The sequence below is a fragment of the Quercus lobata genome, chromosome 4 (genome assembly GCF_001633185.2).
Source record: "Quercus lobata isolate SW786 chromosome 4, ValleyOak3.0 Primary Assembly, whole genome shotgun sequence".
Lineage (NCBI taxonomy): Eukaryota > Viridiplantae > Streptophyta > Magnoliopsida > Fagales > Fagaceae > Quercus > Quercus lobata.
This window is the reverse complement of record NC_044907.1, coordinates 8,457,723-8,528,594: the sequence shown is the minus strand read 5'-3', so window position 1 is coordinate 8,528,594 and position 70,872 is coordinate 8,457,723. Positions and strand designations below refer to the sequence as shown.

The 70,872-nt window shown below is 35.4% G+C and overlaps 6 protein-coding genes across 12 annotated transcripts in view; 3 read left to right on the top strand and 3 right to left on the bottom strand.

The window, feature by feature from the left end:
- The window catches only part of LOC115984171, a 15,872-nt gene extending 10,281 nt beyond the window's left edge, over positions 1-5,591 (bottom strand). For all 3 annotated transcript variants that reach the window (XM_031107098.1, XM_031107099.1, XM_031107100.1), the window contains exons 1-5: positions 5,199-5,591; positions 3,824-3,898; positions 2,237-2,352; positions 334-448; positions 65-193 (exon numbers count right to left, since the gene is read on the bottom strand). In XM_031107098.1, the coding sequence (XP_030962958.1) occupies positions 65-193; positions 334-448; positions 2,237-2,352; positions 3,824-3,898; positions 5,199-5,333 (570 nt within the window). In that variant the 5' untranslated portion in view covers positions 5,334-5,591. The remainder of the gene's footprint in view (positions 1-64; positions 194-333; positions 449-2,236; positions 2,353-3,823; positions 3,899-5,198) is intronic.
- A 2,736-nt stretch (positions 5,592-8,327) lies between these two features.
- Positions 8,328-13,306, top strand: LOC115984170 (cation/H(+) antiporter 28-like). Its single transcript, XM_031107096.1, has 4 exons — positions 8,328-8,492; positions 9,577-10,569; positions 11,143-11,733; positions 12,692-13,306. Exons 1-4 carry the CDS (start codon positions 8,328-8,330, stop codon positions 13,304-13,306), a joined length of 2,364 nt encoding a protein of 787 aa, XP_030962956.1.
- Positions 13,307-16,000: 2,694 nt separating this feature from the next.
- LOC115984169 (DNA-directed RNA polymerases II, IV and V subunit 11) lies at positions 16,001-19,866 on the bottom strand. Its single transcript, XM_031107095.1, has 5 exons — positions 19,725-19,866; positions 19,542-19,631; positions 19,362-19,440; positions 16,850-16,945; positions 16,001-16,252 (listed from the first exon to the last, which is right to left on the bottom strand). Exons 1-5 carry the CDS (start codon positions 19,775-19,777, stop codon positions 16,220-16,222), a joined length of 351 nt encoding a protein of 116 aa, XP_030962955.1. The 5' UTR covers positions 19,778-19,866; the 3' UTR covers positions 16,001-16,219.
- A 6,572-nt stretch (positions 19,867-26,438) lies between these two features.
- Positions 26,439-35,882, top strand: LOC115983910. 3 transcript variants are annotated; one of them, XM_031106771.1, is made up of 13 exons: positions 26,439-26,565; positions 26,734-27,139; positions 28,389-28,566; positions 28,641-28,690; positions 29,604-29,696; positions 29,777-29,865; positions 30,491-30,569; positions 30,976-31,058; positions 32,359-32,437; positions 32,540-33,278; positions 34,104-34,190; positions 34,284-34,911; positions 35,264-35,882. In XM_031106771.1, exons 1-13 carry the CDS (start codon positions 26,534-26,536, stop codon positions 35,403-35,405), a joined length of 2,685 nt encoding a protein of 894 aa, XP_030962631.1. In that variant the 5' UTR covers positions 26,439-26,533; the 3' UTR covers positions 35,406-35,882. The 3 variants fall into 3 exon arrangements, with proteins under 3 accessions (XP_030962631.1, XP_030962632.1, XP_030962630.1); XM_031106772.1 differs by having other exon boundaries at positions 34,101-34,184; XM_031106770.1 differs by having other exon boundaries at positions 34,101-34,190.
- Positions 35,883-40,266: 4,384 nt separating this feature from the next.
- LOC115983911 (stress-response A/B barrel domain-containing protein HS1-like) lies at positions 40,267-42,539 on the top strand. Its single transcript, XM_031106773.1, has 2 exons — positions 40,267-40,776; positions 42,160-42,539. The coding sequence occupies exons 1-2, from the start codon at positions 40,637-40,639 to the stop codon at positions 42,359-42,361; spliced, it is 342 nt and encodes a 113-aa protein (XP_030962633.1). The 5' UTR covers positions 40,267-40,636; the 3' UTR covers positions 42,362-42,539.
- Positions 42,540-44,696: 2,157 nt separating this feature from the next.
- On the bottom strand, positions 44,697-55,730 carry LOC115986399 (putative disease resistance protein RGA4). Of its 3 annotated transcripts, XM_031109391.1 has the most exons (11): positions 52,032-55,730; positions 51,172-51,296; positions 50,102-50,201; positions 49,772-49,908; positions 49,148-49,262; positions 48,504-48,812; positions 46,364-47,641; positions 45,917-46,010; positions 45,728-45,831; positions 45,163-45,267; positions 44,697-45,034 (listed from the first exon to the last, which is right to left on the bottom strand). In XM_031109391.1, the coding sequence occupies exon 1, from the start codon at positions 55,518-55,520 to the stop codon at positions 52,146-52,148; it is 3,375 nt and encodes a 1,124-aa protein (XP_030965251.1). In that variant the 5' UTR covers positions 55,521-55,730; the 3' UTR covers positions 44,697-45,034; positions 45,163-45,267; positions 45,728-45,831; positions 45,917-46,010; positions 46,364-47,641; positions 48,504-48,812; positions 49,148-49,262; positions 49,772-49,908; positions 50,102-50,201; positions 51,172-51,296; positions 52,032-52,145. The 3 variants fall into 3 exon arrangements, 2 of the variants coding, with proteins under 2 accessions (XP_030965251.1, XP_030965252.1); XR_004090712.1 differs by lacking the exon at positions 51,172-51,296 and having other exon boundaries at positions 55,221-55,303; XM_031109392.1 differs by lacking the exon at positions 51,172-51,296.
- Positions 55,731-70,872: the final 15,142 nt, after the last annotated feature.

Sequence of the window (70,872 nt, the reverse complement as noted above, 5' to 3'; positions counted from 1 at the left end):
TAACGTAGAAAACAAGTATCATTGAGTGCAGCGGCATAATTATACTGGCATGTGGATCAATTACCATTGATGAAAGGGCCTGAAGCCCAGCTGAACGCAAATGTAGTACCAAAGCCTCCTCCCCCATTTCTTGAGCTAAAAGACAAATTTTTGGAATCAAGCCATCTAAGTTGAACATATAAGTACCATCCCTCTGCAAAATCAAAATTATCTCATGAGCTTAAGGACTTCCAGAGAATCTTCAAGCTTAAAATATAAGCAATTACAGTCAAATATTTCCTGAAATAAACAAGCGACAACCTGAAAACAAAAGAATCTAACAACACCACCCACCTGGTTATTCACAAAGTCAAAAAGAGCTTGGCATCCTAAAATACGTATTTCATCATGCCGTGTTTGATCTAGCAGAATGTGGATGATGCTAAGCAAGCTACTTGCAAATAATGGCCTGCCATAAATTGTCACAGATCATAACTTGTGTTTGTAACTAAAGCATGTATAATGTCTATGTGCATAAAGTGAGTTTAAAAATAAATGTCCATTTCAATAGTTGGGCATGCAGTATCCTTTTGCCGATACTGTTCCAAGAAACTTCTCCTGCCCAATGAAGAGAAATTTTCTTATTACATAGAAGATTGTACCCAATGCACAAACCTTATGAAGTAGCATCTTAAATTTCATGTCCAACTAAAAAATTCCACATGATTAATGGACAATACCTAGTCTCTTTTTCTGGGAATATATTTCAATGGTATTTAGAAAGAGACTATGTGTTGAAACAGATGCAGAAGACATCAGTCTAAGGTGCTTGCCATTGAACCTCAAAAACAAAATACAGGTATCGTGGCCTATATCATGGGTCAGACAAGAACAAATGTTGATTAGAATGGGAATAATGCTAGCTATCCATATTCCTTTTTGTGTGATTTTGTGTATGAGAAAGCCTACAAAAAACTACTCTATGTACCTAAAATCACCATATCTTAAGAAAGCTGAGGGATACATTACATGAGGAAAAAATAGGGCAATACATCAAACTTGTCATCGGCATATACAAAACTAATTAGCTAACTTAGCTAGGTCCAATTCTAACGTATCTATTCAACTAACATATTACAAATCCTACTTCAAAGCATTCACATATGCAAATTGAAAAGAAATCTTTGAAAAACCTAGTGCATGAGGTCTTACAGATAGATCAAAATATCAGGTAGATGCTTCGTACCACCTTTGATTGGTACCAGGCGTGTCTCACAGATGGTAGCACTCTCCTAGAATTCAGAGAATCACTTCTATTTTGTACATAATCTTTAGTAATTCTTTCAGGTTATGGAGTGCTCATCATCATGAGCTTGCATAACATTTTTTTTTTTTAATAAATCTTATTGCTTATAAACAAATTTAATTAAAATCATTTGATTATAATGCAAAAGACAATGAAGTGTGTGTTTGGGTTGGCATTGCGTTGCGTTTTCTGCGTTTTCTCACTTTTTTTTTTTTTTTACATATCACGCGTTTTGCAGAAAAGGGAGACAAACGGTACTGTAGCGGTTACTGTTCATTGAACAGTAACCGCAAATGTTGACTTTCTGCAGTGAACAGTGCACATGTGCACTGTTTACGGACCCACAAATTTCATTTTTTATCAATTTTTTCATTAAAAATGGGTCCCACAGTACTATTCACACATTTAAAAATTATTTTGCTACAGTGTTTTCAGTTTTCAGTTTCAGCAAAATAAGTTCTATCCAAACACACCCGAAGAGTACCTAATCAGCTTGAAATTGGCTAGCATGACCCTCAAATAACAAATTGATGTCCATTCTAAGTTTATAACAGCAACTAATGGAAGAGGTCAGCCTGACACATATCTAATTAGTGGAGTAATCAAAGTTCACAATAAAAGTTCTGGGATAGTACAAGTAATCAGCTCATATTTGACAAGAGGTAATTTTTTTCCCCTACTAAGAAAGTATATAATATTTCAATCTGCTAGCAATTAGTAAGTGAGAAATATCACACCAAACAGTCTGCTGTTGCTTAGATCTGATTGCCACCTAAAATTCTGGTTTTAATATATCAATTTAAGATATAATAGATGGAACAATGGATTTGTATGCCATTATCAGCTCAGCAGCCCATTAGATCTAGTTTCTCTGCCAATGTTTTAGGAATCTGAAAAAGGAAAGTTCCTTGACTCAAAACTGATACAAAAAGAAAAGGGGAAAAAACTCACATTTGATCCTTACAAGTGATCAACAACTTCCTGTAGATGCCCAGGACAACTTTTACTGAATGAAAGCGCTCGTTTCTCAAATCCCTGTAGCACCTTTGCTCAAGAGAACTTGTGATCTGGGAAGAATATAAATATGGAATTTCTATCAAACTTTCAAAAAAAAAAAGAAGACAAAATATTAGAATTTGAGAAACAAAAAATGAATTTTCAGAACCAAGAAGTAAGTAACCATCTGAGCAAGGCTTGCCAAACAAAATCAGAGCTAGTAAAGCAACTTTACAAACTCCAAAGCTTTTCTACTTATCATTGATTTCATTATTAAAGCCATGTGACAATATGCATGCCCTAGAAGAATTGTTATAAAGAAGTAATTATGAAATTTCAGCTGTGAGCATGAACACATGATCCCTAGAGCATGATAGAAGTATTTTTTTTACAACAATTACTGCACCTTCAACTACAATTGTGAAACAAAGAAGGACATCAATAGGGAGACAAATAAGTGGTAAGAGGAAAGACAATAACAACAGGAGAAGGGATAAAAGCAATCAAATAACAAATATAACTAAAATTTTATTCCAAAATGTTTAAATAAATTCCAACTGATTTCTGGAACTGATTGCAGCATATAAATCATTATATAGAAAAATATCAATCCTTCATCACAGGCATATCCAGATTTTCAGGCTTCTAGTAATTGCATGATGCCTTCAGGGTTGAAGTTATTCTCTAGAGCTACACAGATATGGAATTTCAACCAATGGGCATGTGGCACAATGCATCTACTTAAATTTTCAAAAGAGGATGGAGCTGAGTGATCCAAGATATTGAAAACTCATGCTTTTTTATATCTCTTAACTCCACAAAACTAAACCCAAAAAAACAAACCTCCTAATATATTGCCCCACAAGCTAAGTTTCCAATGGTCAAAAAAACTATATGCTTCTTTTAAATTTCTTTTTCTTTTTTTGATAGGTATGCTTCTTTAAACTTTCTTTCAAGTCTCTTGGGCTCCTTCTAAATGCCTGATTTATTCAATCAAAACAATACAGTGCATGTAGGAGTGAAACAAGTAATCTTCAACAAAACAAGCTTCTTCACAATAGGCATCAAACATGTCCATTCAATATGGTTATCATCAGTAACCTATCCAATAAAAAAAAAATGGATAGCCACTATCACACACTCTATCTTGATGGCTGCCACTAAACCCTTTCAACCCCTGGAGATTAGAAGTGATGTAACTATACATTAACCAAAGTGCATGCAATAAGTAAGATCTTTACACAATCAAGGTGTGTCCTTCCCTAGACTCAGATATACTCTTTTTATTTGGATAGCCTTTTATCAGTCTTCCAAATAGATAGCTTTCCATCAAGACTTCCATATTAACACCTTCTACATATTAATTTATTTAATGCACATAAATATACTTTATTTAATTCCAATTATATGAAACTGTTCCATAAACAGGAATAGATAAATAATGAATCATATATGCAAGGTCCTAGGCAATGATCCTCATGCAAAACAATGTATTCACATCCATTCTTCAACAATGTCAGTCACAAAACAGAGACCTCATACCTTTGGGATACGGAGAGGATTTTTTGAGGCATATTCACATAGTTTACTGATCTTCCGATCATTTGGTTCCTCAACCTGCCAAAACATGTTAGAAAAGTTCCAACATTATAACAAGGGCAAGAGGATCAAACTTAAAAAAGAATTATTATCCATAATGCTCTCAATAACATAAATTAACAAATGCCAAACCAATTATCCCAATTTTAAAACCAAGTTACACAAAAAAAAAAAAAAAAAAAATTTCAATAATCTAAAATGTCAAGCCAAGTTGAAGCACACCACTTCACATGACCACATCAATATCAGCATGCAGCAGTTTTACAAAGCTCCCAATCCTTAGCACCTGGTCTCACACATAAACAAACAAATGACAAGTTCATATAATAACTTACTCTATTCATACTAATCGAAGGCTCCACTAATCAACACACAAAGAACTCACCCACCCTAAGTTATATTTTCCTTATAACCCAAGTAACAACAAACACATAAACCAAAGTCATAAATTCCCTCTTCCTCTCCCCTCATTTCCATGACAACCAAACCATCAAACCACATTCAACATAAGATTCCACCTTCATCATGCTAATGAGTTCAAGCTCACATTATAAGTCCTCCACCTGGACCACCTCCACCCATTCTAAAGGGCGAAATCATGACTTCAAAACCCATATGCATAACTTATCAATAATAAAATTGCACTTTCTCCCTGTTGGGGAGACTATAATTTGACTCTAAAAAACAGACTCACTGGGTGCAATGTCGAATACCATAAAAGACTTGAGTGCAACTTCCTCATCACCAACTGGTTTTGAGGTGAAGTGGCACAGCTCACAGTCGGACACTTCCCTTAACTACAGTACACATGCAATATCCCTAAACTTCAAAAATAAGCGATACCCTCCTAATAATATTGATAATAAACAAATTTCTGTCAAATTTAACTACAATGTCAAAAAATTTCCAAAGACATGTCAAATAGAAGTTTTGAATTTTTCATTAAATTTTACTAAAATCCTAACTTGACAAAGTGCTCTTCTTACCAATATAGTACATTACTTAGCTCTCTAGTTCAATAGACATTTTGCTTATTTTATGTACTGTTTGTGGATTCCACACTACTTTTTGTCTTGCATATGAAAATAAGCTACCGAAAATAAGCAATTCTCGAACCGAAACTAAACTACAGTTAAGCGCAACTTGCCCTAAAAATAATTCAAGGTCCATCTTTATTTTCCTTTTTAAATTAAAACCGCAACATTACAATCTAAACTCTCAAACACCAAATCATTTTCCCGCATTTTCTTGGCAGCCAAACAGACATCACACAAGATCGAATTTTTTTTTTTTTCAAAAATTCACAGAAAAAATCAACCTGAGACCGCGGAAATATATCGGCGAGCAACTTCTTGTACCGCTTCACTGGATGCCTTGACCTCGCTCGCAATGCAGGGCAAAAGAAACACAAGCTCTCGCACACCGGAAATATCTTCCTCGATATTACTCCCATTCTTTTTTTTCAACTTGTTTTCCAACCCTCCAAAAATCAAAGCATATAGATGTGTGCGTGGATTTTCGGGGATGAATAATCGGAATCGGAATTGGCTCAGGATTCGAGCGCAGAATCTGAAAGCGCGAATCGCTAAAAGAGAAATGAGAGTTAGAGAGAGAGAGAGAGAGAGAAAGCGAGAGCACCGGATCTTCGAGTCTCTTCGCCGGAACAGAAATGAGAGAGAAAACGAAAGCTATTTGTGCTTTGTATTCTCTCTCTCTCTATCTCTCTGTTGCTGTGGAGAGCTATTTTAGTATTTATAGTCTTCGCTTGCAATCGACAAGAATTGTTTTTTGTTTTTTTTTTTTTTTGAAAAGAAAATTGTTTATTGCTTTAGTTTGATTAAATGATAGTACTTTTATCTTCTTCTTCTTCCTTTTTTTAGTTCAAGGTTGATTTATTTTGATTTTTTACAATTTTTTGAATTTTCATCTTAGCTATTATTATTTGATTTAATTTTTCATTTGGCTATTTTTGTTTATTTTAACCAAAAAAGTTTAACTTCAAACCGATTTGTAATTACCTTTATCCAATCCATTTTGTGTTTGTAGTGGTTGAAGAAACTATTTATATGTGCAATTTTAATTTCATAAATTTTTTGAAATAAATTATGTGACTTATTTAAATAAAAAAATATTAATAATATTATAAACGGTCACGAAATAGGTTAGAGAAAGCAGCTACAAAAGTGTTTTAGAGCTAAACTTTGTTTGATTTAGATTTTTTTTTTTTAGTGAACAAAATTCCATAATTAATCTCATAAATACATGTAGGATTCGATTCTATGGAAAGTTGTATCTACTATTTTAAGGGAGATCTTTCACATCTTTCAAGTTCCACCCTATAATATGGGGCCAAAAAGCAAAAATAAATGCTTTAGCCATTAAAATTTTTTTGACTCTTTAACCTCTTTCATGCTCATGTCACATCAAGGCGCTACAGGAGAAATAATTGCAAAAATTTTGAAATATAAAGAGCTAAGAGTTTTGTAACTTGATCAACTTTTCTGATGTTTTCAAGATATTTAATGTTCAAATTTCTCTCCCTCATTATAAGTTAAAACTGTCAAATTATCCAAATAAAAAATAATTCAAACATAAAAAGAGTCAAAATGAAATGTTTGGAATTTAAAGGAAAATATAAAAGCGAATCAAACATGAAGAATCTAACTAAATAAAAAATTTATTTTGAAGAATAAAAAGTCAAAATGAAAACAATTTCAAATAGATAAAGTTTAACTACAAAATTAGTTATAGTTTAAGGTTACAACCTTACTCAATATCTTTTTATTAGAAATGAATTTTGATAAATCCACCATTGGATTACATATTCTTCTTATATTCTCCATATTTGCAAAATTTCTAAAAAATTAAAGATCAATAGTTATATCACCAATAATTTTTTTAAATTGCAAGTTTTTATAGTTTAAAATTATGCATAAAATATATTCTTACAGATCATACAGTAAATAAATATTTAATTATCACAAAATTTGATATATGTTACATGTATTAAGAGTGTAAAAAACATACAATTCAATAGTTAGATTTTCAAAATATGAAGTAATGTTAATGATATTAAATAAGATTATAACTTTAGGTCACAATCAATTTTATAACTAAACTTCATTCATTTTAAATTTTCACACAGATGTAAATAAGAGTTGTGGTCTGTGTTTCTAAAAGCGGGAGGTCGTCTTTACAAGATGATTTGGTAACGACAAAAATAGTAGTACAAAAGCGAGTGGATTTTTTTGAAAGGCTTGTGTGTTTCTGTCTAGAGTTACGTTAACCAACTGCTATAATTGTTACGAACTCCATGCAACGAGCCAACGGCTTCTTTAAAGAGATTTTTTTTTTTTGGAGAAGGCTCTTTAAAGAGATAAGTCTAGCTAAAGGTTGCTAATTTTTTACATTCTAGTTGCTTAGAAATTCCATAATTTTATGTTTAGTTATTAATTAATTCGTTTTGTATCTATAGGATTTATTTGTTAATTTGTTATAATATTCTTTTGAGATTATTATTATTCATTTATTTATATCATATAACGCTTTTAACCAAAATAATAATGATAATAATGAAAATGAATGCATACTATATATTTTAGTGCATCCTATTAGAAAATATATTAATTAAGAAAATGGGATAAAATGATGTTGGATAAAATATAAGGTAAGTATCTATTTAAATTATGTAGTACACTCTTTTCAAAAAAAAGAAATTATATAGTACTCTCTCTCTCTCTCTCAATTTAAGTGCCTCACATAAGTGAATCCCATAGATAGGACTCATCTTATGTAAGAAAATGACGCAATACACTAGATACAAAAAGTTATTTCACATCATAAGATAATATTCTATATGCACAATAAACTACACATTTTTAAACCAAAAAAATAAACTACACATTTACACTTATTTCTCGTAAACTCATATAAAAGTGGACCTTACGTAGAAAATCCATAGATGAGACCTACACTTACATGAACATGCAGAAGGAAGTGTAGTATACCGGTGTACATAATAATTTTGTCCAAGGCCATTGTGTTGCATTTTTTTTTTTTTTAGTAGTTACCTAAATAAAAAATAATAATTATTATTATTATTATGGTGATTTGTCCTTTTAATTAATTTTTTTTTTCACTTTACAAATCATCTAGCTAAACCACTTAACATGTCTATCTGTCCTAAAACTACTCCTTTGTTTTCTCTCCGCAAACTAAGCATTCATTCACAGCCACTAATACCCACCGGCGAAAATCCGAGACAGAGAAGCTGTGACATTACTGATTTGCTGGGTAAAACTGAAACTAAAACTATAACATATATAAAATTAATTAAAAAAAAAAAACATTAAAATTATGGAGACAAAGATCATTTATTGATCAAGAAAGTGAATTTTTTTTTTTAGAAAATCAAGAAAGTGAATTTTAAGAAGAAAGAAAGAAAAAAATGTCAGATGCTAATCCAGATGACCCATGTTCGGGTAAGCTATCAGCACTTTTTACAAGAGTTGCAAAACATGTATTCGGCTTCTTCTTGATGGTGGTTCTATGCAATGTCACACATTACCTTTTAAGGCCTTTCTCACAACCTCGTATCACCTCCGATACCTTTGTAAGTCTCTCTCTCTATTTTTATCAAGAGTTCTATAACTTAATAATATTGTCTCGTTCTCTCTATAGGATAGAACTTAGATTCAAATCTCTCAACCCCGACAATATGAATGACACTAAAAAATTACTGTGCATGTTTCTTGTTTAGTGAGATTTATAGATAAATTATGCTTGCATGTGACTTTGATATTGATTATGGGGAATGAAAACACATAGTCATATAGAGATCCTTGTATAGCATGATTGTGGTCCTAGGTGATTGAATACTAATATCACTATAGAGAGCAAAGGGCCATCTTACAGACAAAAGATTATGTAATAATTAAGCTGTTAGTGTTAGCTACTGCTTCTCTCTTATCCCCTCAAAATATTAGGTTAATATATTATCAATTGAAACAAAGTAATTATCAAAATTCAAGCCTCCAGACCGTAAACTAACTAGAAAAACAAAAACCCCAAGCCTAACACAGTTGGTCCTTTAGCACTTTAGATTTCAAAAAAGTTGTTAAAATGTAGCATTAAAGAATCGCTTTCTCCTATTGTCCAAAATTTAATTAAATAGAAAAAATTAACCTCAATACCCAAAAGCCTATTTGATAATCTTAATTATTCCTTGTGCATACATGCATCATCTCTCTCAAATGTGTGAATTCTATGCAACATTAGAACTTACACATTGTAAGAGAAAGGATGCACAATTGTACTGTATATATCGGATAAATAAGATAATTATTACTCGGTCACAATTCATTCTCTTTTTCTTTTTTCTTTATTCTATATATCAGATGTATAGCTTCATTATGTTTTCCACAACACAAAAGGAAACTGAACAAACCTTATTATTGATGGGAGTTTTGGCATGAAACCAAATTTGTACAGTAAAGAGCATAGTCGAGTAGGAAACAAAGCCTACCATAACTTGTATATCTAACAAGCATTGGATATATCAGTCATCACTGCTCACTAGTCACTTTAAATTAGAACTTTGCTAAGAGATGCTTTTTTCTGGTTGTAGTAGTGCTTATCTATGCCACGACTCTCTTTTATTGTGATTAAATTCCTCAGCTTTTTCTTATTACATGCAGATAGGGCTACTCATTGGCAACTTAAGAATCGTACATGGTTTTTTTGACATATCAGCAGCTCAAACTTTGCGTTTCATCATTGATTTTGGCATGATCTGTTACATGTTTGTGTTGGGCATTGAAATGGATCCATATGTACTCTTGAAGTTACCAACCAAGGATGCTACAGTAGCCTATGCAGGAATGCTCTCCACATTCATCCTAGCCGGAGCTATAACCCCATTTCTGAACTATACTCAGGAATTTAAGATGAACTTCACCCTCACCCTCTCTACTGCCCTCTCTAGCACAGCCTCTCCGGTCCTGACCCGTCTAATTACTAGTCACAAAATAGGCAAGTCAGACATAGGGCAGCTTGTGATTGCTGCAGGAATGCACTCTGATTTTATATCCACCCTTTTCATTTCCATTGGCTATATTGCATATCCAATAAGAGAAAAACCTTCAGGTAAGAGTAGACTTCAAGATTCCGTGGAGATGACTATTGCACTAGTTATACAAACTGTGATCACTGCCAAAGTTTCACCCATTATTATGAACTGGGTTAACAATGAGAACCCAGAAGGCAAACCAATGAAAGGCTCACATTTAGTGCTTGCAGTTGCCTTTATGGCCTTGGTTAGCAGCTGCTCAACTGTATATGGTTTTAGCCCCATTCTAAGCGCGTTTATGGCGGGCATTTTCTTGCCAAGTGAGGGGAGGGTATCAAAGTGGGTAATTAGCAAAATCAACTACTTGTTAAGCACCATTTTCTATCCCATTTTTTTCATTTGGATGGGGTTCGAAGCTGATTTCCACCAGTTTGAACCTGGCCAAATAGGAACCTGGGCAAGGTTATTTGTACTCTTTCTGATAGCAACAGTTGGGAAGGTAGCTGGAACAGTACTTTCTGGGGTGCTGTTGGGATTTCGTTGGCCTGAATCATTTGCACTTGGGTTGCTTCTCTCTACAAAGGGCCATTATCAAATTTACTTGGCTATTGCTGCTAAAACAGTAAGTTTCTATTTTATTCCTTTATTTTCAAATTTTTGTTTGAACAAAAAAAAAAAATTCTATCCTGTTCTTCATTTTACTCTGAAACTTGAAAGATAACTGTCATGTCTCTTGTCATGTAGAAAATGTTTCCAATTTTAGTACAAGGCATGCTTCTGAGGGCCTAAAAAGCAACAGCCATATTTGTTTATTGTAGCATTTGTACACACTAGTTACATTCGACAAACTATTACAGGCACAAACAAAATTCCATGCAGCTTAGGGAAAAAAAGTATAACCTGAAAAAGTAATCATAAATCTCCCATAAAAGTAATTCTGCATAATTTTTTATAAAAAAAATAAAAGCATTAAACAGTCAACAAAAACTAAATTAACTCATTTGAAATTAATGCAAGCCAGAGTGAATTGGATGTATCGATTCCATGGAACAGGGTAAATGCTTCACAAGTAATTAATTAAGTTTCAAATGAAAGACTGCAAACAATGATATCAGATACAACTTAATAAGTGTCAATAGCTATGATTTTCATGCCTATATAATCTTTCTGCTTTGTACTCTTATAATCAATGCAGGCTGGTACCATTTCTACTTCAACCAGCACTGTGATGGTAATTGCAATCTTTTTTACTGTTGTGCACGCCCCATCAGTTGTTGCATATATCATCAAACTTGCAAGGAAACGAGCACCAACCCATAGAATAGCACTTCAATCACTTGACCCTTCAAAGGAGGTCCGAATCTTGTTAGGTGTTCATGGACCTCAAGATGCTCCAACTGCCATCAACTTCACAGAAATTTCTCGAGGCACAGCTGACCCTGGAATCGCGATATATCTTACTGACATGATTGAACTCACGGATAACATAGCAGCCACACTCGTGAGAGGCGACGAAGAGGACACAGTGACTGTGACCGACCAGTCAGTGACAGAAATGAGAGAACAAGTCACTGCTGCAGCTCAAGCCTATATAGACCGTAATAGTGATGGTGTCAAACTCAGACGACTTCTTGCACTCTCAACATTCAGTGGTATGTCCCAGGATATCTGCCTCTTGGCAGAGGACTTGATGACGGCACTCATCATATTGCCATTTCACAAGAGACAGCGTGCCGATGGAACATTGGATGCAGGCCATCCAGGATTCAGATATGTGAACCGCAAGGTAAAATCAGGAACTTAACGCAAAACTTAAGTAGCTAAAAAAAGCTCCTAATTAGACCCAAGTTCATCTCTAGGATGGGTTTGTATTACCAAAAACTAAGAGCATCTCCAATAGATGTTTTATATCTATTTTTTGGAACAAAAACACCACTGTTCATACTATCTACATTTTTTAGATTAGATTTATTACAGTACTTCTCTACAAATAGAGTACACAGTAGTTTTTACTATTTATACTTCAAATGTTTTTTTTCTATTATAATAATCAGGTATTGAATAAAAAAATATTGAAAGATGTGTAGTTGTTAAAAAAAGAATAAATAATGAATAAAAAACTAATATTTAAATGGAATAAAGAAAATGATAAAGAATTTGTTGGAAAGTGTATTTGAAAAAATATGTAGGTAAAAGCTAAATATCACTGTTTATTATCTAAATAGTACAAAAAATTGGCTAATCTGCTGGAAATGCTCTAAATCAGGGAGTTGGAAGTACATTATTTTAGATCTGTACTTATAGATATAATTTTTAGGTTATATAAAGATGTTAAATTCCTACATTAAATGCCTTACTACAGTGCTATTAATAAGTATTCCTCATTATTAAAATAAAACAAAATGGTTTCTCAAAAAAAAAATAAAACAAAATAAAATCCTCGGATAAATAAAATGAAAAGATATTTCATTGATGCTATCTTTTAGACCCTGAAAAGATATCATAATTTGTTTACAAATCAAGCAAAATAAAATATTGGTTATAAAATATAGAAGCATGGGTTACTTGTCATTAGTTAGTACAAATTTTCATTTTCACTCAAGGAGCTAGTATGATTATTTGAAATCATGAGTTGATCCAAACGCTTCACAAAGACAGTATTTGCTCTGTCTCTCTGTGACAAACATAGCTCTTTCCATGCTTCTTCCAAATTGTAGCTTGATGATAGTTCTGGTTTTCAACAGGTACTCAGGAACGCCCCATGCTCAGTGGGAATTCTGGTGGACAGAGGTCTTGGACTGGTAGAGAAAATATCAAGATCACATACATCACTCAATGTGGCAGTGATCTTTATTAGTGGCAAAGATGATAGAGAAGCACTAGCTTATGCCGGTCGTGTAGCATGCCATCCTGGGGTGAAACTCACGGTAATAAGATTCTTAGTGGAGAACAGTTCAGAGAACACGACAAGAAGAGCCGGCAGTCATAGGGTCAATGTTGCCGAGCAGGAAGAGGAGATGAAGCTGGATGATGAGTGCTTTGCTGAGTTTTATGAAAGATGTGTAGCAGGGGGGCAAGTTGCTTACATGGAGAAGCATCTAGCAAATTCAGCGGAGACTTATTCTACTTTGAGGTCATTGGAAGGGCAGTATGCACTCATCATTGTAGGAAGAGGAGGGAGGGTAAATTCAGTGTTGACAGAAGGAATGAATGACTGGCAGCAGTGCCCGGAATTGGGTCCGATTGGTGATGTTCTTTCGGGGTCTGATTTCTCGGTGAAGACCTCGGTTTTGATCATCCAAACAAATAATGTAAGAGGAGAACTAGATGGACTTGATGATGACTTCTCTATCATGTAAATGTCAAACCTTAGTGTGATAGAAATAGAACTTAGAAACTAATTGTAACCAAAAAAAAAAAAAACCAGATCAGCTGTAGAGTTATAGTTTATAGAAATTACAACAACCCATATGAGAATTGACAGTGGGATTGGCCAAGATTAGAAGATAGAGATTAAACGAGCTGATTTTTTTTTTTTTTTTAAGAAAAAGAAAAACTGAATGGAAAGCAACTGTATGAATATCTGTAAAAATTACGCAGCCTAGTCATTCATTCATTTATGTTCTGTTTAGGGTGTACTGCCATGCCTTCCCATTGCAGGTTAATTCCTTAGTTAGAAGGACATTTTATGACATAATTTTTTTCATTTTTCAACCAATGTCTTCAATTAAAAATCCTTCCTAATAAAAGTTGAATGAGGGGGAAAAAAAACAAATTTTGGCTGTGTTTGGGAAGTAAGTTTAAAGTCATCTTATTTTATTATTTACCTTATTTTTGTTACTATTCAGCTTATTTTTGGTACTATTCATAAATCTCATTATACTTTTTAGTACTATTCATAGGTCTCATTATACCATTTCAATTAGTTTTTACTTTTATCTACAATACTTTCAACAAAAAAATTCATAGGTCTCATTATACTATTTCACTAGTTTTTATTTTTATCTACAATACTTTCAGCAAAAAAAAATCAATTTTGACTAAATTAGTTGTTTGGCCCAAAAGAATTCATATCCATATTTATCATTTGAGAAATAACTATATTTAGCAATCCATACAAACTCCCAACTAGAAACTGAAGCAGCCTAGCCTTGTGTCCCTTTTTCTATTCTATGAATTGGTAGATAATTTTGGCTCATCTGAAGGTTCAAACATCTTAAGAGCATGTCACACATAATTTTTCAGAAACTTTCATGTTCTTAGTTAAGATTTTTAATAATCTAGATGCCACCAATTACAATTTACCAACACCACATGTTAGCTAAAATAACTTCTACTTCTTATTTCTTTTATTTTTTATTTTTAGAATCATGACAGCTAAAATAACTCGAAGAGCCGTTATTTGCCAACGACGTTTCCTTTTAGCTTCTTATCTTAATTGGTCATGTACAGTTTTTAAAGCCATTTTTAGCAAGTACAACCACACTTCAATGACTTTCAGTAAATAAGCAATCTGCAAAAGACTACGTCCAAACACACACATAAATCTTGACTTTCAAAACGAACTTATTCTCACTATTAGTGTTAAACTCTTTTTTAGATTGGACTACAGTGCCATCTATGAAAATTATGTGCCTTTGTATTAGAATTACTTTCCCTCTTCCTTGTGTGTGTGTTTGTTTCTAAAAAAAAAAAAAAAAAAAAAAAAAAAAGAGAGAGAGATAAGACTCTAATCAATTTTTTTTTTTTAGATAAAAGATAAAAGGGTAAAATATCATTTTCGTCCCTAAATTTTCATAAAAGTTTTTTATTCATCCCTAAACTTTCAAAAGTTCATTTTTCATCCTTAAACTTTACAAAGCATTTTACTTTGCGTCCTTTCATCTATGTCCTTTCATCTATATCCGTTAGTTTATATCCTACATGGCTTAACAAAATGTTGACATGGCACTTGGCTTGGACAAAACTATTTTATTTAAAACATTTTGAACATGTGGCACAAAGTTATTGGCCCACATGGAAATAGAAATCTGATGAAATTACCCCCACTGAACCCAACACCCAAACCCCCATAACGGCAGCCTCAACTGGCGAATCCAATCAGCTACTCCAAGGCGGCGACCTCCGCTGTGAAATCGCGACCCCATACTGGTGACATTAATTTTTGGGCTGATCTGAATCTTTTTGTCATTGTGGAAGGTTTGCGTGAAGCTTTAGGAAACTTGTCTGACTCTGCATGATTTTTTTTTTTCTTTTTGGAAAACTGAGTTGCTCAGTAACTGAGATGCCATTAGTCTAGTTCATTGTAGGTTGGTTTGGGGTTGATATTGTTGAATCTTGTTGCTGCTGGTCCACAGGCACCAACAAAGCATAATAAAATCTTCGTTGTCCTATTTGCACAGTTCAAAGACTTACGTGGTAAGTCAAAAGAATTGGAGAAGGCAGCGACTACTTAGATTTGAACTGATTTCAGTTTTTTCCTAGTCTTCTTTTTGATAGATTGACAACCCCAAACAACATGAATACACCATCTTCCACTTACATTGAACATGCTTTGCACCAGGGAGAGTTAAACCGCCTGATTGTTTGGGGTTTTTGGTTGCCGATTTGGGGTGGGATTTCAGTGAAATCATTTCACAGTTGGGTTTGCCGATTGGGCTCACCAGTTAAGGCGGCAGCTGTGGGGTTTGGGCATGCGTTTTCGTGGCTGTGGAATAACTAATAAGGTTAGGTTCTGCCCCAAGTGAAGGGGTACTTTGGACATATTATTATTGTTTTCGCATGCTCCAGTAACTTTGTGCCACGTGTCCAAAATTTTTAAATAAAATAATTTTATCCTAGTCAGATACCATGCATGCTAACACTCTGTTACTCCACATAGGACATAAATTAACAGAAATAAACATAAGGATGTAAAATAGAACATTTTATAAAGTTTAGGAACGAAAAAGGAACTTTTATGAAAGTTTAGGGACGAAAATGATATTTTACCCAAGATAAAACTAAGTCAATGATGGTCCAGTTAGTTCCATGCACCTTGCTAGATATTAGAAAACATTGAAATGCTATTGGTGAAGGCTATGGTCAAATCCTCCAATGGACATATTTAATATTCTTCATCACCACATAAAGTTCATTAATCCATTACAACCATCAGATTCAAAGCAGAAGTTTCATAAAATCAGCCCATTCCCTTCAAAAACCATTTACAAGAAAATATCACCAACAAAAACAGCAGAACACACTGCTTCCTGGTATGCATTGAATGCATATTAGAACTCCCTTGAATGCTTTGCCATCTCAGTCTGCAAGCAGGGATTTGAAATTATATTAGTATTAAAATCTTGCCAGAATAGGAAGTGAGGACAGATCTTAATATCTCAAATTAGTGAACTACAACCAATGAAACATTCATAAACTCTCACTATTTTATGGTCAGTCGGTTAGTATTTTTCCATTCAAACTTATGTCCTCCAAAGAAGGCCAAAATTAATAAAGAAATGATCCACTATCTCATGGACTAGACAAATTGAAGCAATTTCCAGTAAAGCAGCAAATTGCTTGTTTCTACCTTTAACAGGGGTAAAAAATCTTAAATGTTGGTGCATCCTCAATTTTCATTCCAAGGAAGTATCTTTCCTTGATCCCATAGAAAGCATCTTAGTTTTCATCCATCACAAGTTGAAACTCTCAATAGAAACCTGATTAGGCATAGGATGTTCTGAAAAAATGAAATGATTCTACACCATCTCAGAAAATGCTTACAAATATGATACTAGTTTCTTAACTGTATCCATGAGAGATGCTTGATCATGAAGACATGGGCAAAGAGCAATTAATATTTCCAAATGACATTAAGTATTACATTCTTACTAAAAGCAGGGTAATGAGAGATGTTGTACCTCGAAACCATTCTTCAAATGGTCAAGCTCCTTGTCCAGATCATTGATAGCCTGGTTATATGCCTGCATTGGTGATGACTGGCTAGTGGTGTGTATCTATAGAAATACACCAAAATCATTAAGACTAGAATCTCTATAGAACATTCGAAAGGAAGGTTCATATAAAACACTCCAACCTATGAACTACAAAAGAGATCAATTCATGAAAAAAAAAAAAAAAAAAAAAAAGGAATTCTTATCCATCAAGATGTTGTTCAGATGAATTGACAACGTATAATGTGTGTGCACACACAGCAATGTAAAACACCCACAACAACAACAAAGTAGCCTTAATCTCAAATTTTTTTGGGGTTTGCCAAGCATCCTCAACAAATCAATCAAAGTCAGCCACCTATGTCATACACCCACAAATGGACAAACCCTAAATTCATATCTCCAGCACATTAACAACACTATAATTGCATAAATCAATGAATCAGCCATATACAACTATCATTATGCTACTCCCCACCCCTCCCCCAAACCTCATATTCATACAGATAAGGAATTAATAAAATGGAACCCCCCCCCCCCCCCCCCCCAAAAAAAACACCCTTATAAAAAAAAAAAACATCATTGCACACATACATGTAGGAATTCAAGCTCTTGCGTGAGGATCATTTTTGTTATAGATTGATGAAACATTTCTAAAACTAAAAACCATTTGCCCTTTTTGGGGTTTTGGTTTTTGCAACTCATTTTCTGTCACTGACCCATTTGCACATTCTAAAATTTGTGGGTATTTTTTTCTTCAAAGAAGAAAAAACATATTGTAAAACCTATCAAAAAATAAAAAATAAAAACCACTCATGAATGGTTAGAGTTAGTTACCCCATAAACTATATAGGATTGTAAGCCTAAGGACACGTACAGAAATTCAAAAACAAGAACACCTCTTCATACATACACACAGAAACACTTAAAACACCAAAAACCTCAAAATTTTAAAAAGCAAAACTTAGGTTCAAATCCTTAGGCATTGTATCTGAGATTCGCCCATCAAATCCAACCATATGGCTTATTGGTCAATGTAACTTCCTTGTGTATAGTAACAGTTTCCAATGTCACAACATTAAATTTGGAGAATCCAAGGTACAATTTTTAAAACCTTATTTTTTAAAGTACAATTACACTTTAACCAAAGCACACCAATACATACGTCCACAAAGAAACACATAAACACCAAAAACCCCTAAATTTAAAAAGCCAAAATTTAGGCTTAGTTCCTTATTCAACCATATGGCTTATTGACCTGATGATGATGATTAGATGTTCAGTAGCATGGAAAATATTCCCTTCTTTCTTTATTTAATAACTATTTTTATACATGTATAATATGTATCATGTAATTACTTATAAAAAATTTAAAAGGCCAAAGGAACTAAGCCTAAACCAGGGCAAGTTGCTAATTGTGATTTAATTTGCATCCCTTAGGACTTCCCACAGATAACCATTTGAAAAGCTAATTTTCTACATTGTCATTCTAATCTAAATTTTAAAAGCTTATTATTTTAAGTTACATATAGTCAATCAAGAAAAGGACCTATATCTCCGATCTCTTTTTACCATTCTATGGTCCCTATGGAACCATAGAAATCAAGTGGTTCACGATGGGGAGACCCCAAATCCGATAATTCTCGCTCACTGCCCAATCTCTTGTATGCAGACCAACTCATAAACATGTCTCCAATAGGGATTGGCAACTCATTATCAAAGTGACTAGTTGCAGGAAAAGGAAATTCAAACGGAGTGGCTATGCATATGAAGCAAAGGACTTGCAGGGAGATCTAATCTTACCCAGCAGCAGTTCAGGATGCAATCGTGGAGGCTACAATAAAAGGCTAAACACCTTAGTTTTAGACAAATTTTGTTTGTCAGTTATTGCAAAAAGGATTGAATAGGTTCGCAATGGAAGAAGTTAACCAAGATGGTAGGAACAACCTATGATGACAGACCTGCATTTTCTAACTTAACAAGGTATAACTTTTCGCACCATTTTTGCACCAAAAAACTATCCTGTGTAATGTGTTAGAAGTAGCTTCTCTAGCTGCTCATTATTCGATCCATTACCGTTAGATCTCTCCAAATCTTATGTAACATAACTTGTGTCCTATAACTGTTTTCTATGGTATCAAAATGTTAATTATAACTATTTAGAATTCAAAATAAAGCAATCCAACTCTAAATAAATTTGAACAAATTAGGATTTAATTTCTGTAAATAAATTCTAACTAAATTAGGTAAGCTGCAAATAGTCCAATTTCAATTTTTATTTATTCATATTTATTAACAATCAATTGTCAATAAATATATATATTTTCACAACTAGCCCGTGTATGGCACAGGTTAGCAACTAGTTTTAAACTAAACTCAAAACACCATTTTCCAACAGTTTATACAAACGCACCCAAAAATAAGGCCTGAAATGCATAAACTATAAACCCCATTAATAAACTAAAAAAAAAATACTAACCCTAACAATGATTTTGTACTGAAGTGGGTGAGGAAGCTTGTAGCCAGCGAAGAGAACATTGGGGTCCCTGTGCAATTGCCTGATAATCACAAAAAAAAAAAAAACACATACACACAAATGCAAAGTGAGATTAGGGATTTGATTAAGTTAAAAAATCAAGTTTAATTAAAATTTGCATACATGCGAAGAATGTTGCCGACGGTGTGGTCTTCTCTCTCGATTGTAAACGACGCCGCGTTGATTATCTTCGTGTCCCTCTCGTACGAGACCCTGTGATTTTTGAACAAAAAAGAAGTGAGGGTTAGAGAGAGAGAGAGAGAGAGGGTTTTTTTTAGAGAGAGAAAGTGTGTGAAATGAAATTACTTTTTGGTGCCTTCGGGGACGACGAAGCGTTCGTATCGATCGGGAGCATTCATAGCTGCAGCTGCTGCTTCTTCTTCTTCTTCTCAAGAACTCTCACTCTGTCTCTGGGTCTTGCTCTGTCTCTCAGTTTTCTTTGTGTGTTTCTGTTTAAAAAGCAGGTTTTGTTTTAACTTTTAAGTTTCACAAATCAAAGGGTACGCACTAAAAAACGACGTCGTTTCTTTTCTTTTTTCTTTTTTATAAATTAAAACATACTATAGAAAACTTGTGAGAAAAAAAGGAAAAAAAAAAAAAAAAGAGGATATTTGCCTTTAATTTACCAACTATGTAGTAAAATGCTTTTATTTTAAAATTATTTAGTAAAATTTTCTTATTTTTTAAATTTAATTTTAACAAAATTGAGTTACATTAGCAACATTAAATTCTATGCATATTTTGTTATTTAAATTTTTTTGTAAATTTAAGTGGAACTCAACATTAGTTGAGTTCCACTTAAAAATATAATTTAATTTTGAGGATATCAAATTTTATACGGATCTCAACTTTATTAAAATCAAGTTTTAAAAACATGAGCATTTTATTGAATAGACTTCAAATATGAATATTTTACTGCATAATTCGTCAATAAAGACAAATGCCCAATTTCCCAGAAAAAGAAAGAGAGCATACGTTTTAACTTTTAGTTTTTGAGAAATGCAAATGAGTGGATACGAAGTAAAAGAGGTTCGCACAATTTTTATTATGAAGTGAATAACAACATACAACTTTCTATAAGTCTTAGTGTACGTTTTTGCATTTGTTTAAAACAACAAATTTTTTACTATTTAGTTTCTATAAGTTTATTTTTACTACTATTTATGGGTCTCATTACACTTTTTGATACTATTCATTGGTCTCACTATATTATTTCAGTTATCTCTTAACTTTTTCTATAGTACTTTCAGCAAAAAAATTTCAGTTTCAACTAAATAAACTGTTACCAAATGATCACTTAACATTATTATTATTTTTTTATTACTTTTAGTGTTTTTAGTTTAAATGGCACAAGGCCATAGGTATGGCTACCAGGTGTTCACTCTTTTTTTTTTTTTTTTCTTTTTTAAAAATTTTAAATTTTTTATTGATCGACAAATATTACAAAATATAACATAATTATTAAAAAAAATAATGATTTGTATTTGAAACTTTAAGGGCCCATTTGTTATTATTTTTTAAACAACAGTTTTTAGTGTTTAAACAGCATTATACGTATTTTCACACACTTTTTTACCCATATGCATTTCTAAAAAATACAAACAACGTTATTAGAACAACATTACCAAACGAGCCCTAAGGCACTAACATCTAATTTAACACATTTTTATTTTAGAATAGATCTCTTCCACACACCAAAAAAAAAGCCTTATCAATCCTATTAAGTTAAGGGAAGTTCAATTAAATAATTTATTCTTAATTATGTTGTAAACAATGATTAAAAAAAATTATAACATTGTTATTATTTTGTAATGTTAACTTGATTGATTGTTCATAGTTTTTTTTTTTTTTTTTTCCATTGATTGATTGATTGTTATTATTTTCTTAATTATGTTGACGTACACTATTAGTAGGTTTCTCAGTCAAAGACTTTCTCAAACTATGCTCAGCAGGTAAGTCGACCTTGAAAGTTCTTATGGACACGTCATCAAAGTCACCATTTATCTCATTGAACATCTTCCAGTATCTGTCTGAGTACGTTTTCAGGGTCTCCCCTTCTCGCATGGTTATAGACAACAGGGAATCTAAGGGCCGAGAAACCCTACTGCATGTAATAAAGCGAGATCCAAATGCCCGGGTGAGTTCCTTAAAGAAATCTATAGAACTTGCTCCCAGTCTATCAAACCATCTCATTGCCACAGGTCCTAGACTACATGGGAACACCTTGCACATAAAGGCCTCCTTCCTGGAGTGGACAATCATTCTCTAGTTGAAGTGACTTACATGCTCTATAGGGTTTGTTCGACCATTGTATATGATGAACGTTGGTTGAGTAAACCGCCGAGGAAGTTTTCCTCCTCCAATTCTGCATGTGAAAAGTGACCCGAAAATTTGGTTTAACACCCTACTCATAGCGTTGTTTTCCAGGCCTTTGCAAGATGAGCTTTTATTCCTACACTCACGATGGTAATCCTCATTACACGAGAAAGATTCACTGGGAGGAGTCCTTGACCTGGGTCTATAACTACCATCCCCATCATCATTAGGGAAAAAAAAAAAACCTAGAATTGGAAGGAGTTTGCCTTCGTTGTTCACAATGCGACTTTCTTTTCAAATGATCAATCTCCAGTTGCATGGTTCTAGTGTTTTCCTCATGAGAGACATGACTCCCACTTTGAGACTGGCTCCTACTGGTATGGGTGGTATGAACATTAACTTCTCGGTCCCTTCTCTACTCAAGATTAAGGAAATGATCTTGATGTTGGGACCCCATGGATTCCTCTCGGTTCGGACCTAAACCTACCATAATTGAACGTTAAACTCACTACAGCACAAGAATTTCCCACAGACGGCGCCAATTGTAAGGACATAATTTGAGTCCTAAACCTAAATGGTAACAGGATCTAGGCCCAAATAGCCCAATACAATGAATTTGTAGAGAGTGGATTAAAAAATTAGGCTCTAATAAATTGGGTAGCAATTACAGTGGATCCAGATGACAACAAAATAAAGATAGACTGGTTTTATCTAAAGAAAATCGTCCTCGACACAATCCGAGAAGACTAGTTCTTGTATATATCTCTTTTGAATTTGGTTATAAGTCCAATTCTTATTTTTATAGTGTTTTTCTCCCAATCTTTCGATCTCCTTCCCTCAAGGTCTTCTTTCTATTTTATACTACCTTCCTCTTTCATCTCTATCTTCCACGTGTAGATTAGATTACTAATGTTGATCCTTGTCCCATTAGCACCTTCCTAAAATTTTTGGGAGTAGTTGTAAAACTGAAAATTACTGTTCATGTATCACTTCCTCATTAATGCGGTCAGAGAGTTTGCTACAAAGTATTCAATGCGGTGGTAGCAGCTTTTTCGTAGATATTTCATAGGTTTCATTTGTCCTGTGCTTTCATGATGTATATCCTTATCAATAGAATCTCCTAGGACGTTGCTTCTAGATGGCAGACTAGACCTTCGGACCTCAGTTTTGCTCAGCCAAGGAGGCATTCATCCTCGGACCACCTTCTTGGGCTCTAATGACCAAACCTCACCTCTTCATTTATTAACACGGACTCCTATGATAGTGTTTACTCGTCCTCGGACTACTTAATGTCCTCGGACGGAGACCTAATATATATATAGATATATACTACTAGACTTATCACCCCTACAAATGATTAAACAAAATTATAACATTGTTATTGTTGTTGTAATGTTAATTTGATTGATTCTTCATAGGTTTTTTTAATTCATTTAAATAAGGTATAAAAACTTATTGAAAATTGTTTATATTTGTTTGAACATATTTTGTAAATAATATAATGAGTTATTATTTATTTTATATAATTTAAAATTATTAATTAAATTATTTATGATGTTATTAGTGGTCAGTTATTAGCTTGACCACTAGTTGGACCATAAAACCAATTTTTGGTTATTTTGATTGTACCGGTTTTTAAAACTATTAAACAACAAATTTTGAATTCTGAAACAAGCCTTAGTGCACTACTGACCGCCGCTTCTTTGTTTTCATTTTATTTTTTAATAGTTTTCCTTATTTACAAATTGATCATTTATGTATAAATATAAATATAATTTGTCTCACTTCAACAATATAATAAATTTAATTGTTTGATTAATAACACGTTAATTTGCAAGATACTTTTTTAAATATGCAAAGATAATTCTACTTTAAGTAAAACTTTGTCAAGTAGGTATACTAATATCATCAACAATAATACCAATTACTCAGGTGGAATTGGAGAGAATCCTCCATCCAAATCATGCAAGAATTATAGTTTTCCTAGATTCTAAATTTAAAACATATGATATATGCAACATGATTACATTTTTTTTAACATAACTTATTTTATTTTATTTTATTAGAGACAACATTTTATTCTAACCTAATTTAAGTGTATGTGTGTGAAGTTTCATTCAAAAGACTTGAATACTGATCCTTGCTCTCTACCCTCATAAATACTTATCCTTATGGAGTAACTATCACACTAGCGGCGATCAATATTCTAGATTGGTGTAAGGTGCTCAAACGATAGTACATGTCAATTACTTAATATGTCAAATTTATTGCAAGGCATTGAGATGCGTGATTAGTGTCTGATTAGTCAATTTATGAGTATTTTATTTTATGATTAAGTTTTGGATAAAGAGTAATTGGGAGTCTCACATCCTAAGTATTGTCAAGCACTCCGAGGATGCTAACCAAAGATTACTTGAGACACAGTAGCCCATTAGAGGTAAGCAAATTGGAGAATACATGTCAAGTTTCATGTTTCCATGTCAATTTCAAACCAATACTAAACATATCTCTTGGCCCTTCAAAACACAACTCCTAAGTGTTTCTCATGAAAATTCATGAGCTTGGGATATGATATGAAGTCTTGTGATTATATATATTTTTATTAGATCAAGTGTCGGTATAAAAATGGTAAATTGCTCGAGCTTTCTTGAAGTTGGGCATTTTTCCTTCAAACTCATTTAGTGTAAATATGAGTTTTTTCTTTGGGTAAACGAGTAAATATGAGTTTTATTGGAAAGTTGTTCTATGAAATATGATAAAAGTATTATGGACTGTGAACCTTGACAATATATGAGCTTGAGCCTAACTTGTGATGCAAGATAACCTTAGGTCATGAGCACATTTCATGATGTAGATAAGATGTGGGTGGTAAGCCCATCTCATGTGGTGAAAGGCTTATGGGTCATGAGCCTAAAATGAAAATATATGGATTTTTTTGGAAAGAAAGGTTGATTTGAGCAGTTGTATAAAATATTGACCTTTTGGGCTTTTACGATATTTAACCCCAAACTCATTATTTATTGTTTGTGTAAGATAATATTGATGTAGCGCGTGTATATAATAAAATTGTACCACGTGGCCATTAAAAAAGAGTTGCTAACGACCAAAAAACATTAATACATATAGGTTTCCATCTCAACCATTGTTGCATCAAACTCTATGAGCATAATGGAAGGCATCTAATTGCTGGACAAAATAATGCACAAAATTTAACAGTGAACAACATTTCCCTTCAAATAACTCCTTATTCATAGGATTCCATAAAAATAATACACACACACACAGAGAAGACCTTATAAGTTGAGGGGCAATTGGTTTGATTATTAGCTGCTCCTCGCCCATCAGCGAATGGGAGCCCTACGAGCTGCAAGTGGAGAAAACAAGCCATCCTCCCCCACCTTAGGCAAGCTTGCTATGAACTGAAAGGTGAAAGGCAAGCTATGGTACTAAATAGTTGGCATCTATCTCCATCACACTCCTCCAAAACCATACCCAATAAAGCATAAAAGTTAAGAGTGAATTGGAGCTCCATCACTAGAAATAATTGTTCCAAAAAAGATAAGGGGCTCTTCGACCTAAACACAAACATCATCAATACCTCGAGCATATTTTGATAGTTTGTGGTCTACTTCGTTTTCTTATGTACAAATGTGAGAAGTAGTTAAGGAATTTGATAATGATTAGAAAAAAAAAAGACTTCGAGGCATGTTGAAAACACCTTTTGGTTTTATTTGGTATGGTTGTAAACATTTTTAATTGAATTGAGAATTAAATGTTAAGGAATCTTCATTTAATATTACTTTGAATAGGAGGTAAACTCAAGCTCATAAACAAATTAAATTTACATGTTTTCGCTTTGTTCATTTTCTTCTCATATAATAATACTAATAATTTTTTTAATAAAAGAACTATGTATTTTTAAATGGCTTACTTTCATTTATTTTGGATTTCAAGACTTAGTTTAAATTCATATATTTAATTTATTTTTGTATTTTAGAATTGACAAAATTACTTTAATTTGACAACCTAATCTAACATAATAGTTTGGTGTTTACAACTAAACACCTTAACGCAACTAAACCTGATTTATGCATACCTTAATTGATATTTTAGTAATAAAGTCTGTTATACCCATAAGTTAAAATTCCATTATACTTATATATAAAAAATAGTAAGCACTGATTGGTAGAAATATCAAATATACACGTCCACCATAGCTATCATTTTTTTTCAATCCACCAATCCCAACTTAACAAATCTACAAATCATATATATATTCTCTTATTTTAAGTATTTTTCCTAAATATTACCGGTGTGCAAACATCAATCATCAATCCTAATACGGCTTTACTTCCCAATTGGCTTATATTAACCTTTCTTTACTCTGACCTTTTTCAACACAACGTCTGATTCTGATTGCTCACACATCCTCTGATTAGATCCTACCTTACCGCACACCATCCCCCCAAAACTCTGCGTTTAAATCCCCCATTCCCTCCTATATCCCTCACCACATCATAAACCTGCCCAACACACACATAACCCATCCATGGCCGCTTTAAATTGACCCCCCCCCCACCCCAAAAAAAAAAAAAAAAAAAAAAAAAAAAAAACCTCCAAAAACCAAAACCCCCCTTTTTATTTTTCACTTTTTTTAATATTTAAAAACTTTTTGAACCCCAAAAAAAAAAAAAAAAAAAAAAATTTTTTTTTTTGCTAGCGAGCGAGCGAGCGATCCCTAACACTTCACTCACCCAAAACTCAAAAATAATTCAAATTCCAACAATTTTTTCATCTACATGGCCTTTCACGTTGCTTGCCCAATTACATGGTACCCTTCACTCTCTCTTTCTTTCGCTCTCTTTATTTCTCTCTCTCTCTCTAACACTTCGAGCGCGAACGAATATTTGTGTTTTTCCTTTTTCTCTCTTTCTCTCTTTCGCGGCTCTGAGAGCTGTGTTTTTTGAATTTGAAAATTTGTTGTGTGTGTTTTTTGCAGCCGGCGAATCTGTTTCTGTCCGCTAGGGTTTCCGCGGGGGCTAGAGAATGCGAAGGCGAGGGGGGAGTTCGCGGAGGAGGTTTCGAGGATCGAGGAGTTTCTGAGGGACCCGTTGGGGATTAGGTTTAGGGAGAAGAGAGGAGTAGGAGATTCAGGATGGAAAGATACGGTTCAGGTTTTGGTTCCGAAGGTGGTTCCGCCTCCGCCGCCGTTGCTTCCTCCGCCGGTTGCGGACGGCGTCGGTGGCGGAGGGATTGGCGGCGGCGGCGGGGGAAATGTGGTGGATGAGGTGGCTGCTGCTGCCTCCGCGCAGAGCAAGCGCATCGCGCTGCAGAAGAAGGCGGCTGCTGCTATGGTTGCTGCCGAGGACTACGCGAGGAGGTTCGAGTCCGGTGATCTGGCTGTGGTGAGGTTCTTGGTTCTCAGTTGGTTTGTAATTTGAATCTTAGTGAATTTTGGTGAATTAGGTTTGGTTGAAGCTTGAATTTTGTAGTTGAATTGTAGTGGATTTTGGCAAATTAGGTTTGGTTGAAGCTTCAATTTTGCAACTTTATGTGTAGGAAATAGTTTGTTTTATTTATATATCTGTGAATTTTCACTTATGATTTTCCGAAAGCTATATATAAAAAGATTTAGGATTGTATTGGCGGTTACTCGTTATTATATTTTTGCTATTCAGTGTTGTAATTGGAGCTTGAAGCCTTGAATAGCAGAGAATGTGGCACGTTTCACTTTGATGTAGAGTTTCGATAATTTGCATTTTCATGCGTCTTAGTCAGTTGGAGTTTGGTATAAAATTCCCCTTTAAAATTTTATATGATATATATATATATATTTTTTTTTTTTTTGTTTCTTGGTTCTCAATTGGTTTATAATTTGAATATTTTAGTGAATTTTGGTGAATTAGGTTTGGTTGAAGTTTGAATTTTGGGGTTGAATTGTAGTGGATTTTGGCAAATTAGGTTTGGTTGAAGCTTGAATTTTGCAACTTTATGTGTAGGAAATATTACATTTTTGTTATTCAGTGTTGTATTTGGAGCTTGAAGCCTTGAATGGCAGATAATGTCGCACGTTTCACTTTGATGTAGAGTTTCGTTATAGATAATTTGCATTTTCAAGCATTTTAGTTAGTTGGAGTTTGGTATAAAATTCCCTTTTACAATTGTATGGAGCTTTGAGTTTGTGAACTATAAGTTATATGATATTGTCTTTTTGTTTCTTATTTTAAAATTTAAATCCAATGATAGTTTAGGTCATTTATTTCTCATCAAAATTTTAAATTGCATCCTGTTGAATGTTTGTATTGCCCTTTTTATTGCGATGAAAATCTAGAAAACATATATATGTTAGAGAATTGAAAATGGGCTTGCACCCTTTATTCTAGAAGATCTAGAGAATACTATTGGAAACAAAAGCCCTTTTGGCGATGCCAAATGAGGTTGTAAGCAGAGTGTCTTTCATTTTCTTTTGCAATCGATTTAGTTTTTTACTCATTTTATGTGCAAAGGCATTGTCTTGATGAGATTGAAAAAAAAATTCCTAGTTTGTGTTAGGCTTGCAATTTGGGATTCTTTGTTTGTATATCACGTTCTTATTCCTTGATGTTACTATATTGATTGGTTTTTTTTTTTTTTTTTTTTTTTTTTTTAAAACAGGATGTTTCAAGAGGTCAAGCTGGAGAAGAGCAGGGTCTGTCTAACATGAATGTAATGTGCCGGCTGTGCTTTTTTGGTGAAAATGAAGGTAGTGAGAAAGCAAGAAGGATGCTTCCATGCAAGAAATGTGGCAAGAAGTATCACAGGAGCTGCTTGAAATCTTGGGCTCAACATAGAGGTAAGATTTACTGACCAAAAGTATATATGACCCTATAAACTACATGTATTCTCATTTGCGGGACTTGATTGCAGATCTATTTCACTGGAGTTCATGGGTCTGTCCCTCTTGTCGGATTTGTGAGGTAAATGATGACGTGCAATACTGGTGAACTCTTGTTATTAAGTCATTCTATGATTGAAAGTCAAAAGTTCTTCTTTCTTTGAATCTCTAAATTGGAAGTTTATTGCTATTTATCCAGTTCTGCTATTCCCTTTTTTATTGTGTAATTACTATTTTGTTTCAGTAATACTAGCACAATATAAGTACATGGTACAACATAACCACAAATACAGTGTGTCATCATATCGTGTCTTATATCTTATGATCATACAATATGCCCTTGTACCTTTTTCAGTCAATCAGTTCCAATGCATCTACTTTTACATTTCATATAAAGAAAATTAAAATCGCGAATGCAAAACAACACAAAAACATGGTCAATAGGCTAGTAAAATGGACAAGAGGAAGTCTTATGAACTGAGATGATCCAGAGCATTACACTGATTCTAATTTTCATCAACATACAAATCACATCAATTAACTGGAAACTTATAGCATGAAAACTTATGTCCTCTTCAACCAGCAAGTAGCAATCAAGATCAGTGTAAGTCCATAAGAAATGAGTTTAAAGTGCTTATATTTCCCAAATGGATTTCTTCCTCTATGTGCAGTACAAGAATATTGCTCAAAATAATTATTTCTTCTGTCCATCATGTAACATGAGTTGGTTGTGTTATTTTATCACAACCTTCAATTAAATTGTAGAAATTCTGGATGTTTTAGCCTTTTTGCTGCCTTAAGGTGTCTAGCCCTTAGAGTCGCATTAACATCTTATATTTACTCACCGATGTTCTGCATATCTGGTTGTTACCTGGTGTTTTCACACTAGATAAAGATTCATTACTGGCTGATTGCATAGTTGATTTAACATGCTCTGCTCTCTTTATAATTAATATTCTTTGATCTTACGCATTATTGCTTTCTGATTTCTCTAGGTTTGCCTGAAAACTGGAGACCCAAATAAATTTATGTTCTGTAAAAGGTGCGATGGGGCTCACCATTGCTACTGCCAGCAGCCATCTCACAAGGTAGGGTGTGAAATGCTTGTTCTGAACTTCTGTTATCTTGATTAAAAGAGGTTACTCATATTTGTTTTTTGATAATGCAGAATGTCAGTGCTGGGCCTTACTTGTGCCCAAAACATACAAGGTGTCACAGCTGTGGCTCCAATGTCCCGGGAAATGGCTCCAGTGTAAGGTATTGATTGCTATAATCAAAGTTCACATATATAATAGGTTCTTTTGTATAAATTTGATTTTCATTGATATTGTGATGAATAAGTTGTAAACATCTAAATATTGGGTTTTGGCACTACTTCATGTGCATCAGGCTTTCTAGAGCTTTGTTTGTTGGTTGGACTTCATTTTTGGTGTGAGCTATCATCTCAATATGAGGATTTGGAGAACAACTTATCAAAAAGAATTTTGAGAACAATTCAATCCACTGTGGAAGTTTTAGTTTGGTTTATTGTTTAATTTATATGATTTTCTCATATAATTATGATTTTATTTGCTCCTGTATATTAAATTGCCAATGGTTTTTTGGACCAATGGCGCCCCTCTTTCCCCATAAACAAGGGGTTACAGTGAGTTTCCATATGAACGTATGATTTGCGTGTGTATAAAGAAAGGAACTTAATGCCACTTATTGTTGTTTTCACTTCAATTTTGAAGTTCAGAGTAAAGTGATGTTACACACTATGAGTTTTATGTTTGTTCTTTGCATTTTTAAGGATGATGGCTGACCAATTTTTTTATGACCTTTATCTGTACTTGTCCACAAACTGAGTACTCCTCTTCATGATTTCTTTATAACTTTACAGGTGGTTTCTGGGTTACACTTGCTGCGATGCATGTGGAAGATTGTTTGTGAAGGGAAATTATTGCCCTGTTTGTTTGAAGGTATTGATTATTATTATTATTATTTTATAAAATTCATGGGCTTTCTGATGTTCTTTTACATTATTCAATTGGAAAGCATTGTTTATGATTAATGTGTTTAGTTTGCTGCTTTTTGATGAGGGGGTAATGTTAATGTGTTATAGTGGTGCATGTACGTATGTAGCCAATGTGCTCTAGCTCAAATGACACTTCCTCCATTTGTAAGTATAAGGAGGGTGAGGTCATGTTTTTAAGACCCATAGGGAAAGTACATGCATGCATGTAACTTCTTTAGTGTTTGCAATTTGTTGTTTCCTTGTGTGTGTGTACGTGTATGTGTGAGAGTGTTGATATTTGATACCTCTTATCCAAAGAAAGGAAAAAGAAAAAAAAGAACTTGACTAGATGTGTTTCTCCAATTTTTTAGGTATATAGAGATTCAGAATCAACACCAATGGTTTGCTGTGATGTTTGCCAGCGCTGGGTGCATTGCCAGTGTGATGGCATCAGGTTTCATTCATGCCTCTGTTCTTTGATAGACCTAATGTGTTTGAACTATATTCATATGTTTTATTGCAGGCTTCTGAGGATGGATCATTATTAAAGATTGGTTACCATGATAAAAGTTTGTGATAATGATAATTCTTCTTCCCTATTAGGTTTTGTAATTGAAATCTATGTGAATATTGCTAGTTTAATTGAAATCTGCGTGAATATTGCTAGTTTTGTCCATGTCCTTTTTCTGCTTTGGTGCCCTGTTTACTGGTACTGTTCACATTTAAAGTACAGCACCTCCCTCTACACAACTTGAAATGATATATATGTTGAAACCCATAAAATTAAGGTTCTTTAATTTTTTATCCATTAAATAATCCTTTAAATCCAACCTCAAAGCCATCAGAACAGCTGCTGCCATTGAATTCCGGCATCATTATTTCTTCAATTAACAGGGCTCATGCTTTTCTTTCCTTCCCTGACCAGTTCATTAACCTACAAATCCTACATCTCTTCTACAATCCTAAGCCCTAAATTAAAATTTTTGAACCCTAGCCCACTACAAAATCAATAATAAGCTGGTTTTGAGTGCTGTCTGACATTGGTGAAGGAATATGACTTCCTCGTTTTGGGGAAGGCCAGGGCTTAGGGAAAGAACAAAAAGGAAGCTGTTTACTTACCATAAGGGGAGGCTATTGACACATTATTGAAGAAGTTAAAGTTTTTATTATTTTTTTATTTTTTAAACAAATATTTCTATTAGTTTATTGAAAGATATTGCTAGTAGTTGCATGAGAGTGGCTAAAGGCAGCTCTAGCAATCTACAACAAATCAAGACATGCAATACCACAAACAATCAACTGAAACTTGGTTCAACTGGAGGAAGTTACTTTTATTTATTTATTAAATATTTATGTATGTGTGTGTGTGTGCGCGTGTATAGTTTATTTGACCCTTCTGAAGCAGGCAAATAAAAAATTAAGAATTAAAGGGTTGTTTGCAATAGTTAAATTTTCTGATATTGCACCTTCTTTATCTGCTATCAAACAAGAATGTGACGATTACTTGAACATATCAGATCACTGAGGAATTGTTGATGGAATCTCTCATTTTCTCCTGTTTTTATTAGCTCTTATGTTTCTTGCATAGGAGTAGCATATGTGGAACCCTGACCTTAGAAATCTCTCCCAATATAACTGATCTGACCCTTCAAGAAGTAAAACCTTTTTTTTTTTTCTTTGAGTTCTAAAGTAGGTGAATTTGTTCTTAACTTTCTGATATTAGATTGCTGATGACCAGAAATAATGTATTGCAGTGATGAAAGATATCTGCAGTTTCAAGTGGATGGAAATCTACAGTATAGATGCCCCACATGTCGTGGGGAATGCTATCAGGTTTGGCTGAAAAGAGAGTTCTTGCACATGTTTTGTCCCTTTTTTAGGGGTTGCTGAGTTTGACTTGTTTTTTTTTTTTTTGTACCTAAAATTTTGTTTCAGGTCCAGGGTATTGAGGATGCTATTCAAGAACTGTGGAGGAGAAGAGACGAAGCTGATCGGGATTTGATTGCTAACTTGAGGGCTGCTGCAGGTTTGCCAACCCAAGAAGAAATATTTTCCATATCACCTTATTCAGATGATGAAGAAAATGGTCCTGTGAGATTAAAGAATGAATTTGGCCGGTCCTTGAAGTTTTCTCTCAAAGGGTTAGCTGAGAAGTCACCAAAAAAGGCCAAGGATTATGGAAAGAAATATTCAAATAAGAAGAATGCAAAGAAAAAAGTATATGAGGCACCTTTGACTGGTAAAACAGAATCGCATGAGAGTTTTGAAGGACATAACGATACCCAGTCTTTTGGATACAGTGTGGATGATGACAAGAATGATGATGATAAGCAATCCCATAGACCAGAAAAATATTCATTTTCTGTGGCTGGAACTCTGAATCATACTGATGGGGTTTGCACAGTCAATCAGCCTGGGGTTTTGAAACACAAGTTTGTTGATGAGGTGATGGTGAGTGATGAAGATAAGGCTGCTAGAGTTGTTCGAATTAAGAGTAATAAGCCTCATGTTTTAGATACTGGTGAGGACTCTGGAAAACATGCTAACAAGTCAAAAAATGTGAAAGGAAAGAAGTTAGTTATAAATCTAGGTGCTCGAAAAATAAATGTAACCAACTCTCCTAGGTCTGATGCTTCAAGCTTCCAAAGAGAACAAGATCTGATGACCTCCAATGGTATGCCTACAATTTTTAACTTTTCCTTTTTATGTATTATCAATTATAATTAGGTGAGGATGATTATTACTAGCTTATTAGGTGTAAGAGGAGGATAGATTAGTGTGTTTTCCTGTTTGTGTGTGCTTTAATAAGAATTTGCAGTTATTGCAACAAGCTTTTTTTAGTTCTCATGGGTTCATTATAGTTTATCTTCCTCATTTGAATAGAGACACCTTATTTATATAGTTTGTCTTCCTCATTTATATATATATATATATATATATATAAAACACTATATTGTCTGTCATTCTCGGCTTACAGTGATGGTCTAGACTATCCTGACACAAGCTTTTGGCTGATGATTGATAACAGTTAATCTTTGTGGTTTTGCCTTTTTCATTCTAATGATTTAACCAATTAAAAGAAAAAAAAAAAAAAAAAATCTTTTTATAACTTTTAAACTGATGTTTAATAGCTACTATAATGATTGTATATACCTAGTGCCTGACCTACGTCATTCTCTTCCCCATATTTACTCATTAAATGTCTTATGGTTCTTATTGTCCTCCCATCCTTTTTTCAGCTTCGTTTAGTAATAGATTTCACTTTCAACATCTCATTTATGTAAATTGTTTCTTTTATGCTCCTGTTTCTTGGGTTCTACTGTTTAGCTTTTTCTTCGTTTCGCATATTATACCAAGAAGGAACCCAAAATACTTGTTTTTAATATAATTTGTTCGACTTTATTGTTTATGTAGAGACTAATATTTTTAGTTTATTGACAAATGATAAATATTACCCTCCCTCTGTGCATATGACTCATGGTTTCATGTTCATTAGCAGGTAATGTGAGTACAAGCCAGTGGAAGACAAGTGACAATTTTATGGCAGATAGACAGGTTGGCACTGCTAAACCTGGAGATGGTAAAGGTAGGATTTATTTTTTATTTTTTTTCTTTCTGGCTTCTTCAACTTCTTAGTTCTCAGTGTACCTCTGATTCTCATTAATGGATGAATTTGCAGGAGACAGAACTGATAGCACTGGCCAAGTGAAACTTTTGAAGGTTGCTGGGAAGGAAGGAAATTTGATAAAGTTGGGAAAAGTTAGATCAGATGTTTCTGATTCAAACCCCAAATTTGGCAGATTGAGTAGTGCTGATGCAAATGAAAATAGTACTCAAGAGCCTACACGTATTTCATTGGGGAAGAGAAACAATGAAGGAAATGCAGCTGCAGCAGGGTCTCTGGGTGAAGTAAGAGGTAGCAAGGTATTGCTGGGGAAACCATCAGAAAGCAGGCCTGAGACTTACAATGAAGGTAATGATGATTATGGTCAGGCACCTGGTTCGCATTCTTTGCCAAAAGATTCCAAACCTTTGCTGAGGTTCAAATTTAAGAAACCCACTGTTGAAAATCAAACTTCTCCTCAGCCTGAGGAAGAAAGGAGTTCTATCAAGGGCCAAAGGTCAAAAAGAAGGAGACCATCTCCCTTCATGGATAAAACATTATCTAATGAAGATGAAGATGTGACACAGTTGAATCAAGACAATTTGATGGATGAGATCATGGATGCTAATTGGATACTGAAAAAGTTGGGTAAAGATGCAATTGGAAAGAGAGTTGAAGTTCATCAGTCATCTGACAACTCATGGTAAGTTTTTCATTCATGATGAAGGAAAAATATAGAAAAACACAGCCCATGAGGAACAGTGTGTTTTAAGCTGAAGTCGTTCTTCTCTTCAAGCCTTTACCCACCAAACTCTTTGCGCCTTCCCCCCCCCACCCAACCTTCACAAAAAAAAGGGGAAAAATAAAAATTAAGCGTTCATTGCTGTTTTATTGCAAATGTCATTATAAATGAATGATTAATGCCCTTCTGATATAAACTCAAGGTCTCTATTTACGATGAACTTGTGCTATAAATCCTTCAATTTGTTTATTATTTTGTTGAGCAATGTTTGTACATTGTGGGTTTAATTGTATTTCCTTGTATTTTTATCCAGGCATAAGGGAGAGGTTACCAATGTAATCGAAGGCACATCGTTGTTATCTGTTACCCTAGATGATGGTAAAGTGAAGACTGTGGAGCTTGGCAAACAAGGGGTTCGCTTTGTTCCTCAAAAGCAGAAGAGATCAAAAACATGAAGACAGGGAGTTATTGTCCGTAGGCTTTCTTCCATGTTAAAGATGAGGCAAAATTCTTCATTTCTAAAGGCCCCAAGAAGTTCAGAGTTTTATTCTTTGGTTGCTTGTAGTGCTGCTGATATCTCATTGAAGGATTGTTGGCTGGGCTATTCATTCTCTCAATAGCTTATCCCATCAACCAGGGTTTTATTCTACAAGTTAAAAAGTTACCATATTTCATTTTTTTTTTCTTCAATTCTCCTTTTACATGTATCTGAATACACTTTGATTCTTAGATGTAGCTCTGCTTTAGCCGCCACTTGTTTGTGTGGAACTCAGACATTTAGGAGTCCACTGTAACCAATTAGGAATGGGTGGCATGAAAAATATTAGCTCTTGTTAGTGAGTACTCTGTGAATAACATACTTCATCTATTAGCAATTTAGCATTGTTAAAAGGGGGTTGAATTTATCAAAGGTGCTAATGATCTCTTATTCTCAAGTCTCAACTACTGAAAAGAACTAAACTTGTGTGGTATTTAACTATTTATCACTATTTAATAAAATGATTTTCCTCTTCCTATCTTATTGTGGATCATGTAACCTTATCAATTTGTTCTTTCTTAAGAAAAACAATTCTGTCAATTCAGGAGATCTGTACAGAATATAGTTGTAGGATTGTGTCGACAAAGTTGATTGCACCACTGACTACGACAACTTTGTTTTGAAGGGTGAAGTGATGTAACATTACTAGGTGGCACAGCAAGCCAAGGCTGAAATTAGCAAGAAAATTGTGAAAATGGGGTCAGCTGAACATTTAAAGTTGAAAGTTGGTTGGGCAGTGAGAGATCCACTACTTGTTGGAATGAGTGGTTTAAGAAACCTGAGAGAGAGACTAGCTCTTTCTTTTTACTAGCTCGAAGATGGGCTAGCTATCCTGCTAGTCCAGATAAAATTCTACTGACCAACTTAAAAAAGCACAGTATTGGATTAGCTTGTGGCTATCCGAAAGAAATTCGAGCTATAGAGCGTGGTCCAAACTAATTAATATTGTTGCTTAAACAAAACAAATATGTTATTATGGGTAATGATATTAACACACTTACTATTGCACACTCATCATATACACATTTGAAAACATGATTTCTATTAGAATTATGGTTTAAGTAATTAAATTCACTATTTTTTAACAACTTAAGATTTTGAGACAATTGGTAATTTTACATATTCTCAAAAAAAAAAAAAAAAAAAGAGTTCAAAAGAAGTTTGTATGGAGTGTGCAATAGCGAGTGAGTAACAAGATTTTTCATTTTCCCTTTTGCAATAAGTCTCTCTCTCTCATCATATACACATTTGAAAACATGATTTCTATTAGAATTATGGTTTAAGTAATTAAATTCACTATTTCTTAACAGCTTAAAATTTTTGGGACAATTGGTAATTTAACATATTCTCAAAAAAAAAAAAAAAAAAAGAGTTCAGAAGAAGTATGTATGGAGTGTGCAATAGCGAGTGAGTAACAAGATTTTTCATTTTCCCTTTTGCAATAAGTCTCTCTCTCTCTCTCTCTCTCTCTCTCTCTCTCTCTCTCTCTCTCTCTCTCTCTCTCTCTCTCTCTCTCTCTCTCTCTCTCTCTCTCTCAGTATGCAATGGTTGTGGGATGGTCGATCTATGTCGTTGACTGGTCGATCTTGGTCATTAGGTGACTTATCTTGATCGTCCTATTTGTTTGTGAATAAAATAAAATAAATAATTAGTATTTAATAAAGTAGTAAACAAATAGATAATCTAGTGTAGGTGGGACTAAAAAATGAATTAGATAAAAAAAAATTCTTTAATTAAATTTGACTAAAATTTTGCCTAGTCCACATAAATGATATTAAATCTTTAATAACAAACTTCAAAGTTTGTTTAATCAAAACCGTGCACTTCAACTAGTTGACACTTCTTAATGTTTCTAACAAAAATATTTAGAGTTCAAATCTTTCATTTTATTGTAACTTTTCGAGTTATCCAAAAAAAAAAAAAAAGAAGAAGAAGAAGAAGATAGCCTTGACCGACTAAGTTGACCAGCTCTTCAAGGCATTCACTAACAAATAGTCAACCTCGCATTTGCTTACATATAGTCAATCTAGTGAGCCCAAGCATAAGTCTTTTCGGTTTGTTTGTTTGGTTGTTTTGTTTTGTTTTTTTTTTTTTTTTTTTTGCTTTTGGCTTTTGGCTTTAATCCTTGTACTACTTTTGTTGTTTTCCATGAAACGTTGAGTTTCAAATTCCTCCTTCCGATTATCGAATTATTAAATAAATAAAAAACAAAATATCTTTATCAACTTCCAAAATCTTAAGTAAATAGAATTTAGGATACAAAAATCTATATACATGGGCGGTGCCATGTATAGTTCAGGGGCTTCAAACGAACCCCCTGAGCTAGCAATTTTTTTTTAAATAATATATTTTTTTATTTGACCCTCTTAAATAAAAATTTGAACACTCTGACTCTAAATTTTTTTAAAACCCATTAGAAATAAATTTAATTATGATTATCTTAACAATATTTTGATATTTTTAAATACAAAAAAATTCCTAACAACAATCTAATTTTATTTAAAATTTGGAAGAAATAGTAAGCCCAACAACAAAGTAATTTTTTTTTCATCTAAAATCGTTTTAAAAAGCCCATTTAGATCTTAATAAATTTGAAATAAACTAATGGAAAGTTCATAGTTTACATTATACTATCATTGTAATATTTACATTGTTTCTAAACAAATGTGTACAATATTGTATAGTTTTTGCAAATATGTGTAGTATAATTATCTATAATTTAAATCTTACATTGATAGTACAATGTAAACATATAATCATCATGAACTAATAAATAAAAATATTTTAAGTAGTAATAATTAAAATTCACTTAACGACAACAATTAACATGTTCATTATATTAAGAAAAAATATGTCATATAAACCTATAGTTTATTTTTTATTCTATTACTAGAACGTACTATAGACAAATTTGGAATAAGAAAATCATTTAGATCGTAAGATTCATATTTTACCTAAGATGTATATTTTTACTGACCTCCCTATAAAAAAATCCTAGAGCTGCCATTGTCTATGTACACAGCACATCATAGACTTGTCTTGTTCTCTTGCAGATTTCTGTGTAGAAGAGAGAGAGAGGGGTGATATGAAAAAAGAGTTGCATGGTTGACAAAAATGCAAATAAAATCATGCACAAAGTATGAGAACATGAATAAGGATTTGAGTGCAGGAAATAAGCATCGAGGTTTCACTTATATCTTCACCACCATTGAGAATATGGAGTGGAGGGTATTGCAGAGAACATGGTTTTGTGTCCTTCACAAGGATAAACATATGGTGATTGACTGCAAATCCACCACTGTTAGTTCTTGAGTATTGCTATACAAACACATTTCACAGTATTTATCAAGACTTACTAAACTGAAAGATTATTATTAATTTTGACATGCTAGAAACACTACTTTATTATCTATCATTCATAACTTGCCACCTCAACGAATGTGAAAAATTTGTGAGAAAAATTGTCTTTAGACTTACTGTTGTGGATAACAAGAGGTGTAGTACTCATGTAAGGTGTACAATCCTGCTTCACCATCTTTGTGTAGAATAATGACCGGTTTAAGTTTGTTATATTGATCAACATTTGTGCAACTTTAATAGAATGAGCTGGTGATGAACTTTCTTTTTTGTTCTTTTGGTTTAATTAAGTTTAGGCAGTAGAACATGAACTAGCATCTGCACTAGAAGTGGTAAAATTAGAAAACATTTAACAAAAGCAAGAAAATTGAACTAAGCTATCTATGCAGATTCTAATATCAGCAATCATAGAATTAAAGATTTAGTTCTCATCTCTTTCACCCTTAATATGCACTCAGACGTCTGAATTCCTTTCATCTTGACTGTGCAGCAATCTTAGTTGAAGCAATCTGGACCTATAGTTTTCTTGAGAATTGCGAGAATGATAACATGGATGGTCCCAACTATAGGCTGCAGCTTTTGATAAATGCAGACAATGTTGCCAGCATAACCGTAGTACTGGAGTTGTCCAGATCTGACAGCCTGTTTTTGATAGAAGCCCATGTAATAAAGCCATGGAACGATTGGTTGTTTGAATTGATGGTGTTGAACTTTATTTCAGTTACATGTATTTATCTCTTCATATTGAAGCAGATGTGGTTGTTTCATTTGACCGCCAGATCTGTCCAGTCTCTTAGCTATGCTTCTGTTTTTCATTGTATTCCGGCTAAATGGAGTAATGCGCTACACAATTTTTCACAACGGCTGAGATGTTTGCTGTGATTGGAGGACTGTCAGCTTCCACTTGGGTTTACTACTAACACTACTTTTATTATGCACCAATCACAACAAGCTATAATAGCTGTTGTGAAAAATGTTGTGTCCCTAGAACATAATATTCTTTTATTTGCTTTTGCTTTCTAAAGGTAGGAATTTAAGATTGTTAATAAGCGTGTTAAAGATCTTCTTTTTAGGTGGGGAGGGGGTACTGTATTGGCTTTTAGGAAAAGGAATACCAAGCTTTTCACTCTTCCTCTAATTATTTGATGCACTGAACAAGTAATTGCAGCATGGAGAAATCCTTCTTTCTTGCCTATAAAATTAGGAAGTATTTATTTGCCAAGGGCATACACTAACCAACACAAATGAAGATGCACCTGCCCATGTGTTTGTTCTCTCAGCTTTCAACAAAGACTGTCTTCATGCTGCTTACCTAAAAAAAAAAGAAAAAGAAAAAAAGAAAGTCTTCATTTTTAGCCAAGTAAATTGAAAGATAATAACAGGACTCAATAAAGCTATTATTCAACTGCTTCCTAGGCAATATGGGACAACTTCCATAGGGCCTTAAGAATTATTTCCCCTTTTTGTTAAGGAGAGGAATGGATGAGAACATGAGGTCCATTGTTAGAAACCTCAAGCGCATTTCATAAGAAGATAACTTTAGTGTAAATAGTAGATGTGACGTTGTGTTACAAAGTTGTACTACAAGCCAAGAGTTGAAGAAGGTGTTGAAAATGAAAGGGCCTCATTTAATTGGGATTGGTTGAACAATATGGTTGGTTGCAAATATAAAGCAGGAGAGTGGCATTGTGCATAAAAGGGTTAGTGGCCAAACATTAGTGGGAGAAGAAGACTAAAAAGAAGTAAATCACTTATTCAAAGTATACTTTTGAGAGAAAGAAAGAAGACAACATGGAGGAAGCAAAGGGCGTTGTGAAACACATATTTGTAGCAAAGTTCAAGGATGGAACTACACCTAACCAAATTGACCATCTCATCAGAGAAATGGCCAATCTTGTCAACCTTATTGAGCCCTTGAAGTCTTTCCATTGGTAACCATTTTTCTTGTCATCATTATTGTTTGTTTCTTTTACAAAATATGCTGAGTTAAGAAAAAAATATGTACAAATAGTTTAAAACATGTCTAAGAAAGGAAGTTATTTATTGACATCTCTCATGCTTTCAAGAACTAAAAAAGCTTGTTTGTGTTATTATGGATCTTTACAACATCTGTAAGGCTCTGATCTCACTCTTGTTATGCAACTTGAGAATATGTATAAGAGATTCAGAGATGCATGCCTTTTTGAATAATAAGATATTGTATCAAAGCAGCTGAGGTTGACTTTGGATAAAGAGGGTAGTGAGAATCTGCCACTTGCATGTGATATACTCTCAACTAAATCGTCAATTTTTTCACAGATAAAGATGTACAACTCATACACGTATGGAGCGTATTGAAGACTTGAAGTTACTCAAAAGAATTACAATCTCAAATATAGAAGATCTATAAAAACCAAAGAAAAACATAGACTGTAAATTGCCTAAAATTGTCATCCAGTCATACAATATTTCAAAAAAGAGGACATAATTTCAAGCCAAGGATGCACAACACCATCAAGGGTCCTAGAATTCCTCTTTCTCCAAATTGTCCACATTAAAGCCTAGGGGAACAATGTTTAAATATTTAATCCTCCATTTTATCAATAAAGTTACATGATTTAAATATGCTATAAATCCATGATTAGCTCAGAAGCATTTTTACTCGGGTAGAAAAAAGAATCAGGAGAAAGAGAACAGTTTTAGAGTGAAGCCAAATTTGATATACTACCTTGCCAAATGATCTAGTATACATCTTAAACTACAGATTATTTTTATTTTTATTATTATTTTTTAAATCTCTCTCCTTTAACTATTTATTCAAGTCATTTTCCATCTGTTACTAAAGGGTCATTTAGGTGAAAGCTTTCTTTACATGTCCTACTTAGTGCTTGGTATTGGTCATTTCTAGGATTGAGAATTTGTTTCCAGTCATTTTGAAAGTCTTTATGCTTTTTAAGCAAGAATCGGATATACAATTCCTTCAAAAAGCAAGAAAAATACTGTAAGAATGCTACAGCATGAATAATCTCCTGAAATAGTTCCAATGACTTCTCATATTGTTGTTGTATACCCCAATTCGAAAACATGAAAGACTGAAGGAACTTTTTGGGCACATCTTTCAAATTCTAAATTGGCCTTTTAGCTTATCACAGGTATAATATGTGTTTAATTATTTGTAGCCAAATGCTGATTCAATCTGTTGGTGAAATGATGCTCTTCGGTCTTCAAAACCAAGAATTTTTTTTAGTGAACTTTGATAACTGAAACACTGGTTTATGACCTTGAACAGACTTCATTTATGTAAATGATTTTTGGTCATGTTATGTGATTAACAGGGGCAAGGATGTAAGTGCTGAGAACAAAAATCAAGGTTTCACTCATGTCTTAGAATCCACTTTTGAGAGTATGGAGGGTGTTGCAGAGTATATTGCTCATCCTGCTCATGTTGAATACGCAAAGGCGCTACTGCCTCATGTGGAGAAGTACATGGTGATTGACTACAAACCCACTACTCTTAATTTTGGATTGGAAGGCTGATAGCAGTCATCTAAAATCTTACTTCACAATATCTCAATAAAAACGAAAAACTGATGGTGATTATTTTATTTGAATTTATCTGAGTGTCTTTCAATGAATTTTATTCGTATTTATGTGTGTAACTGTTACTCATTTTGAGGTTAATGTCTTTGTTTATTATAATTGCATTGATGCTGAATATTTGCTTCTCTTTAGCCCTTACATTTTTTTTTTACCATAATATGAAGCTATTGGGTTGTTTAATATTTAGTGTAGTGTAATGTAAAGTGTAATACCACTGGATGGTCAGGAATCCTTTTCAGAAGTGTTTTTACCTATTTTCTTGGCTAGAAATCTGAAGTTGTCAATAAGAGGGCACAGCTGCAAATGTTGAACTGGAAGCAACTAATAATAAAAAAAAAATGTTTGTGAAGAGGGATGTTGAAGAAATTAAACCTTTTTATAAGCTAAATGGTACTTATCCATCACCTTAGATCTTAAATTTCTAACATCACATCGGTTCTTTAGTGCAAATAATTAGTGTTTTTTAAATTTAAAAAATTAAAAAGAGGGAAAGGCATCAGACTGCTTTCAAAATCATCAAAGACAACCCATTTCATTATATGCTTCCTATGTTGGAATTGTTAGAATGCAGCATCTCTTTTTTTTCCTTGTCACTTAAATCGCAAATAGTAAACTTGGCTTAAAAAAAAAAAAAAAAGAACAGAGATAAAACATGGATTCATATTCAATTTTGCAATTAAGATGAATGAAGTAATGTAATTTGAGAAAATTGTGATAGAAAGGTATGTTTATTTAAAACTTGGTAAATTATATAAGCTCCACCCCCACAAACTTGTGTGTGTGTGTGTGTGGGGCAGACTTCTCAGTCCCCTAAGTTACCATTATTACTTTTCCTTATTTTCTTTGTATAATCATGCAAAGAAAAAGCAATCTTAAATCATCAAGAATTTACTTATAGAGTTTTTGTATTTTATAATTCTTTCTCCAAAAACAAAAGCAAGATCACAAGACTTTTGTGTTTTATAGCCATATTCAAATAACCAAAGCAAAAGAGAAAGCATGAAAGTTATAGCCACTAAGATCAAAAGAAGGAAGCTATATGTTTTATTCCCCCAACTTGCATCAAAAGCATACTAGACACAATGTGAATGTCGGGCCTTAGGCCTCCTTTCTTTTTGAACTTCAGTTGAAGGGCTGCTTTACACCCCAACTCATGGTCATGGTATTTTCCTGCAAACACTAGTTCATTCTGCTTCTCATCCTAATTTTTCTGTGAACAGTGAAACTCAAATAGAAAACTAATGCTAGGATTCACTATGTAATAGGATCCAGAGGGTACACTATAGGAAACACAAGTTGTAGTAAGTGGGATCCTTTGAGATATTACACCGACATTAACGTTATCTGGACCAATTTTTACAAATTCAACATTGTAAGATTTTTCTTTATTTTTAAAATGGTTTTAACCTATGACATCTGCTCCTAAGGATAGCTCCTTAAAATCAGACTAAAACATCAACCACTTTTAACATTGTAAGATATTTGATAAAAGGAATCCACCAGATTTGGTTGGTAATGATTGATAGTTGATCACAAAAAATAAGATCTGGGTGGAGGTAGCTTGTGCCTGTAGTATTTGGGTTTTTTTTTTCAATAAAAATTTCTTTAGTAAGATATCCTTATCTATCTCTTGTTTCTAGTGTCTTCTAATTAAACTATAGTTTGCTTTACTTAACTAATTTAGTAGTTAAGTAAAATTAAGCATATTAATTAATAATAGTTAATTAATGATTTAACTACTAGTAACAATAGTGATTAGATTTGTTTTTAAAGCAAAATTATTAATAAAGTGATTAGACTTACTTTGGATAGTTGGGCTTACACCCATCTACATTTATTTTAACCAACAAAACATCTATTGGCACAATAAATCATTGTCATCATAAATACCCTTTATCTCTAGTGCATAGATTCCAAACTAAATTTTGAAGTTCCACTCCTGTCCTAGTATTTATACTTTATGTTGAGATAGCAGAAGCCTTGATTTATTTTTATTTTTTAGGTTATGAGTGAAGCAAAAAAATAAAAAAAAAGTGGGTTTGTTTGAAACAAAAGTAGAAAAATAGGAGAAACAATCACATAGAGAACACAGATTTACGTGGTTTGGCCTTAGGCCTACATCCACGGGCAGCACCAGAGATAGTTTCATTAAAAAAATAAGAAGATTACAAAAGTGACACAAAAACACTCTCACAAAACCCAAGCCCCAAGTACACCCAAAGAACGCTCTCTCACCAAACCTAGCAAACAAGTATTTTCAAATTCTCTAAAGTCTAAACCCGGTCTGCAAAAGACCAAAGTTGTGCATTTTAAAGAACTAAGCATGACTGGCTATATATACAAGTGCAAAGCCTATTTATTTGTCGCCATTGATATCTTCTCATCCTATTAATAAGCAATCACCAAATTTCGTTTGGTGTTGAACGTGTATAAATGGAACTAATTCAAACCATGTAACACTTTGTCTTTTTGGTAATCCACATTTCTTGTAAAGCAGGGAGGGAATTGCAAGACCCTGATAACAAATGAAATTCCTCTGGGCTAGTAATAATGAAGTCAGAGCAACTGGTTGCATCATCTGCTCCAACATGTGATGTTTGCATTCTTGGACTGTTGGAAATAAAAGTAGTCATGAGATAGGGTGCGAATTATAGCACAACAGTCATCCTAAATGAAACCAAAAGTAGACAGTTATTATGGAAAAAAAAAACAGTTACTTAATCAATATTTACCCCTACATTTTAGTGCCACTCTATTGCACAAAAGCACAAGCCCTACTCAAATGGTTGATGCATCAACTTCACATTTTTAAGAGATGATATTGGCTTCATTTGTCCTGTAACCTGTGAAAAGTGAGTCACCCGGCTTAGTTAGGACAAAATTCCACATTTTATTCTGTGCTTACAGTTTCTTGATCAATGACAAATGAACTTGTATGTTTGAACAAATCCGTATTGTATATGTTACCATCTTGACATAGTAAGTGTATAACCGAAAAAACCTATTCAGTAAGGTCAAGAGATGAAATGAATTATGAAACAAGAAAACGGACTGAAATGTACCATTGGTAAATTTTCTATGTTCTATTAATTATATAATGTACGCAGATTTTAAGGTTTCCACGTTACATGTGTAAAGACATTTTTGCTATTATAGGATTTAGAATATAACGTTTCAATCACCCAGGAGACATTAAACCAAATGAATTCAAGTTAAACACTTCAAATGATATGTTCTTAACAAAAACTTTGAAAACCATATGGGCAAGAACAACAACAATGTAAAACATTGTACATGACTTACGCACAAAGCTTGCATTCCCTGATGTTAGCGAGCGCATGGATTGATCTAACATGTTCTCAATCCCAGAATTTTGAAAGAGGAACCAAAGTAATATTCCGCAGTATCTACAATGAAGAGTTATTGATGCAATAGTTCAGGTAGAAAACTAGGAATTTCATACATTGGAATTGAGAATGGGCCTCACTTCACCTTAAAAGAAAATTTCTGCATCGAAAAGTATTCATGGAATGAAACGGCAGGGGATTTGTGTTCACATCCAGAGTCACCAAGAAAATGAGCTCCACTAACAGAAAAAGTTGACATAATCGTAAAATTAATACAAAGATATTGCAGGTCTAATTAGCATTTGGACACTGAAAATAAATTTCCTCTTTGGGACCCAAATTGTTATAAAAGCGGCCACTTTTTCCTCCATTCAATTGCTACTGTTACATTGGACTCAATTTGAAAGATTATTGACAACTCATGAATTTCTATGCTTGAAAACAGAACATTCTCAATTCATATGTTATTTTAAATATTTCATGTAGTCAGTTGTCCATCGCTTGATTATAACTTTTATAATACGCTAATTAACTCCAAGAATGTTAGGCTACTTCAAAGATGAAAGTTCAAATGCATATCTAAGAAAAGAACCTTTATCATGGAAGTCTTAGGAGTCCTCTGATATGGAAAGTCACATTTTTTGCCCTGCAGCAACGGCTAGTCAGTCCAATATGAGTTACTAATTATTTTTAGATGAAAAGGTCTAATAAGTATCATGAATTCATTTAACATTTTCTTTGTAGCATTAATAATTTGTAAAAATATCATAATTTTCTCCATTCTATAGTTATTGGTTTTTTAGCATTCAATCAGAAAGTTTTTTAACAACTTGCGAATTTGTATGCTTCATAACAGAAGATGTTGAATTCACATAATATTTCAGAGATTTCATATAATTAAATTGTCCTTGGATGGAATTATAACTATATGGTATGCTAAGTACTAATCACCCAAAAAAAAAGGAAAAAGAGAAAAGAAAAAAAAAAAAACTTATATGGTATTCTAAGTTCCCCCAAGAATGTGAGGCTGCTTAAAGGCATTAAATGCTTACTAAGAAAAACTACCGAAGAAACAAACCATTATCTCTTAGGAAAAACATTCTATTTTTTCCTGCTCCAACAGCTAAGTCTAATGTAAATCATGAAAATGATAATCACTTAATTTTTTTAGTAAGTTGTACTACTCACTCACATATTGTTAGTGCATGAACTGATGGCATTCTCACCAACTTAAGAATATCCATTTCTAGACTTATGAAGAAGAAAAGGCTACAAGCACTGGAACATCCAATCCTGTTGTAATTGACAAATTTTGACCCACTAAAATATTTCCCTTGATAGTTCTTTTGTTATGTAATTTCTAAAGGATGGTTTTTGTCTTTTTGAGTACTGATATGTACAAAATAGTGACAATTTGAAAACCATATAAATAGCTTGCGTAAAAATCATCAGTAATATTTTTACATGAACATAAAGCTGATGCTTCACAAGGAGTCATTGAAAAGTCAAACGATCAGTCTTCGGAAATTAAGCAACACTGAAACTAGGCAGCTCTCTAATTGCTAACACCAAGCCACAATCTTCATCCATTCCATCCTATCAAACATAAGTTTGCAAAATAAATTTGAAAAGAAAAGAGAGGAAACACCAAAACAATAATATTTCTACCAACTGGCAAAAACAATTTCAAAACACATGAAGTAAGAAGAAATGAGATACAGCTTTTTGCTAGTCTCTAAATATTTTTATTACTAGTGTAGTAAGAAGAAACACACTCTCAAACACGTCCACCTAGTATTCAATGCTCCTGTGGCTAACTGGCTCCTGCTTCCCAGCATATAGAATCAAATTTCTGATAAAATCATCCAACCTGAAATAAAAGGAAGAATGAATGTGAATGTCTTCCAAGGGCTGGAAAACAACAACATGCCTCGATTCAAGAGAAGACCATGTCACAAAGTTGAGGGTAGCTAGTAAAGTATCACAACATTGTTCTTACAAAATTTGTAGTATTCTTTGATGTGGTGGCATATGAATGGGAACCGAGGATATTTTTGGATTCACATTATACCAAAACACACACACACACACACTAGTTATCAATTAGGTCAAGCATCCATGGCATATTCAAATGATGATGATAGTAGCTGTACTCTTTATAAAGACTATTATCTAACAATTATATATCATTAATTATCAACAAGATCAGGAATTCTGGAAGCCACAACAGATGGTCATTGGCAAGGCAAAAGACTGAATTCATTCAAGCAGTGCCCAAAACTGTGCTTCTTCTGGAAAAAAAAAAGTGTCATAATATGACCAAACTCTAAAGGATGAATAAAATGAAAGTCATTCGGAAATTTTTATATGCTATTTTCATTTCAATAATGCAAAGAAACACAAATTTTGCATTAAAAATAGATATATAACCACTATAAAGACAATGCAAAAATAGTTTAGAGACTTTTAATCATATGGAGACATTCGAATGCCAAAGGCAGGTAGGGAATTGGTTCAATAGGTGCAGCTAAATGGTAAAAGGTAAGTAGACAGAACACAGTACTGAACCCAAGACACATCCCTCCACCTAGCACTTATAAGGGGAAGAGGTGCCCGTTGAGTTAGAGCTCATTGGCCAAATCTTCCTCATCATTAATTCAAGTATCAAGACATAATCTTAGTGGATTTACCCAAAAATACCAAAAGCAACCTGTGAAATATTCATGATCTACCTTACAGGACCTTGAAACATGGAATTGCAATACTGGAATGCAGTTCAGTTCATCATGAAATGACAAAAATCAACAATAGAGAATTGCTGTTGGTGACATTCCCAGTCGGAAAAAGATTGAATACATCATTTTGTAATTTGATTTCCCTTTGTTGCTAGTGCATCCAAACTAACTTCAGAAGTTCCCTCCCCGTCTTATTGCTACACTTTCTTTCTTTGGTACCCCACATTAATTCTAAGTCAGGGAGTTGCAAGACCACTAATAGCCAAGGAAAACTCCAGTGGGCCAGTAATACAGAAGTCAAAGAACCTGTTGGCATCATCAATTCCAATGCGTGACCTAAAAGTTGGTAGCATCCCGGATTGTGAAAGTATTATAGACAAATTGCATATTATGTCAAGAGCGTTGTTAATTACACAACGGTGTATATGGCGTGTGCATGCCACGTCAACTGAAATCGTGGATTTAAAACATGATTTCACAATTTAAGTGAGAAATTGTGTTTTCAACACATGATTTCCAAAGTGTTGTGTGTACGGAGTGTGCACTCCACGGTGTGCAACAACAATTTCCCTTATGTCAAAGCGTTCATCCTAAAAAGAGCCAAAAGTAGACATAATATTTTAATAAATATCTTATCTTACCTTTTTTTTTTTCCACTCTACTACACAAAAACACACGCCCTGCACTGACTGTCGAGTGTTGATGCAGCAACTTCATAGCTTTAAGAGAAAATATTGGTGGCTTTAGCCATGTAACCTGTAAAAGTTGAGTTACCTGGTTTAGTCAGGACAAACTCTACATTATAATTGTTACAATAATGGTTAACATAGGAAAAATTTCCTATCAGTTTAAGTTTTTGGGACAACTAGTAGTTTATCATGGCATCAAAATATGTGTTCTTAAGTTTGAATCCTATCTCCACTCTACCTCCCATTTCAAAGGGATGCATTCTGAGTCCTGCTTATGTACATAGGAAAGAGCAAACATTTCCAATATTTTGACATGAACGTAAACTAATGCTTCACAAGGAATGAGATATTAAGCTATATCTACAACCATGTAGTAATCGAATTGCTACCAGCAAACCATCATCTTCATCCATTCCAGCATATAAAAATTAAATTCAATTAATAAATTAAAAATTAAAAAAAGGAAAACAGAGGAAAATAAGTGTTTTCACCATCTTACAATTAAATTTCCAACAAGAGAACCTTTTAGCCTAATCTATATGGTAAGATATAATAAAGATGAGAATGAGATCTTACCAATTTACTTTTTGCTAGTTGCTGCATATTCGTTTTTACCAGTATGGTTGGAAGACATATAAACTATTGAAATCTTGTCTGTTTAAGTATTCAAAGCTCTGGCTTAGAGACTCCTATAACTGAGATAATCACCATACCTAAAATGAAAATGCGGAATGAAAAGAGAGAGAGAGTAGTATCTAAAAATCATAGGGAACTTAGAAAGGCGATGCATGAATATAAAGAAACAGGGGAGTTAATACCAAGCTGGGGTCTTTTTCCATGCCACACTACGAAACATAGGTTCGAGTACATAAATAAATAACCATATATGAAACTTAAATGACTTACCACTTAATTTTTCAGTGGTGGCTTGATAATTGCAATACCAACTCGCTTTGGATAAACAACCAACTCTTTGCAGTTTTTATATTCCAAGCCTGCCTATATTCTGCACACAGAATCAAATGATCAAAAAAATCACTATGCTCTCAATTGAAGGGGAACAAGAGGACTGAATTTTGACAGAGATATATGGACCTATAGAAACTTTGAAGCAAATCATATCTTTGGGTCTTTTTTTTTTCTTTGCTGTTAAGTTCAGGAGAAGATCATATTTCTGAAATGCATTTAATATTAATCCAGTAAAACATAGCCAACCCCAAAAATTTTAGGACTAAGGCTGTGTTGTTGGGTCCGACTAGATCATCCTACTGAATAATGATTATTCACCATAAATCTATTCCAACATCTCCAAGTGCCAAATTTCAATTCGTTTATTTAAAATCAACTCTGCAAACCCAAAAGTGCAGTCTTATCATTTATACCAAGGTACAGAGGCTTAGAACAAAGAAACAAGTAAAGGATTTACTCGTCTCCCACCCCCCCCCCCCCCAAACAACCCACCCACCCCTCTTTTTTCCCCTTGGGGGAAAAAGAAACACAAAACAAGATAATTAGCCGAGCTGTTCACTCACTGCACTTGCCCGAAAGGTTCTCAACAGGCTCAGATATTTATCCCTAGTTTTGTTTCATGCTTCCAATTTGTTTTCCATCTAAGATCAAATAAACTGGGAGATCATCAAAAAACACAAAGAGAACAAAGAAGAAGAGTTAAGAACGTAGCATTTGAATCACTACAAAAGATTAGGATTCATAATTAATCTACATTTATCTAGAAACAAAGAAGATGAACCAAGTTCAGGCCCTATCAACTATAGGACATGAAATTTTTTAGGTGGACCGTCCCCTCTTCCCCATTAGTGACTTTGTGATATTTATTAAGCTTTTATTTTTTTTTGGAAGAATATTGATTAACTCAATATCACCGTAGTGTTAAATGCCAAAAATCAGAGATCCCACTGGAACACTACTCCAAATTACTCAATAACCTTTGATTACAGGTGACTCTAACCAAGTACCTGAGCTAGATCAGTTTCCGAAATCCTCAAAGTACCCAAGGAATAGACCCTTCGCCATATTTTCCACAAAAATCTTCATATTTTTTAGATGATCCATACTCACTCGATGATTAATCCCATTAAATCTGTTGATCAACAAAAGGCATATTCATTTTAAGGCCATTCATGTAAACAGATTACAAAGGAGCAGGATTATGCAATGACAAAAAGGATAACAATATTCCAATAACAACGAAAAATTAAAAACATTAAATTCTGTTTCAGTGCATTACTATTGGCATCCTAGAAATGCAATGCGAATCTCATAGAGCTTTTAGGGTTTAGGGTTTATATAACAATGGAATCCTTGGCTCCTCATTGCATGAATCAAAATAACAACTGCGTTTTTGCAAAAGGCTTAAATTAAAAATCAATAAACTAAGAAAATGAGTTGCATTCCAAAAAAGAAAAAAAGAAAAAAACAAAAAGAGAGTGAACAACTGGAAAGAGCACTTGTTCATGGATGATATTGGGTTGGCCAAATCTTTCTTGTTGAAAAAACTAACCAGAAGAAAAACTTATAAACAATATCCAACAGTTTGGTTTCTCTCAAATCAATCTTGGATTTTTCATTGTTAGAAAGCATGAAAAACCGAAAAGTTTCACTAAAGCGAACCCAACATAATTATATACCATGGTTGAGTATATTTATTGTTCTTATATTTTGGAAACCCACAAAAAATAAAAAAAATAAAAAAAGATAATTAAAAATTTCTTTATTTTTTGGAAATCAACAAAATTTAAAGAATAAAATTCCCAAAAATTTACTATGTTTTCTCAGCAGCCATACTTAAATTATACTCCTATGAGATAAGACATACCAGAGGTTATGTGGCGAGTGGCATGGTCGAGGCTGAGAGTGCTAGCGTTCTTGAGGTAGCTCAAGAGGAACTGACTGAAAAATGGACTGGTTCACATTCTTTCAGCATATAAAATCACCAATTTCCAATTTCAATAACAGGGACGTGAGCGATTTTGAACCAGTCTTCCCCATTTCCCCTTTCACATCTTTTCTCCAAGTCGGGACATCCATAAATTGTTAGCTTTTGTAAAGACTTGAGAGATACCATCTCATCAGGGAGTGATTTGAGATTTGGACAATCGTAAATCCAAAGATCTTCAAGGGACGTGAGATTACTAATCCCATTGGGAATTGATGTTAGGTTGTGGCTGTGTACAATTTGAAGGTGTACAACTGAGGTGAACTCTGGGAAAAACGTCAAATTCGGAACTCTTTCGTAATGCAAAGAACTGAGGCATTTAAGATGCTGCCATTCGGTGCCATCATCACCCATGTCACTAATCGAATCAAACAGCTCACAATCAACAATCGACAAGCGCTCCAGTGAGGTGAGATGGTGCACGGCTAGAGAAAGAGATTTCAGCTTAGGGCCTCCTCTTATGGATAGTTGCTTGAGAGAACTCAGGTTTGACAACCAATCATCTGGTAGAGCCTCTGTATCCTCTATAGAAACTAAAGTCATAGACTTTAATTTGGAAAAAGGAGAGGACAAGAAAGAGGAGGAAGAAGGAAGCGAAGAAGTCATCGCTATTGTCGGTTGTAAAAATTTCAAACTGACTCTACGCAACTCTAGACTTTCTTCAAGATACGGAAATGGAGGCAGGGAAGTTAGATTAGGGCAATCCGCAATATATAACTTAGAAAGACGACGGAATGAAGGCAGTGACTGGTGATGCGGATGTTGTTGGTGATCTGTTGTTGATGTGCTCCTCCACCATCCCTTCAGATTAGGGCAGCGGACAATATGAATTGACTTTAGCGATGGGAAGAAGGATAAAGTAGGAACCTCCTCATTTATATCACCATCTGATATGTACTCCAAAACTTCCATGCAACTAACCGATAGAGATTCTAGAGAGTGGAGTTGAGACAGTCGCGGAAGCTGTTGACATCTCTTACAATCATATATACATAACCAAACCAGATTTGTGAGCAAAGGAAGCCAACTTGAAATTCTCACACCCCCATACCCTTCCACAGTCAACGATTTAAGATTTTGGTGTGGTTCGAGGCCTTCTAATAACTTCTCATCACCATCGATGTCGTTGTCGTCATCAGAATGAATAAGTCGACTATCTGTATGCCATCTTAATGTCAACCTTTCAAGATATTGTTTTGCCCTAAAATTGGCAGCACTGGGTTCTGAATAAACATCTTCCAAACATCTCAAATTTGAGATTCTTAGTTCTCCTCTCAAGGAGTTTAGCGAATTCAATTCGGCTAGCCCACTACTAATAGGCCCAGAGGTAGAAGCTTGGTTGTGTTTCACAACAAATGTTGATAACGTTTGAAGGCATGTCATTTGCCCTAATCCAACAGGCATATGACTCAAACGGTCACAAAAGAAATTCTCAAGATGCCTGAGGCCAACCAAAAATCTAATGTCTCCAGGTAATTCTTTAAGATTCACACAATAATTGACTTTTAGTGTTTGCAATTTCCAAAGTCTAGAAATAGCATTAGGGAGAGTTTCAATACCTCGATTCTCAGAAAAATCAAGGAAAGTAAGATGTATTAACTTTTCAATAGAATCTGGTACTCTCTCAATATGCACTCCCGGTAAACCCAATGCACGCAATCTTCTGCAACTCAAAATAAGTTCATTCATCATTGATTTGTCTATTTCCCCCGCCCTATGACCGTAACTAGGTACAAATGTTAGAAGACATGTACGTAACTTCTCTGCTCTAACTAGGAAACTTGAAGTGTCAATAAAAGACGAGTCAATATAAGATGGAATTGACACATGACGAGTTTTTTCATCAAAATTGTTTCCATCCAAAGTAATTATTGTGCACTCTGCCCCTGCAACTAATCGTGCAAGATCATGAATTAAATCATGCATCTTGTATTTTAATCCTCCCATTGCTTCTTCAAAGAAGGACCTCCAAAGCAAATCCTTGAAATACTCATCTGCAACATCTTCTAATTCTTGGTTTTTGTTTGATGGTCGGATGAAACCTTGTGCTATCCATAGTTGTATGAGTGTCACCTTATCGATCTCATAGTCTTTAGGAAACAAGGAACAAAAGGCAAAACAACTTTTTAAATGTGATGGAAGATGATCATAACTCAACTTCAGAATTGGAAAAATGTCATTTTTTTGATGAGTTGCAATTTCTAGTATATTATTATTGACATATGACCATTTCTGCTCTGTTTTTTCCAAGCACAATACATTTCCTATAGACTTTATGGCAAGGGGTACCCCTTGACATTTGTGCACAATTTCCCTTCCAATTTCTTCTAGTCTAGGATTATTGGTCCCTTGCCCTTGCCCTTTTCTAAATGCTATTTGCTTGAATAAAAACCAAGACTGTTCTGCATTAAGACCTTTAAGAGTGTATATTGAATCTGGGCATGTAATCTCTGCTACCAATCTCGCACGTGTAGTTATCACAATTTTACTTCCCTTAGCACCACCCACTAAAAGGTCTTTCAACCTTTCCCATTTGTGATGATCCTCATTCCACACATCATCCAAGACAAGTAAGTACTTCTTTTGATTAATTATTTTTCGAAGTTGATCTTGTAATTTATCCATGCTATGGTCTACAGGTTCCATACCAGTAGCCGATATTATTTTTTGAATAATCATTTTCACATCAAAGACATCAGATATACATATCCACATTTTTAGCTCAAAATGTTCTTTGATGTTCTTGTCATTGTATACAAATTGAGCAAGGGTGGTTTTCCCTAACCCACCAATCCCCACTATAGGAACAGTTGAAACATTCTCTTCATTATTAGGCTCCAACAACCGTTTTATGATAGCCTTCTTATCATCTTCTCTTCCAATAACCTTTTCATCAAGCACAAATGAGTGAGTCTCTTCCCTATCCATAATCACAGGAGCCTCTACAGTCAAGTGAAACAATTTCCTATCTTCCGCTATTGCATTTAGTTTCTGCTTCATCGCATTTATTTTACCACTCATCTCTCGACGTAAAGCAAGTCGGCTTGGAGTTGAAAAGAAATTGCGTACCTTTTTAGGAATAATCCCACTCGTCCCTCCTTGTCGTAAAGCTTCAGCAAAGAACTCACCCAACAAGTCATCTGCTTCATAAACTACCTCCTTGAGCTTTTCGAGCCAGTCCTTAACTTGATCGCTATGACTCTGCTGCTTTGCTGCATCCCGAAGTACAGCTTGAATAGTGGAAACAGTGTTCTTGATGTTTTCAACATCAGCTTCGACATCCCAAAGTGATGCGACCTCTTTGAAAGCCCAAGAGCCCAATTCTTCAATGATTTTTTGTGCAACGCCATAGAGCAGTCCTTCGGCCATTTCTTTGTAGCGTGGAAAAGGAACTTCGAAGAGCAATACGAAAGCTAGAGGATGGGCTTGAAGTGCTCCAATGTTGGTGAAGGTAATAGTGCTGCGAAGAAAAATCAAGTTTTAAAGTGGAAGTGTTAACATTATCAGTTTTCCTTTATAATTTCTTAGAAGAATCGTTATCATGCATAGGAAAATAACAAGAAGCAACAAGTCAGTGATTGGCCCTTGCATTATTGAAGCTAAAGTCTAGGTCGTCGTTACAATGAATCCAATGAAAACCGTGTGGTCGAACAAATCACCAGTATACAATGAATCCATTGAAAACCGGTGGGACCATGTCAAATTAAAGGTGGGTCCTCCACCAGAGCAAATTACCAATATGACCATGTCTTAAAGGTTGGTCCTACTACTCCACCGGAACCAAAAAAAAAAAAAAAAAAAGGAAAATGACGTGGGAGTGACCCAACGCTATTTTTCGTTTTTGAATTTCTTTCCTGGAAAATAGAGGGGTGTTTATGGATCGGTCTAAGTTGATTTCGTGCCCAATTTAAACTATCACTTTGGCTCCGTTTGGGAGGAGGGAATGGAATGGAATAAAATGAATATTTTTAGAATATTCTTCCCTCCTCTTGTTTGGGAGTTTTAACGGAGGGAATGGAATGTCAATTCCCTTGTTTGAGAGTTTAAGTGGGAGAGAATGGAATGGTTAGGAGGGAATGCTCATTCCTCCCTTTTCCCTCAAAACCTCAAATTTTTGTTCCCCTAAAAATTGGGAGGAATGGGAGGGAATGAATTTAGGTTTAATGAAATTTTTGTTAAAATCCCTAAAATACCCCTTTAATATCAGCCATTTTTTTCTCATTCAGTCGTAAGAAAAATAAAGCTATAATTCTTGCACAATATTGTCCTTCCTCTACAAAGTGAAGCTGCTGCTGCTGGTCCTTTTTTGTTTTTTGTCTGTTGCAATTTTCAGATATTGCTCAAACCAAGTATGTCTATCTTTTTCTTTTCGGTTGTTTGCTAGTCTTTTTTTTTTTTATTTTTTTATGAACTATTTGCTAGTGATTCATGAGAGTGATATATAGTGTTTTTGTACACCTAAAAACCAAAACAAACTACATTCTGTACAACAAAAAACCTTGAAAGTGAAAAGAAACGAAAAAACCTTGAAAGTGAAAAGAAACGAAAAAACCTTGAAAGTGAAAAGAAACGAAAACTGCTGTTACCTGTACAACTAAAAAAAAATTGTATTTAGAAATTTGAAAGTGAGAATTGCTGGAAAACTGCTGTGAATTTGAAATTGAAAACCGCTAGAGAACTCAAATTTGCTTTTTACTCTGTTTCCTCTTTGATTCTTCTGTTATTTATGAAGCAAGTGGTGTGTTACGTACACTTGCAGTTTTAAGTCAACCATCCAATTAGTTAATAGCTCCAAGGCTTCACCACGTGTATGGTTAAGAGGAAATGTCTACAAAAGCTAGTGTACAAGTTTAGACAAAAGACAGGTGTGTGGTTAAGAAAAAAGCAAGAGTAAAAAAAAATTTAAATGATAAGAAACTAGAAAGTAATGCACTGTTGTAGAAAATCATACACTGAGTTAGCATAGAAAATTATTTTTTTACTATTAATGTTGAACATGAAAATGATTCAGCCTAGGACTGAGTAACATGACTCTGCCCAAATTCAAATCAAGGCATTTCATTGAATATATTCTTAGCCAAAAATAATTCAAACAAATTTATTGCCCACTACTTATTCATGAAATCACAACAGAATTCTTGCAATGCAAATAACAAAACCAATATCAGACCAAGATAGTTCCCTTTTCTATCCATCAATCTATGTTATAATTTATCAACATCAATTCCCTTTCTGTCTAAACAAAATATATACATAATATATTTTATGCATTTGTTTACAACTTATTAAGATGTTAAAGCTAGTGTACAAGGACATGTATGTGGTTAAGAAAAAAACAAGAGTAAAAAAAATTTAAAATGAGAAGAAAATAAAATGAAAAGTATTTTAATTAAAATAATAGTAGTTTAGAACTTTAATAAGTTGGAGTAGATTATTTTTAATATAAATTTTTTTATGCCTGAGGCCTACATATTTTTTATGGAAAATCCAACATATAAAGAGATGTTCTTTGGTTGCCCAGATCATGAGCACAAATGTGTCTTATTGACACTGATGTCTAGACCTAAAAATTAAAAAAGTGTGGGATTTTTTGGCCAACTTAGTTTTGGAATGGATTATGTTATTTTGTCTTGTTTTGGCATGACTCATTGCCGGAGTTTTTTTTTTAAAAGATATTTGTTTGCATTGTTAGACAATATTTATTTTGTTGAGAATAAATATGTGATGTGTGAATTGCTTTACAACATAGAAATATACATAACTTGTTTTTTAGCTACAATAATTTTTTTTTCCTTAATGAAATTGGGAGATGAAGATGTATTAAATTATCAAATCCATTGTAAAGCATACCAGCCAAAAAAGATCCAATCTAAAACTAGCAGCCCCTAAAAAAAATTTGCAAATTGAAATAAAGAAATTATACTATTGTTAATTTTTCATGCCATTATCTTCATCTGTTAAATTATTGATTAGCGTGATACAATCTATTCACCTTGACAAAACAATATTGTAATTCAATAATCTAACACAGACCCAATTGTGGCTAACTAGTTTCACATCATCTACTAAATACTAAGCATTTCAAAGCAATTATAAGTTCTCATTGATTATTTTTTATATTCTTTAAAATAAAGGGTATAATAGTAATGTTATTATAAAATGATTCTATTCCATTTCCTTCCAATGTCACTCCCAAATGGTGTTACTTACTTTCCATTCCATTCCATTCCTTTATTTTATAACATCCAAACAAGATTTTTAAATCACATTCCACTCCATTCCATTCCTTTAATGATCATTCCATTCCATTCTATTCCATTCCTTTATAAACTCCCAAACGGACCCTTTGAGTCAGGAAGAAAAAAACTTGCAACTGAAAGGGTTTCAAAATATATATTAATATCTATTTCATTGAGTAAGATTGTAATATTAAGTTCCAATTAATTTTGTAACTAAACTTTATATTTTAAAGAAATGTTTTATTTTTTTTTTCAGCCTAATTTTTATTTCTTCATTTTGTATTAGTAGTCTCTCTCTTTTTCCTTATTTTTTTTTGGAGAAACCTTGTACCAGTAGTCTAAATTTGAACAGCTAATGAAGATTGGCCTTAAGATCGAGAGAATAACAACCACATGTTCAGTATCCAGTTAATTGTAAATTCAGTTTCCAATTTTTGCAAGAAAATTTAACACATCACCCACTGCATGTTAAAAAAAAAAACAGAAATTTGTCTAACTTGACTTCACGATGAAGTAAATCAATTGTCTTTTTATCTTCCTTTGTCTTATCAGACCAATAATAAAAGACGTTTTTCATAGGTTGGATTGTTAAAAATAAATAAATAAATAAAATTTAGATGCAATTTTTTTTTTTTAGAACACTAAGTATTTTAATAGTGTGTGCTGTGTACAGACCCAAAAATGCTCCAACGAGAACTGTGGGGCCCAAATGATTTATGGGCCAGGCCCATCTATCCGGGGAGAACCCAAAGGCCCAAGCCGAGGAGGGCTATAGCCCAAACTTGACAAGGTGGCCTATGGATACCGCCGAGGGCAGTTCAGTCCTCGGCAGACCCAAAGTCCCCCCTCAGAGAGGAGGGTAAGAACGGTATAGGACTGAAACTTGGGAGAAAGATCTGAAATATCAAGGGAAAGCTGCCCTTACTGCCATTCAATACTCTGAACCTGACAGAGCCGCATTCTTAGACTTTCTACAACCACCCCCAACGACTTTGAGTGAAAGCTGATGGGACAAATATCAACCTTGGAAATGCTGACCCTATACGTGGACGAAGGACAGTGAACCCAAGGGAATATAAAAGGAAAAATCAGTAACCTAAAGAAGAGGCTGGGAAAAATGGCCAAAAACCAGAGCCTCCCAGCCCACCTCCAGGAGAAAGACTCCATGGGTGAAGATAACTTAGACACGCGCGAATACCACGAAAAACCCACCGTTCGTCGATCAAGGCCTAGCCTTCCAAACCCACGCTCTACAAATGATATTGTTGGGGCCTCCTTACGTGTGAACCCAACACTGTTACGGTCCGCCACGAATCGTGTCCCCACAATTGGCGCCGTCTGTGGGAAAGGCTTGTGCGTTGGTATAGGCGGTGGGTCGAGAGAACTCCGGCGCTATTTCTAACCGTGGGTAAGTTCTAGTATAAAGTCTCGTTAGGGACTAAGTTCCTTGACTAGGGGCTTGACTGAGGAGCTAACTCCCACAAAGCCAAGGTCCCTCGTAAAGAGCAAGCTAGGCGCTTGGTAGAGTTAATCGTATGGATAAACACTAGGGGCTTGGTCGAGGGGCTAACTCCTTAAAACCAAGTTCCAACTCCAGTGTAAAGTTCCCCTAGGGGTTATGCTTCTTAATTAGGGGCTATGTTCGTCAGCGTTAATCACGCGAATGATTCTAGGGGCTTGGCCGAGGAGCTAACTCCCTTAAAACCAAGTTCCAGCGCCTATGAAAACTAGGTTTTGGACAGAACCAAGGCATTGTATGGTCCTCGGACCCAAGCCTCAGGGGAAACCAACTACCTGGATGTGGAAAACTAGGTTTTGGACAGAACCAAGGCATTGTATGGTCCTCGGACCCAAGCCTCAGGGGAAACCAACTACCTGGATGTGGAAAACTAGGTTTTGGACAGAACCAAGGCATTGTATGGTCCTCGGACCCAAGCCTCAGGGGAAACCAACTACCTGGATGTGGAAAACTAGGTTTGGACAGAACCAAGGCATTGTATGGTCCTCGGACCCAAGCCTCAGGGGAAACCAACTACCTGTATGTGGATTGGTGAGGAAAACTAGGTTGTATGTCCTCGACAGGGGAACCAACTACCTGGATGTGGAAAACTAGGTTTTGGACAGAACCAAGGCATTGTATGGTCCTCGGACCCAAGCCTCAGGGGAAACCAACTACCTGGATGTGATGAAAACTAGGTTTTGGACAGAACCAAGCTATTGTATGGTCCTCGGACCCAAGCCTCAGGGGAAACCAACTACCTGGATGTGGAAAACTAGGTTTTGGACAGAATCAAGGCATTGCATGGTCCTCGGACCCAAGCCTCAGGAGAAACCAACTACCTGGATGATGAAAACTAGGTTTTGGACAGAACCAAGGCATTGCATGGTCCACGGACCCAAGCCTCAGGGGAAACCGACTACCTGGATCTGATGAAAACTAGGTTTTGGACAGAACCAAGGCATTGCATGGTCCTCGGACCTAAGCCTCAGGGGAAACCAACTACCTGGATGTGGAAAACTAGGTTTTGGACAGAACCAGGGCATTGCATGGTCCACGGACCCAAGCCTCAGGGGAAACCAACTACCTGGATGTGGAAAACTAGGTTTTGGACAGAACCAGGGCATTGCATGGTCCACGGACCCAAGCCTCAGGGGAAACCAACTACCTGGATGTGGAAAACTAAGTTTTGGACAGAACCAAGGCATTGCATGGTCCTCGGACCCAAACCTCTGGGGAAACCAATTACCTGGATGAGGAAAACTAAGTTTTGGACGTGGGTCTGGCGTGCGTCGCGCAACACTCAGCAGTTATCCTGGTTAGTTCCAAGAGTTCAATTTATTGAGGATTACCATTGTTATACTTGATAATACGCGTGGGTTTAAACTAGAGGGAATCTGTGTTAAGGCATTTTTCTGCCCGGAATATCATTAAGGGCAAATTTAGATTTGATATTCATGCACAAAGTAGTTGTTAAAAAAAAAAAAGCATGTATAAAGGAATGAACACACCTTTTATTAAGACAAAGGAATAGTACAGTGTACAGTAAAAAGCTGAAACAAGCTTACATTAGAGTTAACTGCGTAAGCAAAAGAAAAGTGCAAAAGAGTGAAGATAAAGCCGAGGAGACAGCTCAGAGGAGAGATTGGCTACTGTCCCAAGATGTCGTCTCAGGAAACTATTCCTCGACGCTTCTACATGCCCATAACTCAGGCAGCCAAAGAACCTGACCTCAGGCTAACACCATCTACAGAAAAGGTGCAGAGAGCCGGAAGTTGGGAAGCCCTCGCAAAAATTTGCCGGCTACAAGGTAGACAGTGCTGATGGTGGAAATTCCTTCTGCGGACATACCAAAAATCTGGCATGACCAGAACCTGCTTCGGATTTTGACTAGAAGAGGGGGAAACATCCTTTTCCCTCTGTCGAAGTGGAAATTTCTCTTGAGTTTATGCATCCTTGGCCCGTACATCACTCCCTCGAGTCTCGGGAGGACACGGCGTTTCTGCGGCGAAGAAAGCTCTTTTTTCCTAACCCTCGCCTCAAACATGATTTCCTAAAGGAGGAAGCTAAAGGGTTTGTGCGTAGGCAAAGCAACTTTTTCTCCTATTTATTTGAAAAGATGAGGCAGGGGCATTTAATTCACGCAGCGTCCCCGAGAGGCGCTACAGACAAAATGCCTCCGGCTCGATTTCCAACATCAGCTGCGACCATGAGATTAAAGGAGTCTGGGAAAGTCACACCTCGAACACTGGGACGTCAAAAAGTACCGCGTGACTAAAGACTACGGAAATATCTCCTAATTTGTGGGCCTAGTAAAACCGCGGCGCGGGCCCGTTCTGCATGGGGGTCCTCGGACTACGGCCCACGCCGGGGAATAACCGTTGCCGAGGACAACCTCCTGCTTGGCAACTTGTGAGATACCTGAAAAAAGGGATAAACAGAACCAAGGCCTTGCATGGTCCTCGGACCCAAGCCAATGGGGAAACCAAAATACTTGGATATACAAAAAAAAAAAAAGGAGAAAGAGAAGGGTCTTGAATTTCGTAAGATGGGCTACCCGATAAAAAGCTCAGGTCACTTCATCCACGGCTTAAACACCATAACGGGTTAAGGCCAATAAAGGTGTAAGGAAGGTGGTGCAACGCCCCAGCATTCAGCCGTACAAGAGAGCTGTTCATTTAGTGAGTGAGATACCCCCAAACAGTTACTCCTCACACGGCATCAAACTTTCGTTGTTCTCCTCGGCGAGCATGGGGTAAGTATTACTTTTCACTGGTCGGCCTTATCATGCCAAGTACTTCTATTAAAGTTACGGCGACATCTTTTTTATTATCAAGTATTTTGGTCCTAATCGTCATTGATTTAGATGCTATATTACTGTGCCGAGCAGCGCTTGCAAATTTATAAAAACTTAGAGACATAACATGCGAAATAAGATAAACAACGATCTTTATTAATGTGAAAAATTATTACAACATACAAAAAGGGGCACAAACGAGCCTATACAAAATAAACTGCCCGAGCAACAATTACAACCGTAGTGCAGATAAGTAAACTGTCAGGCGTCTTTTAAACTCGTCTTCAAAGTCTCTTCAACCTCTGCCTCAATACTGCTCGTATAACGATAAGAGCCTTCCTTTAGAAGAGCGACGGAGAAGGAAATAGTAAGGAAGAAATCAATGAAGAAGATGGAGGAGATGAATGAAGAAGGTGGAGGACATGAGTAAAGAAGGAGGAGAAGAAGAGAGAAGAGGTGAAAAGAAAGGAAAAGGAGCAAAAGAGGGAGAAGTGAAAACACCAGGATGAATCTGGTGCTGGGAAGACTAGGGAAGGGAGGCGGAGAAGGCCACCAGTGAACAAAGAGAGGAAGAAGCAGAGACACTTAGTCTCTGCCTCGGTCCTGACTCCTCACACGCTGGGGCCATACTATGTATGCTCATGAGAGAGCGGTTGGTACCGATGATGGATGTTCTCGACTCAGTCACGCCGAAAGTGTGACGTGATGGGTCCCTGCTTCGGATTTTGACTGAAAGAAGGGCGAGGCTGATTTTGAGTCTTCGCCACCCCTGTCCCGATCGAGCCATTATGAGCTTTATTGGAACGTGGAGTTTATGGGAGGGTTTTTGCTCTTGCATCGCTCGTTGTTATAATAAAGTGTATCACGATTTAGTGTGTAAACCAGTGGGTAAAATGAACCCTAGGGAAGGTCGAGTATTTCAAATCTCAGAGGGATGAAAAGGGATTTTTTGCAAAAACAGTAATCTCCTCCTGTCCTATTTATACAGAGGGCGGAGCGGGGGGCATTTAATAGGTTCAAATCTCCAAAGGACTCTGCAAACCCAAACACACCGGTTCCGATTCTCCACCCCGTCAAAACCAACCGCCGAATTAAAAGCAGTCTCGTAAGTAGCGGCCATTAAAAGCGCGTTTTGGGTATCCAAACGGTAAGGACGCATCGAGCGCGAAATCAAAAAACTGTCTCTTAGACCGGTGCGTTTCTTGGGCAGATGAAGAGCCGCCAACATTATTAAATAGGCCGAACCAACTGGGCCGTGGGAAGGGGCTTGGTATTGCCAAAACCCCCCTTTCCAACCAGAAGGTTGGACAGCCGGGTTTTGAGGGGCTATTGTGGGGCCCAAATGATTTATGGGCCAGGCCCATCTACCCGGGGAGAACCCAAAGGCCCAAGCCGAGGAGGGCTATAGCCCAAACTTGACAAGGTGGCCTATGGATACCGCCGAGGGCAGTTCAGTCCTCGGCAGACCCAAAGTCCCCCCTCAGAGAGGAGGGTAAGAACGGTATAGGACTGAAACTTGGGAGAAAGATCTGAAATATCAAGGGAAAGCTGCCCTTACTGCCATTCAATGCTCTGAACCTGACAGAGCCGCATTCTTAGACTTTTTACAACCACCCCCAACGACTTTGAGTGAAAGCTGATGGGACAAATATCAACCTTGGAAATGCTGACCCTATACGTGGACGAAGGACAGTGAACCCAAGGGAATATAAAAGGAAAAATCAGTAACCTAAAGAAGAGGCTGGGAAAAATGGCCAAAAACCAGAGCCTCCCAGCCCACCTCCAGGAGAAGGACTCCATGGGTGAAGGTAACCTAGACACGCGCGAATACCACGAAAAACCCACCGCTCGTTGATCAAGGCCTCGCCTTCCAAACCCACGCTCTACAAATGATATTGTTGGGGCCTCCTTACGTGCGAACCCAACACTGTTACGGTCCGCCACGAATCGTGTCCCCACAACACTGAAAACTGAATTACCAGTGAAGATCAAGGTGAAGAAGGGCGTGGCTGTGGGCTGAGAGAGGTATTGAAGATTTTTGGTGAAATTAAGAGAAATTGCCTGTGAAGATCAAGATGAAGAAGTGCGTGAGTGTGAGCTGTGTGTGGTTAATTTAGAGAAAAAGAAAAGAATAAAGAAGATCAAGGTGAAGAAGTGCGTGGGTGTAGGCTATATGGCTGAATCTGTGGAGGAAAGTAGAGAAAGAGAAAAAAGAAATGGTATGTTTTGGAACGAGAGTGGACAAAATGGTAGTAGTCTGGTGAAGAAGAAAAGTCAAAAAGTGAAGATCGGGAAAAGGTAAAGAATACGTGTGTGGAGGAGAAAAAAAGAGGAAAAAAATATAAATAACGTATGGATAAGAGTAAAAGAGATAAAAAGAAAAATAAAATAAAAAATTAGAACTAAGAAATGTTACTATAATATTTTCTGTGGGGACACGATTCGTGGCGGACCGTAACAGTGTTGGGTTCGCACGTAAGGAGGCCCCAACAATATCATTTGTAGAGCGTGGGTTTGGAAGGCTAGGCCTTGATCGACGAACGGTGGGTTTTTCGTGGTATTCGCGCGTGTCTAGGTTATCTTCACCCATAGAGTCTTTCTCCTGGAGGTGGGCTGGGAGGCTCTGGTTTTTGGCCATTTTTCCCAGCCTCTTCTTTAGGTTACTGATTTTTCCTTTTATATTCCCTTGGGTTCACTGTCCTTCGTCCACGTATAGGGTCAGCATTTCCAAGGTTGATATTTGTCCCATCAGCTTTCACTCAAAGTCGTTGGGAGTGGTTGTAAAAAGTCTAAGAATGCGGCTCTGTCAGGTTCAGAGCATTGAATGGCAGTAAGGGCAGCTTTCCCTTGATATTTCAGATCTTTCTCCCAAGTTTCAGTCCTATACCGTTCTTACCCTCCTCTCTGAGGGGGGACTTTGGGTCTGCCGAGGACTGAACTGCCCTCGGCGGTATCCATAGGCCACCTTGTCAAGTTTGGGCTATAGCCCTCCTCGGCTTGGGCCTTTGGGTTCTCCCCGGGTAGATGGGCCTGGCCCATAAATCATTTGGGCCCCACATTTTCACAATATTTTTATAATAAATCTTAAGTGGTAGGTTGTTACTAGCTAATACTAGTGAAAAAAATAATTTAATTAGTTTGTTCAAATTAAAATCAGTAACAACTTATCACGAATAATTTGTTGTAAAAATATTGTAAAAATATTTTTACAACAAATTTTAGTTAACAATATTTTTACAACAAATTTTAATTAACAATAAATTATTATTGTTGTTATTGTTATTATTATTATTAAGTATTTTTTTAATAAGTATTATTAAGTAGTTGATTTAAATATGAAATAAATATTGTTGTGGGGCCTGAAATTTGAAATCCCAGCCCATTTCACACTAAAGGCCCAAAGCCCAAGCCGAGGAGCCCTACTGCCGAGGACATATGATGAAAGCCCCTTAATGGCCCAAGAATGTGGCCGAGGATGATCTCACGCTCAACACCTCACAAAACGCCTGAAGAAAATGACAAACTCAGTACAAGAGCAGTACAAACGAGAAAGCTGCCAACACCATAATGTGGAGCCCAGCTCCTGACAAGCCCATACTCCATACCATGCTATCCAGTTTTTCCCAACCACTCTGACGTATGGATTGATAGGACAAGTAATTACCCCAAACAAGGAAAAACTGACACGTAGATGAAGAACGGGAAGTGAATACTAGTATAAAAGGGAAAAAGAGCTAAAGAGGGAGGGGGACGACAAAAAAGGAGGAAGAATAGTGAGAATGTAATGCTCCTCGGACTAATTCCGAGGAGTCAAACCTTTCAAACTACATCGATGTAAGGCTCAACTATACAGTCCAAACCTATCTTTGTATGAGCTCTCATGAAACCAGAACCAGACCGAAGCCCATCACCCAAGGGCAGGCCTTTCCAAACCCACTCTCTACAAATCATATTGTTCGGGCCCTTTACATACGAGCCCAACGTGGTCGTTAAAAATTGTGGCCTTACAACTGGCGCCGTCTGTGGGAAGGCTTGTGCGTTGGCGCAGATGGCGGTGGAGTCAAGTCTCTATCAAGCAGAGGTTCGCGAAGTTTCCTCCATCTCCAGCGACATGCAATTGTTGCCCTGACATAAACTTCCGCTAGGGGCTACGCCTTGCAGTGCCAATGGCACGGGCAACACTAACGGCTTCCAGCCTCAAGTTAACTCTCCCCATCTTGGTCTAGGGGCTAACTTTCAAAAAATAAATAAATAAATACAGAAAACAACTACTCAAAGAAAAAACTACAAGTTTTGGACAGAACCAAGGCCTTGCATGGTCCTCGGACTCAAGCCTATAGGGAAACCAAGTACTCAAAAGAACAAACTACAAGTTTTGGACAGAACCAAGGCCTTGCATGGTCCTCGGACTCAAGCCTATGGGGAAACCAAGTACTCAAAAGAACAAACTACAAGTTTTGGACAGAATCAAGGCCTTGCATGGTCCTCGAACTCAAGCCTATGGGGAAACCAAGTACTCAAAAGAACAAACTACAAGTTTTGGACAGAACCAAGGCCTTGTATGGTCCTTGGACTCAAGCCTATGGGGAAACCAAGTACTCAAAGAAAAAACTACAAGTTTTGGACAGAACCAAGGCCTTGTATGGTCCTCGGACTCAAGCCTATGGGGAAACCAACTACTCAACATAAAAACTACAAGCTATGGACACGACCTGGACGTCATATGGCCCTTAGAATCTACCCCGAAGAAGAGTTCCCCATTGATAGTTAGGCCAATCCCTAAACTGTATGAATTCCCCAGTCTACCCTCGGATCCCCAATACCAAGAGGATTGATGCAATATAGGGCCACATGTTGTCAAAAGCACAGTCAAAGCCCCTCGCTGCTCGGTTACCCTATCAGACGAATTATCTAAAGTTTATCGTCCTCGGACGGTCGCCTCGCATGCATTACGAAGCGCTCAGCCATTATCTCGGTTAGTTTTATGATTTTAATCTACTGGGAATTATCATTATTATGCTTGGTAATGTCGGTAAATTAGAATTAGTAGAGTTCTGTTTCAAGGTTTCCTGCTCTGAGTATCATTAAAGGGAAACACACATTTAGCACACCCATGCACGAAATAATTGTTACGGAAAGGGAAAATATTTAAAAAGAAATAAATTCCTCTTTTATTAAGACAAAGAAACAGTACAGCGTACATTGAAAGAGCTTAAATAAGCTCATACTGAAACTAACTACACAAAACAAAAAGAAAAGATACAAGGGAATTAAGGAAAAGCCAAAGAATAGGTGCAGGGGAGAGACGTGCTGCCGCTTCAAAATTTCGTCTAAGGAAGCCATTCCTCAATACTTTTACATGCCTATAACTCAGGCAGCAAAAGAGCCCGACTTCGGGTTGGCACCGTTGAAGAAAAGGTGCCGGGAGTCCAACTCGAGGCTAGCACCGTTGAAGAAAAGGTGCAGGGAACCGGAAGTTGACGAGACTCCACGGAACCATGCCTGTGAAAGAGCAGACGGTGCTGATGGCGGAAAACCTTTCTTCTGACACACCAAAAATTTGATGTGACCAGAACCTGCTTCGGATTTTGACTGAAAGAGGTGGGGGTACCGTCCCCACTTTATCCAAACGGGAGGTTACCTTAAATTTGTGTCTCCCCTGCCCAGACCACACCACCTTAAGTCTTGGAAGGGTCCGGTGCCTCTGTGGCGGGTGAAGTTCCTCCACCTCCACCCAAGCCTCAAACATATTGCACTAAGGGAAGACGACACTGGATGTGGGAACTGGTTATGGATAAAGGGTTATGATTTTGAAGAGAGCAGAAGGGTTTATATGCCAGGAGAATAACCACCTATCCTACTTATATAAAGGGTAAAAGTGGTGTCATTTAATTTGAGCAGATTCCCAAGAAACGCTGCGGACAAGGCAGCTTTGGCACAATTTCCAACACTATCCTTCACCACAAGATTTAAAGGTCCTCGTGAAGGCGCGCCTCGAATACTGAAACATCAAAGGACACTGCGCGGGTAAAGAATAAAGTAATGCCTCTTAATTCGGCACATCTCCCATGCAAATGGAAAAACACAAACAGCAATAAGGTACGGAACTTGAGCAAGCCGCGAGGTGGGCCCAATATCACCAAAACCCTCCTCTCCAACTAAAAAGTCGGGAAGCAGGATTTTGAGGGGCTATTGTGGGGCCTGAAATTTGAAATCCTAGCCCATTTCACACTAAGGGCCCAAAGCCCAAACCGAGGAGCCCTACTGCCGAGGACGTATGATGAAAGCCCCTTAATGACCCAAGAATGTGGCTGAGGATGATCTCACGCTCAACACCTCACAAAACGCCTGAAGAAAAGGACAAACTTAGTACAAGAGCAGTACAAACAAGAAAGCTGTCAACACCATAATGTGGAGCCCAGCGCCTGACAAGCCCATACTCCATACCATGCTATCCAGCTTTTCTCAACCATTCTGACGTATGGATTGATAGGACGAGTAATTACCCCAAATAAGGAAAAACTGACACGTAGATGAAGAACGGGAAGTGAATACTAGTATAAAAGGGAAAGAGAGCTAAAGAGGGAGGGGGACGACAAAAAAGGAGGAAGAATGGTGAGAATGTAATGCTCCTCGGACTAATTCCGAGGAGTTAAACCTTTCAAACTACATCGATGTAAGGCTCAGCTATACAGTCCAAACATATCTTTGTATGAGCTCTCATGAAACCAGAACCAGACCGAAGCCCATCGCCCAAGGGCAGGCCTTTCCAAACCCACTCTTTACAAATCATATTGTTCGGGCTCTTTACATACGAGCCCAACATGGTCGTTAAAAATCGTGGCCTTACAATTGTCCTTTTTGATAATTTATAATTTAAATGGTCACTTTTATAAATACTAATCAAACACTCCATTTTTTTAAAAAAGTATTTTTTAACCATTTTTACCAAACATTTCAATTAAAAAAAAAAAACCTAATTTTCACTTTTTCAAAAAATTCAATTTAAAAAAGCTGAACCATACTTGTCTTAACATTATTAGTTTTCCTCTTTTCAAAAAAAAAAAAAAAAATATATATATATATATATATATATTAGTTTTCCTTTATATTTTCTTGGAAGAATCGTTATCATGCATTGGAAAATAACAAGCATGTGTCAGTGATTGGCCCACTGCAAAGAAAAAACCGTGCGGTGTGGAACTAGGTGCTCCCGTTGCATTATTGAAGAAGCTAAAGTTTAGGTCATTGTTACGGTACAGTAAGCCAGCCAATAGACAGAACAAATCAATATACAATGAATCCAATGAAAACCGTGTGGCCCATGTCTAATTAACATAAAATTTAACACATGTATAAAAAGTATGAAGAAAATGTAATTTAAATTTTCAAAATATATATTAATGTTATTTCATTGAGTAAAGTTGTAACTTTAGATTCCAATAAGTTTTGTAACTAAATTTTATCTTTTAAAAAAATATTTTATTACCACCGCACACCATTGGTACGTTGGTCACTCCACAAGTATAAATGCTTGTGGGGTGTAGGGGGTAAGGGTCGGAATTCAAGTCTCTAGGAGAGAGCTTCATACTCATATACACATAGATTAGACTAAAATAGAATTTCTATCTTGTACAAAAAAATATTTTATTCTTCTCCGGCATAATTTTTATTTCTACATCTTGTATCAGTAGTCTCTCTCTCTCTTTTTTATTTTTTTATTTTTTTTATTTCATCTAATTTTTATTTCTACATCTTGTATCAGTAGTCTCTCTCTCTTTATTCTTTGAACAGCTAATGAAGATTGGCCTTAAGGGAGAATAACAACAACGTGTTCAGTATCCAGTTAATTGTAAATTCAGTTTCCAATTTTTGCAAGAAATTAACACATCACCCATTGCATTTTTTTATAAAAAAATAAAAAATAAAAAATAAAACAGAAATTTGTCTAACTTGACTTCACGATGAAGTAAATCAATTATCTTTTTATCTTCCTTTGTCTTATCAGACCAATAATAAAAGACGTTTTTCATAGGTTGGGTTGTTAAAAATAAATAAATAAATAAACTTAGATACTGTATACAGACACAAAAATGCTCCAACGGGGGAACTATAAACATAAAACAATATACTCAATAAATATCTAATTCCCATTTTTTAAAACCAAAAAAAAAAAAAAAAAACAGT

What these genes read in the sequence shown, in the direction of transcription:
- LOC115983911 (XM_031106773.1), top strand. Translation starts at nt 40,637, where the DNA reads ATGGAGGAAGCAAAGGGCGTTGTGAAACACATATTTGTAGCAAAGTTC. An exon ending in CCCTTGAAGTCTTTCCATTG is followed by an intron (nt 40,777 to 42,159) that starts GTAACCATTTTT and finishes TGTGATTAACAG; the next exon opens with GGGCAAGGATGTAAGTGCTG.
- LOC115984170 (XM_031107096.1), top strand. Translation starts at nt 8,328, where the DNA reads ATGTCAGATGCTAATCCAGATGACCCATGTTCGGGTAAGCTATCAGCA. An exon ending in GTATCACCTCCGATACCTTT is followed by an intron (nt 8,493 to 9,576) that starts GTAAGTCTCTCT and finishes TATTACATGCAG; the next exon opens with ATAGGGCTACTCATTGGCAA. An exon ending in TGGCTATTGCTGCTAAAACA is followed by an intron (nt 10,570 to 11,142) that starts GTAAGTTTCTAT and finishes TAATCAATGCAG; the next exon opens with GCTGGTACCATTTCTACTTC.
- LOC115986399 (XM_031109391.1), bottom strand. Translation starts at nt 55,520, where the DNA reads ATGGCCGAAGGACTGCTCTATGGCGTTGCACAAAAAATCATTGAAGAA.
- LOC115983910 (XM_031106770.1), top strand. Translation starts at nt 26,534, where the DNA reads ATGGCCTTTCACGTTGCTTGCCCAATTACATG. An exon ending in AGTCCGGTGATCTGGCTGTG is followed by an intron (nt 27,140 to 28,388) that starts GTGAGGTTCTTG and finishes TTTTTAAAACAG; the next exon opens with GATGTTTCAAGAGGTCAAGC. An exon ending in ATTGCCCTGTTTGTTTGAAG is followed by an intron (nt 30,570 to 30,975) that starts GTATTGATTATT and finishes CCAATTTTTTAG; the next exon opens with GTATATAGAGATTCAGAATC.
- LOC115984169 (XM_031107095.1), bottom strand. Translation starts at nt 19,777, where the DNA reads ATGAATGCTCCCGATCGATACGAACGCTTCGTCGTCCCCGAAGGCACC. An exon ending in GTCCCCGAAGGCACCAAAAA is followed by an intron (nt 19,632 to 19,724) that starts GTAATTTCATTT and finishes CAAAAATCACAG; the next exon opens with GGTCTCGTACGAGAGGGACA. An exon ending in ATTTGAAGAATGGTTTCGAG is followed by an intron (nt 16,253 to 16,849) that starts GTACAACATCTC and finishes CCCTGCTTGCAG; the next exon opens with ACTGAGATGGCAAAGCATTC.